The sequence below is a fragment of the Armigeres subalbatus genome, chromosome 2 (assembly GCF_024139115.2).
Source record: "Armigeres subalbatus isolate Guangzhou_Male chromosome 2, GZ_Asu_2, whole genome shotgun sequence".
NCBI lineage: Eukaryota > Metazoa > Arthropoda > Insecta > Diptera > Culicidae > Armigeres > Armigeres subalbatus.
The window spans coordinates 222715985-222776932 of NC_085140.1; the positions used below are offsets into that span (position 1 = coordinate 222715985).

At 39.0% G+C, this 60948-nt stretch overlaps 3 protein-coding genes across 3 annotated transcripts; all 3 read left to right on the forward strand.

The window, feature by feature from the left end:
• Nucleotides 1–26965: 26965 nt before the first annotated feature.
• LOC134211733 (protocadherin-like wing polarity protein stan) lies at nucleotides 26966–44872 on the forward strand. Its single transcript, XM_062688901.1, is given in 17 exon segments — nucleotides 26966–27095; nucleotides 27160–28873; nucleotides 29588–33063; nucleotides 33066–33215; nucleotides 33218–33778; nucleotides 33781–36188; nucleotides 37516–37656; nucleotides 37658–37703; nucleotides 37706–37736; nucleotides 37791–38212; nucleotides 38215–38326; nucleotides 38385–38751; nucleotides 38823–38892; nucleotides 40004–40192; nucleotides 40195–40575; nucleotides 40578–40734; nucleotides 42246–44872. Coding segments are annotated over 17 exon segments (10278 nt in total). The 5' UTR covers nucleotides 26966–27076; the 3' UTR covers nucleotides 42280–44872.
• Nucleotides 44873–50440: 5568 nt separating this feature from the next.
• On the forward strand, nucleotides 50441–51743 carry LOC134209576 (protocadherin-like wing polarity protein stan). Its single transcript, XM_062685573.1, has one exon. The coding sequence runs from the start codon at nucleotides 50460–50462 to the stop codon at nucleotides 51741–51743; it is 1284 nt and encodes a 427-aa protein (XP_062541557.1). The 5' UTR covers nucleotides 50441–50459.
• A 1058-nt stretch (nucleotides 51744–52801) lies between these two features.
• LOC134211734 (protocadherin-like wing polarity protein stan) lies at nucleotides 52802–58615 on the forward strand. The gene is given in 9 exon segments (XM_062688902.1): nucleotides 52802–53547; nucleotides 54841–55027; nucleotides 55030–55060; nucleotides 55116–55652; nucleotides 55711–55843; nucleotides 55846–56076; nucleotides 56148–56217; nucleotides 57333–58065; nucleotides 58137–58615. Coding segments are annotated over 9 exon segments (2667 nt in total). The 5' UTR covers nucleotides 52802–52836; the 3' UTR covers nucleotides 58171–58615.
• The last annotated feature ends 2333 nt before the right edge of the window (nucleotides 58616–60948 follow it).

The window sequence follows — 60948 nt, forward strand, 5'->3', positions numbered from 1 at the left end:
AGGCTCGACTGCGAAGGTAGACGTCAAGATAGCCGCCGGGTTAAAAGATACACTACTAAAAACCCACACATATTTATTGGCAAAAATCCATAGATTTAACTTATGATGTATATCAGCGCACACATAACCATTCTCCACGCGAGCTACTAATAAAATATATTTTCAAATAAACTTTATGTGTGGTCTCGAATTAGCAATTATTAAATTTATGTGTGGTTCTATATCGATTATATTAGGGTGGAGGGTATCAAATAACCCTGCTCGCAGAGCAAGATTACTTTTGACAGATATCGAATCATTTTCCATCGATGTCCTATATTGGAATTGCTGGGTAGCACCAGCCATTCTTATAACGGGGTGATTTTTTAATTCTCGAACTGTCACTTTTAAGTTTAATTCTCCAAATGAGGCAGATCCTTAGGGTCTGTCTCATTTGGAGAATTAAACTTAAAAGTGACAGTTCGAGAATTAAAAAATCACCCCGTTATAAGAATGGCTGGTGCTACCCAGCAATTCCAATATAGGACATCGATGGAAAATGATTCGATATCTGTCAAAAGTAATCTTGCTCTGCGAGCAGGGTTATTCGATAATTATTGAAATGTCACTTTTAAGTTTAATTTCAGTTTAATTATCCAAATGAGACAGAGCCTTAATATATGGGCCTGACGTTTTGGATTTGGACTGATGGTTCATTCGTTCTTGAAATGTTCACAGCCCAAACAACCCGTACTTTTTTTTTCTTGCCAATTTTCAATTCGTGTCATTCAAAATGTTTCCCAAATCCCAGTGGCACTGGGAACCCTGCATATCTCTGAAGTTCAGTTCGAGATGAGCAATGGTTGCGTTCGGAAGTTCGATTATGTCGGTTCGTTTTCTGCATTAAATCGTCAAACGGATACGAATTCTAATTTTGAAACCGTTGGATTATTGTACATTCATATCCAATTATACCGTTGAAGGTGAAATCTGGCTAGAACAGGTGGATTTCTGTTACTAAAAAAGGGGAATTTGTCCTGATTGCAGGTGTCCAAGAGAAGGTAAAGTTGTTGGTCTAATTGGAATTGTGACAGTGTGCGTGGTAATCCGAAGAATGCCAACCAGTTTGGATCCTGTAAGTCGTAATGTGTGAGTGTTGGGTTAGTTTGCTTCAGTGCTTTCGCTTCTTGGCGACCGAGCTTTAGTTGTTTACTTCTTGTATATACGCAAATGCCGACAAACCAACGGGAAAGGTGAGAAAGACGTAAAAATACAAGTTTTTCGTTTTCTGCTTTCGCACCATCGAGAAGTGAGACCAATGCACTTATGTGGGGAGAAAATGATCCGAATCAAAAGCGTTCAATAGAAGCACGAGCTCGCTGTAAAAGTTTTTTTAACGAATAAATTAATGAATGAAAACGCAAAAAAGGAAACAAAAAAGTTTAGTGCATTCTAGTGCTAGCCGTGAAGGTGCTGAAGAATGGGTGTCTGTTTAATGAATTAAGAGGTTTTTGGTGGATCTACCGGAGAATATCTACGGTAATCGAAGAAAAATCAGAAAGCTGGCGGCAAACATCTGTTGTATTGGCACGTTGTTGGAGTTGAAAAAGATACCTGTTTTCGTGGCGTTCATTGAGAAAGAGGTCACCACGAATAACCGTATCATATTCTCAGTTTAGAGTAAGTATCAAGCATAACATATCTATTCGGTAGTACATTTTCTTGTAATTGTAATTTTTATTAGGTACGACAACTTTTTAGTTTACACTGTACATTAAGCCAAGGAAGTCTATATATATGGATAATACATTGGAGCTAAACAAAAAATAACTAAATTTGTGAAGTGTTTATACTACTCTTCTCAAAGCATTTTTGAATGCGTATATTCTTTGTTAGAGAAAACTGTTTAAAGTAAACTCGTTTGAACAGCTTGTAGCTAAAATAGATTTATTTTAGTAAATAGCTTACCCGACAGATAATGTATAATGATCGAAAATGCGCGTTGTGGATTTCCCATGCGAAATTCCCACACAAATCTTTATTTTGGTTTTCATGATTCTCACAATTTTACTCGTGGTTTTCGTATGAGAAATCTTAATCTTGGTTTTCATGATTTTCACTATTCTACTCGTGATTTTCTTAATATAGTATAAACCCATTGAAGATTATAACAAACAGAACTGCTGAAAGGATGAAAAAACCCATCCTGACATTTACAATTTATGTGGATAAGTGCGGACAAGAGCTCAAACGAAATCATTTTCATTTATCGACGGTTCCATCAAATACTGAAAAGCTTATTTTTCGTTTTTTTACATTTTTATGGCAAATATTGGAAACAGCTATATAGTTTCACTTGACAAAGTTCCAAAATTGTGAATTTCAACAATACATTTTTTTACATTTAGCGTTTTGCCATCTTCAATCAAACTCCTGGAGAATTCCCGAATCAATACCTAGAGAAATCTGAAAATTATTCGAGATTCAGAGTTGAGATCCTTGGGAAGAAATGCTTATCTAATCTTCCGGTCAATGTCATCATAAAGTGCATATACTCCTGTATATACACGATTGTGATGCATTGCCAGTGCTACGATGTGCTTGTATTACCTGGCAATCTAACTGCATTGATTGTCTGCCTTTTCAGAATTCCCAATAAGATTCCGTTGAAATATCACAAATGATGGTAATTGTTTGTGGAGAGGGAAAGAAAAATGCAGTGGGTATCGGCCAAGTTCCCCCTGGCGGTGCTAAAATGATAAGCGGGAACAAAACCTAATTCCATTTCAACCTTTTAGTATCATTAGTGATTAGCACACGTTATTATTTTATGTGAGGGGCACGCATGGAATATATTTTTCAACGCGGGTGTCAGGCGGCTGACTCATGCTCGACCAAAATACTAGAATATTTTAATTTTGTTTGATTGTTTTTATTTTAATTTTTAGCCATCAAATGATTAGGAGCTTATTTTCAGCATCACATAACGCAAGAGAGGGTAAAACTCTGCGTTGCATAGAATAATTTAGATAGAAGGTCCCCGATTCGGTGCATTGTTGCATGGTTGTCCCGTGTCGTTTATGGCGATGTCGTTCCCGCATCTATGACGCCTTTGCTTGAACAAATCATTTTATATAATGGCTGGACATGGTAATACGTAGTAATTCATTCTAGTACTCAAATCTTGTGGTAGATACTTCGGGAGGCTGTCAAGTCGGTGGGAGGGACATTGCCTATGAGTGGCAGAGGCGGCTGTGCTCGGGGCGTCAGTATGGTGAAAGCAGTTTCGGGACAGTTAGGATTCAGTTTTCATACTTAAGATAATATCTAGAATAATACTATATTTTGATGAGCAATAACAATGCCAACCTCCATTGTTTAATCACGAGCTTTATTTAGTAGCATAGCTTATCAGTACTCGTAATATACTTAATTCGGTGGGCACGCTTGGAACACATTTTTAATTCAAGTTCGACCAAAAGTGTAAAATTTAATTGATTTATTTCAATTCAGTTTAGTTATTTTAATCTTTCTGTGTCAAATGGCTAGGTATTTGTTCCCCCACCCCTCGTGCTCCCTCTTTTTCTATTTTATGTTTCCAAACTTAAACCAACGTGATCATACTAACACCGACAAACCGACGTGCCTTCCCATATACAGTTCTTTAAATTTCTTGGCAATTACTCTCCTTTCATTACCTAGCTCCATCTGTGCGATGGTTTACACAACAGCTCTCACAAATGTGCGGGCAAATTTGGTCATGCACTCTTTAATTTATTTCATCAGCTTCCACGTAATAATCAATATTCGATATTATAAATATCAAGAGTTTTATGATAGGATTCGTTAGTCAAATGAAAAACATTCGATTTTCAAAAATGTGTGTAATGATCGTAAAGACTTAAATGTCGATTTAAGCATCGAAAAAAAAATTTCTATTGCTAGGTTATTTTTATCTTCATCGCTGTGTAGATTGTTTGAAACGTGCATATAATGTTTACGTTGACCAGTTGGTGGATTGCGCGCATTTTGCTTTTTCTTTTTCTTGACTTTTTCTATCCAAAGAACGTTAAAGTCAGTAATGGCAGAACGAGTTACTACACTCGGAGTAAAACGATTGTAATTTTTTTTGCCAATTTTGGAATCAGAGAGGCCCGTCGGTTTGTCGGTGATACTAATCCCAAACTGCATGTACCTCTATCATATCAATCTACATAGCTTCTTCGACAATCACCAGAAAACGGATTTCAATCATTTTCCTTCTACCATAAGTATAAATCATCTAAGCTATAACAAACTCTATCGTAGCAATCTCGAACTGTCTAAACATCTATCATGAACATAAACACAACCGTTTCTATCTCTACAAACAATAATCCAATAAATAGGTTCCATAGCAGTCGCTAGAACCGGAAGCGGTCAACAAGCCGCTTCACACTCTCCTCCTCTATCTTCTATTCTCTCACAAGCTTACTACCCTGAAACTGAACTGTTTTGGACCCCTTATGGGTCTGAAGCAGAGGAGCTCGAGCCTACCAGTCAGTGGATGGAAAGGTCCGTTGTGACAAAGGGTCTATCACAAGCCTCGGATAACCTGGAATAAGTTTTCAACGAGTCGAGTTCACATTGATTTCATGAGTTCTATATATTAATCGTCACGTTGAAAATTTAAGCCAGCAGTGTAAACGTATTGCCTAGTGTCATACAACGCAGATTGGCCACGGCCCGGGGATACGTTGAGTATAGCAAGAATAACAAGAATAACAAGAGATTCATAATTGAGATCCTTGTAAAATATTCGCTCGTAAAATTTTCAGGAATGTTTTTTTAATACAAATTTTAAAAGGATTTTTCAAATCAATTCTTGGAGGAAACTTGCCAAATAGTTTTGGGGTCAAGTTTCAAGAATTTACAAAGGATTTTCCAAAAGAATCACGAATGGAGTATGTCCTTGGAATTGTTTGCATAACTTTGTTAATTATTCCTGGTGGAATTTTAAAGGTGAGTCCCTGAAAGAACTCCTGAAGAAATTTCCGAAAGATTTTTGAAGGAATTCCGGGAGGAATTTTCAAAAGACATAAAAAGGGTTTTTTGGAAAAATTTCGAATGGATTTTTCAATGGATTTGGGAATCAAAGGAACCCTCTCACAAAGAAAAATGATAAAAACGAATTCCAGAGGTCATAATAGCCATTTAGAGGGGTAATTCGTATTCGTAATTCGTATCGATTAGCGGTAATTCAAATGCATTTCAGCAATTTCTTGAAGATTTCTGATTCTTAGGTGCCTCAAAGGTATCTACCCTCGACACTCCTGCTAGGCCTAGCGAGTCTTCACTCATTCTATCACTACCAACCATGCGTACCATACAAAGCTTACTTGTGTGCTCACCCATACATTACATCCCTCACTCGGTGGGGGTATTACGTGTAATACCCCCAAATCCCTTTCGCTTGCACCACATGTGCACCACTGCACAATGGGGAAAATTTGGCATATTTCGGACAAAATCCAATAACTCAAAGGGCCGCTTAACAAAAATTGGCATTTCAAAGTTGGCATGTTAAGTCAAGAAATGTTTCTGTTCTGTATTACTAACATTAAATACTAACTGTTTGTACTTCAGCCATCTACTTAAAGAATACAAATATGCATTCAAGTGTTCAATCACAGTCTTCAGCCGCAATGAATAACATTTAAATAAGAGCCCCCCTTCAAGATGTGGGAGCGGTCACGAACCACCACAGAAACATGTCTTGCCTTCATAAACCTTCAAATGCCAAATTCGGTTCCATTTGCTTGATTATTTTTTGAGGAAATTTCGATTTCATTTGAATGGGAGCCCTGAGGAGGAGAGGTTACGAACTACCATGAAAGCATTTCTTGCCTAATAAAACCTCCATAATCACACAAATGGTCTTGGGACTATTGGGAAAAAGATGATGGTTCTTTTACCAAGACAACTTATGAAACATTAGAAGTAATGATGCAAAAACACTTCCCGTGTTCTATCATCAATTTACATGAAGACCAGAATGTATCTGTATCGCAAACTAGTGTAAATGAAGCCAGGCGAGATATTCAGCAAACGAATAAGGTCACTGGGATGAATTGCACTAAGAGTGATGCTAGTACTCTGGCCAGTGAAATATTTACTGAACAGAAAGTAGAATGGGCGATTGATTCTTTTGCACCCTTCAAGGCGCCAGGTAGTTACGGAATTTTTCCTGTACTACTACAGAAGGGAAAAGAAATCTTAGCACCCGTTCTGACTAAGATGTTCCGATTAAGCTTAATGTTAGGCTATTTTCCGATTGCCTGGAGGGGAGTGCCTTTCACATTTATCCCAAAAGCTAATAAGGATAAATCATCCCCAAAATCCTTCAGACCAATTAGCTTATCGTCCATGATAAAAATAATGGAAAAACTAATAGATGAGCATATAAAATCATCCCATTTAACGAAAACTTCTCCAATCAGTTCGCGTATCAGGAAGGAAAATCTTCAGTAACAGCGCTTCACAAGCTAGTTACAAAGTTGGAAAGATCTTTTGAAGCAAAAGAAATCTCACTTGCAGCGTTCCTTGACATTGAACGAGTATTCGATAACACATCTCACAGTTCAATGAAAAATGCTATGTTGAAACGAGATTTCGATGTATGCATTGTTGATTGGATTGGCGAGATGTAATCAAAAAGAGAAATATCAGCCAACCTTGGAAGCTCATCAATTAGTGTAAGAGCAGCAAAAGGGTGTCCCCAAGGAGGCGTACTATCACCTCTATTGTGGTCTCTAATCGATGATGATCTTCTCAAACAACTGGAGGCTCGTGGCTTCGAAATAGTTGGCTTCGCTAAATAAAACTACAAATGCTTTATGGATAAGTAAGGCGACATTCGGTAAAAAGTGGGGACTGAAGCCAAAAATGATTCAATGGATTTATACGGCGATTGTGAAACCCAGAATTTCATATGCCGCATTAATATGGTGGCCAAAAACAAAAGAAAGGGTGGTTCAGAAAAGTTGGAAAAACTTCAAAGATTGGCTACTCTTTCAATAACTGGTGCAATGAGAAGCACGCCGAATAAAGCGCTAGACGCTTTGCTCCACTTTGGATCATTTTTTTTTCAGTTAGAAGCAGAGAAGAGTGCTTTGAAGATCAAAAGAGATTCAAACCTCTTCGAAGGTGACCTAAAAGGACATCTTAGTATTCTAAACAAAATAAATATCAACTCACTTATCACAAATAATGATGATTGGATGAGGAGAAGATACAATTTTTTATCGTTGTTTGGATGTAATTAATCTTGAGCGAAATACATGGGCAAACAGCGGACCAAATCTTCGCTCAGGATCAATTGTATTTTACACCGATGGTTCAAAGCTGAACAATCAAGTTGGAGCAGGCGTGACTGGCCCAGGGATAAATATTTCGATTCCCATGGGCAGATGGCCAACTGTTTTCCAAGCTGAAGTTCAGGCTATTCGTTAATGCTCTAAATTATGCTTACGCAGAAATTATAGGCATTCAAATATTTGCATAATGTCTGACAGTCAAGCAGCATTGAATGCTTTGTAATCAGCAATATGCAGATCTAAACTCGTTTGGGAATGTGTTCCGTCACTCCAAACCTTGGGTAGTCGCAACAAAGTGAACCTGTATTGGGTTCCTGGTCATTATGGCATTGAAGGCAATGAACAAGCTGATATGCTGGCCAAATTTGGTTCATCTCGAAAATTCATAGGTCCCGAACCATTTTGTGGTGTATCTGCGTGTTCTCTTCGAATGGAACTCAAATCTTGGGAGCGTTCTAAAATAGAGGACATCTGGAAAAACACATTGATTGTGAGGCAGTCTAAACGTTTCATCACACCAAACGTATTTCACTCGCAAAATTTTAGATCTTTCAAAAAAAGATCTTAACACATACACAGGAAGCTGTTAGGAAAACTTTAAGATGATGTATGTCGTTTCTGCGGCATACATGTAGAAGACTCGAAACATCTGTTATGCCATTGTCCGGTAATTTTTAGAAAGCGATTACAGTTCTTCAACAAGGGGCTGATAGAACCCTCAAAAGTTTGGGGAACAAGTCCCAATATAATAGTACGATTCATCAGAACCATAATACCGCATTGGGATAACGCTGGTAGTCAAGGTAATGCAATTGCTCTGAATAGTAATGATGCGTCAACTTGACAAAGCTACATCAAAGGGGGCATATATCACAATAGATCTAACAAGTGGTCGCAGTGATTAAAATACCAAACAAGGAAAAAAAATAACCTCCACATGCCACATTTGGTTTCATTTGCTTAATTAGTTTCCAAATTATGTAGAAATTTATATTTAATTTGTTTGAGAGCCCTCCCCTTCCAGAGAAGGAAGGGTTACGAACCACCAGAGAAACATTTCGTGACTTCAAAAACCTTAACATGCCAACTTTGGTTCCGTTTGCTCGATATATGTCGTAATTTGTGTTTTTCATATGGGAGCCCAGCCCCCCATTCATAAGGGGGAGGTGTCTCAAAGCATCAAAAGAACTTTCCCCGACCCCAAAAACCCCCGCATACTAATTTTCATGCCGAATTGTTCAGTAGCTGGGAGGGAGCTCTCGATACTACACATCAAATTAATTATATACTGTCGTCATGCAACAAGTAAATTTTCAACAAGAAAGAACAATCAACGTAGGCGCCACCTGAAAAGACTAAATTCATTTTTGCGTGTTATTGTTGTTATATTGCCTTCAAAAATTTGCTTGCCGAGAGTTTCGTTTTCGGCTCACACTGACAGCTAGATTTCGGCTCGGCTTGACACACACATTTTTCGTATCTGTTTCTCCCTCCCAGTTCAGTAGTTTCCAAGTCTATAATGGTCAGATAGACAGACAGAAATCCCTTTTTATGTATATAATATGTGACTGTTTTACCCCATATTCCCTTTGAATTAACATACTCTCCGGATTGAACAACACTGGGCTTACCCAAGAATATTCTAATCATTCAGGTTTAATCAGAAATATGCCGTAAAGTGCTTACGGTTGCATTCCGTTTATAATTCCAAAGTTCTGAAGGTAGTTGGGGGAAAACTGAAATTATTCCCATTCGATTCTCGAGAAAGTGAGTCGCCAAAGCCGCCAACATTTTGTGGAACCTCCACAGACCCCGTTAACTGCCTGGCCAATAGTTTCATCCAACATCGCCCCCTCCCAGACCCGTTCATTATAATATTTTTTAAACGGTTCTACTGATATTAAAATAAAAAGTGGAGCAATTTTAAACATTTTTCCAACTGCTGGTTTTGTCCAAACACAGTGATAGCCTCACGATATACATATGCAAACATGATAACTTGGCTTAGAAAGCTCTCCGTTAACTGCATCGCTAATTGTTCGGGAATCAAAATGAGAAGACCCGCCATAAGTATCCTTAAAATGTCAAGCTAAATGAATGGATCATTCTCATACACATACATTATCCAAAAAGTACTACGGATGCAAAACGTGTCTTGTGCATCGTTACTTTCACAGCAGCAGAAGCCACCCCTACGAATGCATACTAGGAATCATTTCCACACTACACTCTACAAGGGGGTGGTGACTTGAACGCCGTGAATTTGTGTATGACGTATTCATGTGTATGTATTGTCGGCCTTACTCTCTGTTCTGTTGGGAGTCAGTTTGGTTCTATCAGCATCTATCCCTGCCTTCAATTTCCTCCATGCTTTCTCAGCCGGTTAACTGTTTTAATTGAGAACACGAAGCGGTAAAAACCAACGAGATCAACGAGATTTGTACAAGCAGAAATATCACGTACACTGCTGTCGTATGATAGTTTCTGATCAATTCGTACATTTTAACAACATCGTTAAGTCCTCTTCAAATGAATATTATTTGTACCGTCCAAAAGGCACATCACGTGGCTATGATATGAGTACAAAATGTATTTGAAGTCGGTTTTGTTTAATGAAACATGAATTAGGTGTGAGACATAAGGCAACCATGCTTGGAAGGGCATTAGCAGTGAAGAAGCTTTTGATTTTATGTGGGGTGAACAAGGAAGAAAATCAATAATCCTGTTTGCACTGTTTTGAGTAAGGGTGCAGGATAGGGATGAATCATCAATGAAAATACACGCGTGTGTGGATTACTGGTATGTACACTATACTATGCTGATATTAATGTTTCTTTATACATAAGAATAACGTAAGTTTTGTTACTTATTCAGAGTGATGGTATTTTGAAACTGTTTACAAAATTATTGACGATAATATCGAAGAATAATATAGGTATAAGATTTTCCATTTAGAATTATTTATAAACCCGTTTTTTATCGCATGGGGGAACAGAGAAATTACCATATTTGTGGATTTAAATTACGCCAAATTCTGCGTGTATGCAACTTTTCTCAAATTTTAAACGTTCAAAGAAAAATTACATTGTAGTTCATATAGATCAAAGCAAACCATGGGACATGATTCCCCGTCGTACATACATACACACAGCTTCAAGAGGAGTCGATTGGTATATAACATTAGGTCTTTGTGTTCAAAAGCTATGTCCAAAACACTAATTTTAAAACATGCTTAGGAAAAATTACCTTTTGCATCTTCGAATATATTGTATTTGGTTCTACAGTTCGTGTTTGACTGATAATTGGCCTATTTTTTTACATCAAAGAAATGAGCATAATAGAACTTGAATGAGTCGTATAAAATAATATGGAAATAAGGGGCCATCCACAAAGTACGTCACGCCTTCAGGGAGAGGGAAGGTTCAGAGTAGCGTGACGATTCATACAAGAATTTAGGAGGTTTCATACAAAAAGTGTGCCGAAGGGGGGGGGGGGTTAAAAATCGCCAATTTTTGCGTGACGCACTTTATGGATCTTCCCTAATACACTCTTTCTTACATTAATTAATATGTAGGTACACCCCATAAAAACTTTTTTTGTTACATCGATCTTCACCAATTTTTTGTGCAGATTCAGGAGTTGAAATAACAATGCTTAGGCAGAATACTCCATTCATCGATTTATTTAAAAACAAATAGAGGGAGATCCCCCAGCGCCGGACACTTTCCACAACGACACTTGCTGAGGTCCCTCTACCATTTTATGTAGCACAAAAGAAAGCTATTGGAAAGTCTTTTACCTACATTGAATATGTTGTGAAATTTGAATAAAATTTTTCATGTTTCGCATTATTTTAGAAGTTTAAATATGATTGAATATTAAAATCATTCGAATGCATTATGATTATGTGTAGATGGTTACTGTTCAGAGGCGTCGCGTCCGCATATGCAACCTGTGCACTGGACATGTAGCAATTTTATCCCTAACATTTAAACTCTCAATAGATTTCTTGTCATTCTTTTACAAATACTTGGATTATGTGCATTTGTCAAATGTTTAGAACAAATTTAACGGTTGAGTATTAACAGGCGACATGTGATATGAGGCAACCGAAATGCTACGTTGGGGGCGCGTTATATTTTACTCCACGATACCGAAACGACGACGCACCGCCACATGTTGTCCAACACGTGCACTTTCAGCAGAGAACGGTTTGCCATGCATCATACACGCATTAAAGACGCTAATAAGTCCGTCCAGCTATTTGGCTTCGCCGACGACATAGATATTATGACACGTAACTTTGAGAAGATGGAGGAAGCCTACATCAGACTGAAGAGGGAAGCCAAGCGGATCGGACTAGTCATCAACACGTCGAAGACGAAGTACATGATAGGAAGAGGTTCAAGAGAAGACACTGTGAGCCACCCACCGCGAGCTGGCATCGGTGGTGACGAAATCGAGGTGGTAGAAGAATTTGTTTACTTGGGCTCACTGGTGACTGCCGAAAATGATACCAGCAGAGAAATTCGGAGACGTATAGTGGCTGGAAATCGTGCATACTTTGGACTCCGCAAGACGCTCCGATCGAATAGGGTTCGCCGCCGTACCAAACTGACAATCTACAAAACGCACCGGTAGTCCTCTACGGACACGAGACCTGGACGATGCTCGTGGAGGACCAACGCACTCGGAGTTTTCGAAAGGAAAGTGCTGCGTACCATCTATGGTGGGGTGTAGATGGCGGACGGTACGTGGAGGAGGCGAATGAACCACGAGTTGCATCAGCTGATGGGAGAACCATCCATCATTCACACCGCGAAAATCGGACGACTGCGGTGGGCCGGGCACGTAGCCAGAATGTCGGACAATAACCCGGTGAAAATGGTTCTCGACAACGATCCGACGGGTACAAGAAGGCGAGGTGCGCAGCGGGCAAGGTGGATCGATCAGGTGGAAGCTGACTTGCGGACCCTCCGTAGACTGCGTGGTTGGCGACGTGTAGCCATGGACCGAGCCGAATGGAGAAGACTCTTATATACCGCACAGGCCACTTCGGCCTTAGTCTGAATAATTGACATGAATGAGTAAAGGCGCTAAACTATTAACAAATTGAATTTCATCGGACATTGTTGAAAACTTGTTATACGCAGTTAATTGCCTACTTTTCGGCTATTAGTCATTCGGCGCGTGATTTGATAAAATGTGAAAAATAAAATTCGAAAAATGATTAAAGGCAAGAAACCTATAATTACTGTTCTGAGTCGCTGCACTCTAATACCTAATTCTACGTTGATTTTGCTGTCGTGTCTCTGATACAACCTTCAACTTTTTGCCTTTCTCGTACACTAAGTGTACGTAAAGGCTATAATACTGCTTCAAAAACAAAATTTTGATAGGAGGCCCGGAGGGCCGATTTTTATATACCGATCGACTCAGCTCGACGAATTGAGGTGATGTCTGTATGTGTGGATGTATGTGTGTGTGTGTGTGTGTATGTGTGTATGTGTGTATGTGTACAAATTTTGTAGACACACTTTTTTGAACTTCCCATTGTCCGATTTGCTCGCAACAAGTTGCAGTCGACGCGGAATTCAGTCCCATTGTTTGCTATTGAAAATTAGATCAAGAGCTCATCGCAATCTGGAGTTATGGCCAAAAAACTGTTTTTGCGTATAAAAAAACAGCAAAATGTTCTACACTGAATTCTCCTAGATTCGAACTGCTGACCTCTTGGGTGGAAGGCGCTTGCCATACCACAAAACCATCGAGACACACATGGTATGAGTAAATATAAGTTGTACAGTATTCATCAAATTGGTATACGTTCATTTCTTTTCAAAGCCACAGAGTTCACTCTGCTAGGGTAACGGTACCAATATTGGAAGTATTATTGAATCAATGAAAGAAAATATATTTGATAAAATCAATAGTGGTTCTAAATTGATAGTTTTAATGCATTAACTGATAGACAAACTTTGAATTTGCTAGAAATGAATTGGATTCATTTCGCCTTGATAATTAATCTAAATTTTCTTGGAGGTAAAATGAACTCCACTATACTGCCGTCGCAAGCATAATCGTCCAATATTGATTTTGCATGGAAGAAAATATGGAACAGTTACGCTTGCGGCGGCAGTATATAGGTAGGAAAGCCAATTTGTTGGGGAAATTATTGTTTTCAATTAGTATTTATAATGGCATAATTACAACGTGTTGCTTCAAGTAAAGCAAACGTTGAGGAATGCAATGATGAACAATATTAAGAACCCATTGTCTTCACTGAAGGCATGATCCTATAAGTGTTTATTTGGGTAACCTCTAACGAAGAAAAAACTGTTCAATAATTAATAACGTTTCTCTTTACTAAATGTAATCAGGCCCATTTTTTCTATTATTTTGCTATCATGCGCTCGCATACCCTATATACGAGTGAACTTCTCACGTGGCAGCTATTTTTGTGGCGTTCAATCAGCGTATGGTAGCGCAGCTGGTGTACGTGAGGACGCTATGCAAGCACATTTCGGCGGGAGCGAACGGCACTGCATTCGCTTCAGTCGCTTGCCGTCGGATGAATATCGCAAAAGGAAGCATCACCAACACACCGCTTTGGCCCTGACGGAAGCGAGTAAACAAAATGGGGGCCGGGTGATGCTTTTTTATTTCACCCGGTAAGGGATATAAGGCGTCAATTTCAAAATGATTGTTAAAACGTCGGGTTCGAAATTTAATTTACTTTTAGATTGGCAACATGAAAGTCTAATTATTTCGATTAAACAACATGTGTAGATATGTAGCCTAACATATAGGTGAAGATTTCGGCTATCTGCTGGTGTTGGATTGCGTGGGAGTGCTCTCGGCTCTCAGATTTGACAAATCGATGTTTTAATCTTAAACGCAGAGAAGTCGTTTTAAAAATTTAGTATTGAGTTATAGAAAAGAAAAATTGTTTATAAATATGTTTTCGAAAAAAATGAGAATCGAACGAGCGTCGAACTTAGACTCTCTGAGTGAGAGGCTAGAACGTTACCCCTTAGCTATCTTTACTCCTTAGATGAGCGGTGATCGAAGTATAACAGGTTATACGCAATTTGCACTGATCATCGGCTGCTTGTGCATTCGTGCGGCAACCCACCGGATGCTGTGTTTAGGTTCCGTGGCATATTTAAATCATCTGACATTGAAAAACATATACGATTGAGTCTACGTCATGTGCTTTTGTGTCAATTCATTCAGATATGTCACCTAATATTCATAGTGTTTTGATGTGCAGGGAAGCAACATCACTTTCAACGTTTAATTTGAATCCTCTGTAATGCATTCTTCCTGCCGTTACAGCAAATAATCTATATTGGCACAGTATATGTAGAACATGGCTTTTCTAACAATTAGTTTGTAAATAAAACAATTTATTTTAGTAAATGGTTTTGATTTTCTACAAATATTAACCTACTATATTCCTACCTTTTCGCTTGCATATCTTCTGTGAGGTTTTGATAGTTAATTAATTCATGCTATACATAAGTCCTAAATCTTGGACTTCGCTAGACCAATTAATTGGAACCCCATTCATAGTGATAACATATATGTTTGAAGTTTTCAAATATCACTCGGATTATGTGGGAGAAGCTGAGTTTTGGAAGGATTCGGAGAAAATGTTCCATTCTTGCAAGTCAACGGAAAATGTATCCAAACTTTTCTACAATCCAAGCATGTTTTTGGATCATGTAGTAAACTCAGTTCGATCATTTAGTTTGTCGATGACTCATCCCGGAGGTTAAATTTCAAAACGTGTCTTATGGTGGACTTCTGGTGCGAACATTTTTCGACAGCTCTGCCCTACAGTTTGTTGTTTTAATTTAACTAATAATCGATTTAAAGCACTAGTTTATAATAACTTATACTGAATTAGTTATTATTAGTCAGTATAAGTTACTGCAACTAGCGCTATCATTTTGTTATTAGTGCAAAAGAAACAACAATGAGGCAGAGTTGTATAAACCTTCGCACTAGAAATGGTGGACATCACGTTTGAAATTCAACCTTTGGAATGAGTTATTGACAAACTACTAAATGTATAGGTTTGATAATTATTAAATTAATTAAGTATAATATTAGGTATGCAATCAGTATGATATAAAGTATTATACATTTTTGGCCCAAGTATGCTGATTTAGGTAACACCAGCTCTGTCACGAGTAATCTATCAGATTGTGTACATGGATAGTTTACCTGTATGGAGTGAACTGGTAAATAATTTTGGATCTTTTGGATTTTGGATACAAAAGCAAATTAAAATTAATTAGTTCTAATTCAACCTTCGTACCATCACTGTGAAATGCTCTCCATATGAAAAAAAAGCAACCATAGTAGAATTATCTTCAGATTTTATAAGGTCGGATCTAATTCGTTAATTTTAGTTGAAAAATGGTTGAATGTCAATGACAAAAACGAAGCTGCTATCAGCAAAAAATAAATTCTTACCAATCATACAATTTAAAACAATAATTTTAAAAAGGCTAGCTTATTGATTGGGTGACAGCAGCCTAAGCTGGATTCTGACTTCAAACTGGGAAGTACTCGACTGTTTGCCAACTGGAAACATTTTTGTTCTATATCCCGGATTTTTTGTAATACTAAAATAAAACGTCACTGCATTCGCTTCAGTCGCTTGCCGTTGGATGAATATTGCAGAAGAAAGCATCACCAACACGCCCCATTGGCAAATCACCCCGGCAAGGGTGAAGGGCGTCAATTTTAAAATGATTGTTAAAATGTTAAAACACATTTTAGCCGAAAATAGTTAAGATTTTCGGGTTTGAAATTTAATTTTCTTTTAGATTGGCAACATGAAAGTCTAATTATTTCGATTAAAAGACATGTGTAGATATGTAGTCTAACATATATATGTTATACTTCGGCTACCTAAATACTTCGGCTACCTGTTGGTGGTGTTGGATTGCGTGGGAGTGCTCTCGCCTCTCAGATTTGACGAATCGATGTTTTAATGTTAACGATGTTAAAAATGTGGTATTGAGTTATAGAAAATAAAATTGTTTATAAATATGTTTTTGAAAAAATGAGAATCGAACGAGCGTCGAACACAGATTCTTTGAGTGAGAGGCTAGAACGTTACCCTCAGCTGTCTTTACATCTTAGATGAGTGGTGATCGAAGTATAACAGGTTATATGCAATTTGCACTTATCATCGGCTGCTTGTGCATTCGTGCGGCAACGCACCTGGTGCTATGTTTTTAGGTTCCGTGGCATATTTAAATCATCTGACGTTGAAAAACATATACGATTGAGTTTACGTCATGTGCTTTTGTGTCAATTCATTCAAATATGTCACCTAATATTCATAATGTTTTGGTGTGCAGGGAAGCAACTTCAGAATCAATTTCAACATTTATTTTGAATCCACTATAATGCATTTTTCCTGGCGTTGCAGCAAATAATTCATATTGGCACAGTATATGTAAAACATGGCTGGTCTAACAATTAGTTTGTAAATAAAACAATTTATTTTAGTAAATGGTTTTGATTTTCTATAAATACTTACTATATTCGTACTTTTTCGCTTGCATACCTTCAGTGTGGTTTTGATTGTTAATTAATTCATGCTATACTTAAGTCCCAAATCTTGGACTTCGCTAGACCAATTGGAACCCCATTCATAGTGACAACACATCTGTTTGAAGATTTCAAATAGCACTCGGATTATGTGGGAGAAGCTGAGATTCGATAGGATTTGAAGAAAAATTTCTTTTTGGCAAGTCAATGGAAAATGTATCCAAACTTTTCTACAATCCAAGCATGTTTTGGATCATGTAGTAATCTAAGTTCGATTATTTAGTTTGTCGATTACTCATACCAGAAGTTAAATTTTAAACGTGTTTTATGGTGGACTTCTGGTGCGGATATTTTTCGACATTTATCCTCTGGAATGAGTTATTGACAAACTACTAAAGTATCAAACCTATATTACTAAATGATCGAAAACATCCTTGCTATATTCCTTAACAAATTACTCAAGGCAATCAACGATTTTTGATTTCCTGATAGAATAATATCAGGTATGCAATCAGTATGATATAAAGTATTAGACATTATTGGCCCAAGTATGCTGATTTCGGTAACACCAGCTCTGTCACGAGTAATCTATCAGATTTTGTACAGTGATAGTTTACCTGTCTGATCTGATAAATAATTTTAGATCAGTTCATTATAATATATACAAAAACAAATTAATACGAATTAATTTTAATAAAACCTTCCGTTAATCACTCCGAAATGCTCTCCATATGAAGAAAAGCAACCATAGTAGAATTCCCTTCAAATTTTATTAGGTCGGATCAAATTCGTAAATCTTAGTTAAAAGTGGTTGAATGTCAATGACAAAAACGGAACTGCTATCAGCAAAAAATGAATTCTTATCTATATGAAAAATCATACTATTCAAAACAATAATTTTAAAAGGCTAACTTATTGATGGGTGCCAGAAGCCTAAGCTGGATTCTGACTTCAAAACAAGAAACACTCGAAAGTTTGTCAAATGATCAACATTATGGATCATATATCCAAAACTATGGATCATATTACCGAAGTTTTGGATCATAATCACGATAAAAATTGCGCAAAATTGTATTTTTATGGATCAAAATGTAGTTTTCTATGGATCATTTTCCAAATGGATGATGGGAAAATAGCAGGAAAGATATTGTTTTTCTTGATCATGTTTAAAGGTACATACTTATTTTCCAATTATTTGGTTTATTTTTTAGCTTAGTTATGTTTAGTTATGGATCTTAAAATTAATCTTTATGGATACGCCTGAGCTATTTTTTGGATTTAAGGTAGCGTTTTATGGAACATTCAGATGTTATTTATGGATCGTTTTCCATTTTTCTGGATCGTTTTTGTGCATTTAACGGTACAAAGTAAGGCTGCCATAAACAAATGTGAAAAATATGTTTGTCAACCCTTTTGAACGAGCGAGAAAGGCATCATCACCGCTAGGTGGTTTAATCAGGGTTTTTTAATTGTATTTTGATGCAAAACATAGTAAAAAGGCACAAAGGAAAATCTAGTCATAGAATCACGAAATTTATTGAATTTGTTTTAATATTGTTCGTTCACATACTCGTCGAAACTTCTGGCTTATTTAATGTACTTCGCCTGATCTCCACGTGTGTGATTGTATCCTTTTATGGTTGAAGCAGAAGCAGGAGGATCACAGGAGGTACATACTGCACTTTTCAGCGCATCCGTTCTCCGTTGATTTGGCATGAACAGCAAAATATCAACGTATTGCACAACATTTTAGTGGTCATTTACTTACTTACTTAACACAAACGATCTAAGCTTAATGGGAAAAGTAAAGAGTAAAGGCTATAATTTTATGGTTTTGTTGCCAGTTTTCTTTTGAAGAAACACTATTTATTTATTATCGTTAAAATTTATATCTACAAACAATGAAATTAATTCAATCAAAGTTAATTGCCTATTTCCGGGGATTAAACCACCAGAAATGGATTGCGATTGATTTGACTATGCGTCCAATTTAGGAATCTCGAGCTCGTTCAGTAGCCGCTAGGTTGCGAAGGCCGACGGAGGTCCTTCGTAGCTTAGTTGGTTAAAGCACCAGTCTAGCGTACTGTAGGGTCATGGGTTCGAGTCCCATCGAAGGGAAAGTGGTTACCTCCAATACATTTTCCAAATCAATATCTTCCACATAACGTGCATATTCACATATGATTCATAACAATGAAATTAATATTTATATAGATTAAAACTCTCAGTGGTCGTGTATTAATAACGACATATGGGCTAAATTGTTCAAAGTATCAGAGACAACATGACCAGAGAGAATATATGAGTCCTTGTTTATGCGTTTAAGAGAACTTATGTTTCGACTACAATATACATACGTGTGCCTACTGGAAACACAGATTATCCGATATGGAAATAGCAAATACACTTAATTAAATTCACTGTCATAAGACGAGTTTAGCACAATTCCATTTAATTCCAGCACCTCGTAATACATTTACATATACGTATTTTTCGACCTCAACTGTAAGGTCGTCTTCAGTGTCTCGTACTTGACTCGAGAGCTAATAAATTTTCTTTAATTAAATTGGCCTTTTATCGCCGGATTCGTAAACATCCCGTATGTCCCAGGCAGCAGAGCAGCACTCCAGCGATAACGAAAAGGCAAGGCATCTCAGTTCGAGACTCAAAGAAATGCATGTTCATACAATATCATTCAACGAAATTATATAAACGAGGTTGAGCGAATTTGTTACACCCAGTTCTTTTTTTACACTGTTTTACGCTGTTTTAGTCGATTTTGACCTTTAGCTTCAATGAAACTATGAGTTCATCCCACGAAAAAATTCACAAAATCAGAGGAAATTCAAGTGTTATTTCAAAAGCTGTAAAAGTTTAGGTTAACCGAGAAACTAATAAATACCAACCCAAAAATATTGGGTGTGAAGATATTAAATTTTTTTTTAAAAATTTAGCTGTTTTCATTTTTTTTGTGTATTTTCATTTTGATGATCATAAAAATTTAAAGAAGAAATCATTCAAAGTAAAAAATCCCTGATTAATCCACCTAGCGGCGATGGTGCCTTTCTCGTGTGAATAAAAAAATGTATTTTGGACATAACTTCCGAGCCCATAGTCCGATCTGGCCAATATTCAATAGGAAACAATGGGACCGGATTCTGCGTCGAATGCGGTTAAGGACAAGTGTCTGAAAATGAAAGATACTTTTGCTACATTTTCTTGGGTGCGTGCGCACAGACACACTGACATACACAGTACACACGGACAGGGACGGGAACGGTTGACATTTCTTTTTATCATTCAATCTGCCAAGAAGTAAAAGAAAAACAAAAACACGGCAGCCACGACCAAGCAGATGACAGTCAGCACATTATTTAATTATTTTCTCTCCTCACAATTAATGTTTCTGTACGCTCATTTCACGACGTATGACCGTTCTTGGTGGTAAATGATTATTTCTTTACTCCTTGGTCATTTTAGAGACTAGAACTAATGAATTAGTACCAACGGCTAGCATTCTTTCTAGGCTTTGCGCCACAGGCAATTAAACTCGATTCTGCTCTGTTTGCGCTGCGCACGAACCGAAACAAGAAATTTACTGCACCGACGGCTCGACTCTCACGCAGCAGCAGGCAGGAACATACAAACAGTTTGCCTCATCGGTAAAAAAATGTCACAATGAGGCGTACATTTTTCTGGAAAGCTGTTTCGGTTTGTGCGGTGCGTAAAATTTGACCGGATAAAATGTAAACATTCGCATAATCACAGTGTTTTACTGTACATTTCCCAACACTGCACACGGACATCACCTCAATTAGTCAAACTGAGTCGATCGGTATATAACACTATGGGTCTCCTGGCCTTCTATAAAAAGTTTGTTTTTGAAGGGATCATATAGCCTTTACGTTTACTTAGTATACGTTTATTAGTATATATGAAACTCAGAGCAAGTAGGTTTTAAAAGGTTGCTGTACCATCGGATATAATACTGCATTTAAGCCAGTTTATGATGCTTAAGGTTACTTGAGTTTTGACACCTTTTTACCCTTCTTACACTCTAAGTGTGTGTATCTAACAGGAAAATTTTATGGTGATTTTATTTTATATACACAATTTTATGCATCGTATCTTTACTTTGTAGACAAAGTGTGTTATCAATATCATAATAAATGTTCCATGTTGAGGAAATAATGTGATTTTTCAATACAATGAAAGATAATCAGGAAAAATGCCGAAAATGTAAATAAAATGTCCAAATACTGCTTTTTTTTTCTTGAGCAAGGGTAAACGGAAATCTGCATCCAGACACCTGAGGAGGTTAACTCAGGTAGTGTGGGGATGGGTATGTCACCCGACCAACTAAAACCAAAACCCTTTCGCCAGTCCGTACCCCCGGCCCGCAATTAAGCAATACATCAGGGGGGGGGGACTATTGAGAACGCTCACGCCTATGCTAACGCACTTGACGTTAATATACACAACATCGACTTCGAGGGTGGTAACCTCACCACCCGTCGATCGCAAGCTATGATAGTAACCTAGCGGTCCGTATCATAATCTCACGTTGGAGACGAGCATCCTCTCGACGAGGTTGTCCGGGGTTGTATCCATACCGCTAACAAGCAGCATGGCATTGCGTTCTACTTCGAATCGCGGGCATACGAACATCACATGCTCTGCCGACTCTACCTCCTACCTACACATTCTGGACACTCCGCAGAATGCAAAGCCAAACTTGTGTAGGAATTTTTTAAAACAACCATGTTCAGACAACATCTGTGTTAGGTGGAAGTTGATCTGACCATGTTATTCCATGAGTTCCTTTCGCACTCCACATCTTCCTCTAGGAGTATGTCTATCGACATTATCCCAGGTATAACGCACAACGCCTCATATGATATGGTGCGATATGCGCTCTCGCGACACGTAGGCACATCAGCCGGTGTACTCTGATCAGTTTCTTTACATTGTACTCGGCCTTTAGTGCTACGGCCCATGCCGGTACGCCATAGCGGAAGATAGACAATGCTACACCCGCTATCAACCTACGCACTTGACTATGCACCGCCGATCTGTTGAACATCATTCGTGATAAAGATTTTATCGGCAATGAAGCCCGCTGACATGCATAATGGACGTGGCTCGTGAAATCGAGCTTATCGTCGATCATCATGCCCAGATGCTTAAGAGACCTCACGGAGTTAACTGTGCAGGTCCGTACTCTTATCCTCGCTTGCTGCAACCCATGGCGGTTATGCACCACCACGACTTCCGTCTTGTGATGTGCAAGGGCAACCGCCTCGAGTTGAGCCATTCCTCCACTCTGCCAATCGCGTATGAAGCCTTCAGTTCAACTTCGTCGAGAGTGTCTCCTGTTACCTCTAGCATTACGTCATCCGCGAAGCCTTCTATTTTCACACCGGCCGGGAGACTTAAGCGTAATACTCCGTCGTACATAATATTCCACAGAACCGGTCCGAGGATCGATCTCTGTGGAACACCCGCAGTCACTTCTATCGACTTTTGATCAGCATCCGTGTCGTATATCAGCACCCTATTCTGAAAATAACTTTTCAGTATCCTGCACAGGTAATCCGGAACTTTCAATCGGTGCAGGGAGTCATCAATAGCTGCCCAACTAGCATTGTTAAACGCATTTTTTACATCAAGTGTAATCAATGCGCAGTACCTAATACATCGCCTGTTCAAACCTCTCGCTATCTTGGCCGTATCCGTTACCGATCGAATTGCTTCGATGGTAGAACGGCCCTTACGGAAACCATACTGGTTGCTGGATAGGCCACCAGCACACTCTGTATAAGCCGACAATCTATTCAGGATGACCCTCTCTAGCAGCTTTCCAGCTGTGTGGAGTAGGCAAATTGGTCTGTATGCCGAAAGGCCCCCGGCTGTTAGCCGGGCTTCGGTAATAGCACCAATTTCTGCCATCGATCTGGGAAGTTTCTTTCGTCCATGCATCTCTGGAGGCAGCTCCTGAACATATCTGGATCAGCAAGAATAGCGTGTCTAAGGACCGGGTTTGGACTATTATCCGAGCCTGGTGCCTTATTGAGCTAAAGTTTCCTTGCAGCTACGATAAGTTCTTCGTTAGTCACTAGCGGTATCACGTCGACTGACTCGTAGAGGGTAGCGGGCCAGTTCGATGATTCATGCCTCGGAAACAACCCTTCGACTATTTTGGCCAACATCTCCGGAGATTTCTCAGGTGGCGTGCTGTTAGTCCTAGCCATCACCATCCTGTATGTATCTCCCTATGGATTGTCGTTTGCCATCCTGCACACAAAATAGAAGACTTCACATTTCAAGCCTGCGCCAATTTATTGATATTTCAAGATGAATGGAAGTCCACCTCAATGGCGACGATTACGGTATACACGATTTATCAGGATCACATTTTCAAGAACTAATCAAACTGGTTAGTGCTGGCATAACTGGGTGTTTCCAAATTCAACATTTTATCTTTATTGATGGCATCCTCTTTGAACGGATGTTCATCGCCAAAACATGAATTTAAATCGTCCATAGGGCATACTGTTTTTGTTCTTAATTTGTTATGTTTTGAAAAAATGTCTCTCCAAATCGATATCTTCTCTATCGATTTTAGTTGTCTCTTCTTTAACTCGTCTGATTAGTTAATTTTTATTGAATGAATTATAAAAGTTTGAGTTTTATTAATCAAATGGAAATTATCAACGAAGGGAGGCCTCGATGGCGGTCAGCATGATAGAAATATTTTGATGACATTGAGTGACTTGATTTGCTGAAACACGAAATTCGACAAAAAAATTATAAAACAAAATGCGAGAAAGTTTAGTCCATGGTGTGCAGGAATGCATAGAAGATATCTAAAACGTGCCAAAACGACTGCAAAAAATTGCAGTTTAATACAAACCTACTCAATGTTAGTTAATTGGAGCGACGAACGTACGAATAGCATACTCAACGCTTGTTCACTCTTTGTCTTTACGTAGGCTGGTCATTTTTGCAACGCATGAAGATGATACAGAGCTCAGCAAGGACAGGAAGATGATTAAATTATCTTATAAAATTGCTCGTTTCCGAATGAAGGGAGAATCGCCAATCACTGCCCTAATTACCAACATTGTCTGGAATGCAATTAATCATTTGTGTTCTGCTCTGCTCAAGACATCTAGTAACTAGCTTGGATTTACTGAAATTTATTCATGCAATGTTTTTTATTCTGTTTGTATACATTAAAATAGGTATGAGGTAAACTTACTGATTTCAGAAACTACATATAGTGGAAAGTGTACTAGAAAATTAGACTGCGACAGATTATCAGATTTATTACATTTTTGTATCCATTCGTTTTGGGATTCGCCATTTTAATATATAATATACGATAGAGTTGATAATGAAGTCATTCGGAATGTAACATTTGGGTTTTGCAGGGGCACACCCGACCAGAAAAAAAAACATTTGGGTTTTTGACGTAGGAGTACGTCTGTGTTTGCTATATTGGGTTACACTTTGCGATTGTGAAAATCGGAGATCCACTTCGACCACACGTTCGTCGACGCCCACACATTCGAAATGGTACCATTCACGACACTTATCGCACGGGTATTTGTATGTCGTCTTACTACGGCAGGTAGATTTTGAGCGAACGGGAAAAATCAAGAACAGCGGGAGAAATCAAGAACAAAGGCTTTCGTAAACCCCACGAACGCAAAAATCCGTCAACTCGTCGAGAAATATGAACTGCTGCGTTTGTCAGAAACCAGGGCATTTCGGAAGAAATTGCAAGGAGCTGCTGAGACAGACTGTTGGGGAACGGTGGTAGACAGTGGAAAGGCTGAACCTATGTCCGCTCTCCCTGTACGACCACGGAGATCGCTCATGTCGAATAAGGATGCAGTGCAAGGTAGATGGATGCCAAGAAAAGCATAACGCTCTTCTCCATGGACGTTCTGGAGGATTATCGCGAGTACAAGCGCAGTGCAACAGTCATCTCCGGTCTGAGCGAGCAGTGTTGTTCAGAATTATTCCAGTAACGTTGTATAACGGCAAGAGAAGGGTCAATGCGATTGCATTCATTGACGAAGGGTCGTCAATTACCATGGTGGACATCGAGCTAGCGGAAACGCTGGGCGCAGATGGTCCAGTAGAACCGTTACAGATGAGCTGGACGAACGGTGTACAACGTACGGAGCATCAGTCAAAGAAGGTGTTATTGGAAATATCCGCTCGAAACTCGTTGAATCGGTACGAGTTGTTGGAGTGACTCCGATACGGTGGTTTCCTGGATAAAGCCCGACCAACGAAGGTACAAACCCTTTGTCGCCCACCGGATAGGAGAGATAGTCAGCATCACAAATCCAGAAGAGTGGCATTGGGTGGGAACGAAGTGTAATTCTGCCGACGACCTGACGAAGTGGGGCAAGGGAACGGAGATCAAATCGGAGAGCCGATGGTACCGGGGACCTGATTTCCTATATCGAGGAGCAGAAGAGTGGCCGAAGCAGGATCGTCTACGAGTTGAAGTAGTCGAAGAGCTCCGAGCGAGTGTGCTACTACACCATATTGTGTTGCCCGATAGTCTGATCGAGAGGATGTGCCATATCTCGCGTTGGCCAGTGATAGTACGAACGGTTGCTACGGTATTCCGTTTCATTTCGAATTACCGTCGCCGTGTACAGAAGAAGCCGATTGCAGCTTTATGGCAGGGACTCCAGTGACTCGTCTTTGTCGCGTTTGCATCCTTCGGGTGATAGATAGGCACCTTGACTTACAGTGCGTTATCATTCATTTCATGATTACTCAACCCATGCTATCCGCCACGATTCGCCTTCGCCATCATTCCAAGCTGAAGCCGGCAATTGATATAGATTGAACGTACAAGTTTCGCGACGATAGATGCAGATGTTGTATGCCTTCCTTTCGGCAGCTGGCAAAACTAGACGGTATGCCAAAGACGCGCTTGTGAACAAGCGTGAATTCGCGAAATTCTGATGTATAGAGTGGGGAAACGACTGATATTTTCATTTCCCGGGTTTCGGCACTAATTTGTTTGTCCGTAGTAAGCGTGGTTCTGATACAGGCCCGAGATCTTCAACCGATAAAACTGTTTCGGATGTGTCGCGAAATGAAAAAACGAACCGGCACTTCTGATGTAGTTCAATCAACTGGCGTTTGTATTTCAATCTCTCTTGAGGCTCTTGCGCCTCACGGTATGGGTATCACGTTATCAAAAGGGTATTTAAAAGTATGTGTAATAGTAACAAAGTGGAATGTGTTTTACAGCATGGTTTAGATTTAATGTAAAATGTGTTTGTTGTATATAAATTCAAGTTAGGTATAATGCATTTCATTATTTGTGTTAAACCTAATTCTATTTTTACGATAGTGATTTTTAGTACGCAACAGTTGGTGAAAACTGGGACTCTTATTTTGAAACAATCAAATAATACACAAAATTTTAAAACTCTTTTGCACAATAATTTATTATTTATTACCAGACTAAGGCCGGAGTGGCCTGTGCAATACATAAAGGTCTTTTGCACAAAAAAAACCTTATCATTTACTATGCGCTGAATCTGTTGAGGAACGTACCTACATTATAAAATTTACTGAATTTTAAACTGATTTCTGCTATTAAATGTGATATTCTTGGTATCATTGAAAAACCTTAACTTATCCATCCCAAAAACAGTTTTATTGTTCTAATATAACTAATTCGCATGAAAGACTATTATTTGTTTTTTTTTGTTTAAGCTCTACTTTCGTAATTTTCAGTTGAAAAAAAAAGATGTTTAGATGGATCCCCTTCTTGCCCCGTGTTGCTCATCTTACCCCATAGTATATTTGATCGAGTAAAAAACAGAGTTTTAGTTAAGTCACATTTATCGGGATTACTGTTATTTTTGAAACTCGTGTTGCTTAGTGTAATCCCTAGGATTCTCATCTTGCCCCGTCTTACCAAACAGCCACAGAGAAATTTATTTACCTATTAAAAAAAAAACAAAAAAATACTTTGTTTCTATTTACTATAATTCGTTTATCCTTGTCATTCCCAGGATCTCATCATGACATAAATCCTCGATCATATATGAAAGCAAAATGAAGCTTCCAGAAACACGAATAGCATCGTTGGCATTATTGATCGTTCAAGTGACGTTTCTTTGGAGATGTGTCAGCGGCTATATGGTGATTGTCAGCGAAAGTGATGAGCCCAACAGAATAGTATTTAATGCTTCCGTTTACAAATTAGGATCTGAAAGGCACTATAAGATCAACACCCATAAATCGGCACATTTTGTTCATCATTTGCTTAAAGTAGATTCAAGCAACGGGCAAATTCGGCTTAAAAAGAGATTAACATGCGATGGAATTTATTACCCTAGTTTATTCACATTTTACGTGGACTCAACCTCTAATCGTCTTCGAAGCATAGACTATTACAGTTTGCCGCTAAGGATATTTGTAACTGGGCCGAACTGCACGGATGACTCAGTAGCCGAAAGCTTCAGGCGTTTTTTCGAAGAAGATGACACTGGGTATAATAGGCGACGCCGACGAGCAAACGATGAACTTGACGAACGATTATACGGACAATATATTGGAAGCAGTCTGCACAATTATTACCGTGAATTCCCGTGGCTTATGCCGATTACGAATTACACTGCCTTTCAAGCTGGAGACATCTTATTTGATAGCTTGGAGAAAAATGCATACCGCCACAACATGATTACACGCAAAAGACGTGGGTTAATCGAGTCTCCAGATTTGCGAATACATCGAAAAATAAATGATGCCCGGCAGTGGATTTCCGAAACATATGCGTCTTATGCTATTCATACAACCGATAAATGGAATCAAATTTGTTTAAGAAAATCACAATTTATCAACTCGATTAATTCGTTTTTACCAAAGACTATTCAACAATATTGCTCAGTGAAATATTTAGATGTTAATGATGGTCGCTTTAAAATTGAACTGCAATCAGGAGATCTGGTGGCTAGTGATAATCTATGCATACTAGAGTCCTTATGGAAGGTGGCAATTACATTTCATGTGAAATGCAATCGCAAAGAATTAGTAGATGCTGATCATCGACTGAAAGTTGTCTACCACCATCATGAATTGAATGATACGGACATCGCTAAACGTGTTAAACGCGAATTACGCAACCAGAGCCCTTACTTTGAACAAGCTTTATATGTGGCTTCAGTACAAGAAGAACAACCACCAGGAGTACCTGTAACAACCGTCCGAGCTCGCGATCCTGAAGATTCACCGGTTGTTTATTCCATGGTCTCATTGTTAGATTCGCGTTCCCAATCCATGTTCAAAGTAGACTCTCGAACAGGAGTTGTAACAACGGCTTCAAGTCTGGATCGAGAATTGATGGATGTTCATTATTTTCGAGTTATTGCAACGGATGATAGTTTTCCTCCTCGATCGGGAACTACGACGTTGCAAGTGAACGTTTTGGACTGCAATGATCACACGCCTTCGTTCGAGTCCGAGGAATTCCTAGCGAGTATTCGAGAAGGTGCGAGTGTTGGCTCAACTGTTATAACCATCAGAGCTACCGACCAGGATATCGGTAAGAACGCAGATATCGAATATGCAATAGTAAGTGCCAATGGTGATGGCTCCACGTCAGCTGAAACCGATGGACAAACTTTCCGAATTGATGCTCGAAGTGGAACTATATCAACACGTAGTGCGTTAGATCGCGAAACAACAGAATTGTACAAACTCATCGTATCAGCTTCAGACATGGCTACACTGCAAACTGAACGACGATCGGCGACAGCAACGGTTATAGTGAAAATTCTCGATGACAATGATAACTATCCACAGTTCAGTGAAAGGACATATACAGTGCAAGTTAGTGAAGATCAATGGACTAATGAAAACAATGTTATCACACATATTCAAGCCACTGATGCCGATCAAGGAAACAACGCTGCTATAAGGTAAACAAAACCGAAGGCTTGAATCAACACTTTTATAACAGTCGTTTATTAAGTTATTAAGACCTAATAATGTACAGGGTGTTCAATAAGTTCGAATACACTTTCAAAAAATGTTTAAAAATTGAGATTAAATTATTTCTTTTCCCGGTTCCATTTCATTGAAAGTATTGTTTATAAGGAACGTTTGTAACATTTCTTTTGGAAAGACTTCTATTTTGTACTTCTTCACGAGCTTCAAATGTTTCTAAAACCCATCGCAAGCGGCACGCACGGTCTGCATGGGCATTTCGTTCCAGATTTTGAGAATTACGTCTTGAACTGGTCCAACAACAAGAGACAGAATGTCAACAAAACACACATCCGTTAGCGTATATACCGCTAACGCTGACACCAATATTAATACAGAATATGTACATTGGGCTTATAAACACAATGATCAAACATTTGTATTCGAACTTATTGAACACCCTGTACATAACTACATAGTACAGTACAGACCTATTATAATAGTGAGGAATGCAGAGCTATAAAAGAAATGAATGAATAAAAACGTAAGACTTAGCAACTCCCTTATACATGAAGAAAACAGTAAATTATTATGAACGAACATTACTGACAATAGTATACATAAACGCTGCTGATACTGTGTAGTCTGGATATTCCCTACGGATACCAGTAACATTGTTATGTACTATATCTTTTTTTTATTTTCAGATATGCAATTATCGGTGGAAATACACAATCACAATTTTCAATTGACTCAATGAGTGGTGACGTGTCGCTTGTGAAACCCCTTGACTATGAAAGTGTTAGAAGTTACCGATTGGTCATTCGCGCACAGGATGGAGGTAGCCCATCGCGTAGCAATACAACTCAACTTCTGGTCAACGTGTTGGACGCCAATGACAATGCCCCTCGTTTCTACACATCTCAATTTCAAGAAGCAGTATTGGAGAGTGTCCCCGTTGGGTATAACATAGTTCGAGTACAGGCGTATGATTCTGACGAAGGAGCCAATTCCGAGATTTCTTATAGCATACAAGACAGAGATGATAATCTACCACTCACTGTAGACAGTCGCACCGGCTGGATTCATACTACAAAACCTTTGGATCGCGAAGAAAGAAGTAGATATAGTTTCCAAGTAATCGCTATGGACGGTGGTATACCACCAAAATCAGCTAGCACTTCGGTCGTCGTTACTATACAAGACGTAAACGATAATGACCCCACATTCAGTCCAAAGTACTACGAAGCAACAATTGCTGAAGATCAACCTCCTGGAACACCGGTGACAACAGTCACTGCTACAGATCCCGACGAAGATTCTCGACTTCACTATGAAATTACTGCCGGTAATACTAGGGGGCGTTTTTCAATAACATCTCAGAATGGACGTGGGCTGATAACTGTTGCTCAGCCGTTGGATTACAAGCAAGAGAGAAGATTTGCGCTAACGATCACTGCCACCGATAGCGGTCAAAGAACGGATACAGCAATTGTCAACATTAATATCACCGATGCTAACAATTTTGCACCGGTTTTTGAGAATGCACCATATACGGCTTCCGTTTTTGAAGATGCACCAATTGGCACTACCGTACTGGTGGTTTTCGCAACAGATAGTGATGTAGGCGTAAACGCACAAATAACATATTTTTTGAATGAAGAATCCATTAACGGATTAGTATCAAATGAACCATTCAGTATCAATCCGCAGACCGGTGCAATTGTTACAAATGCTCCTTTGGATCGTGAAACAATGAGCGGATATTTGTTAACAGTCACAGCAAAAGACGGTGGAAATCCTTCGTTAAGTGATACAACTGATGTAGAAATAAGCATAACCGATGTGAACGACAATTTACCGCAGTTCAAAGTGCCATTATACCAAGCGACAATACCAGAAGATGCTCTTATTGGTACATCAGTAGTACAAATTTCTGCAACTGATGTTGACATGGGACTGAATGGTAGAATAAAATATACGCTTAGTTTGAAGGACATCGAAGATGGATCTTTTGTGGTGGACCCTACGTCAGGAGTTATCCGCACTAATAAAGGATTAGATAGAGAAAGTATTGCGGTTTACCACCTTGTGGCAGTTGCATCGGATAAAGGAACGCCTACGCTTAGCAGTACAGTTGAAGTTCAGATTCGATTGGACGACGTTAATGATTCACCGCCAACATTCCCTTCAGATAAAATTGTTTTGTATGTTCCCGAAAACAGTCCTGTAGGATCAGTTGTTGGAGAAATTCACGCGCATGATCCGGACGAAGGGGTAAATGCTATAGTGCACTATTCGATCATCGGTGGGGATGACTCCAATTCGTTTTCCTTAGTCACGAGACCAGGATCTGAACGTGCTCAACTTCTGACTATGACGGAATTGGATTATGAATCCAGTAAGAAACGCTTCGAGCTTGTTATTCGAGCAGCAAGCCCACCATTGAGAAACGATGTTCATGTGGAGATTCTGGTGACGGATGTAAACGACAATGCTCCGATACTACGTGATTTTCAAGTTATATTCAACAACTTCAAAGACTGTTTCCCGAGCGGTGTTTTCGGAAGGATACCGGCATTTGATGCAGATGTGACAGATAGGTTGACATACCGTATTTTATCCGGAAACAATGCAAACTTGGTAAAATTGAACAGCTCTTCCGGAGGGTTGACATTAAGTCCACAACTAAACACAAATGTACCTAAATTTGCGACTATGGAGGTTTCAGTAACAGATGGTATAAATGAAGCCAAAGCAATCATGCAATTAATTGTTCGTCTAGTAACAGAGGATATGTTGTTCAATTCTGTAACCATCCGATTAGACGAGATGACTGAAGAGGCATTCCTATCACCTTTGTTAAACTTTTTCCTGGATGGACTAGCAGCAATTATTCCGTGCCCCAAAGAAAATATTTACCTATTTTCCGTTCAGGATGATACCGATGTCAACTCGAGAATTTTGAATGTTAGCTTTTCTGCCCGCCGTCCAGATGTTGCCTTCGAAGAATACTATAGTCCACAATACCTCCAGGAACGAGTATATCTTAATCGCGCTATATTGGCAAGATTGGCGACAGTACAAGTATTACCATTCGATGATAATCTTTGTGTAAGGGAACCATGCTTGAATTACGAACAATGCCTATCGGTACTCAAATTTGGAAATGCTTCAGGATTTATTCATAGCGACACTGTATTGTTCCGTCCCATCTACCCAGTCAATACGTTTGCCTGCAAGTGCCCAGAGGGTTTTACCGGTAGCAAGGAGCACTACCTTTGTGATACCGAAGTAGATCTATGTTATTCGGAACCCTGTCAAAATGGAGGAAGCTGTGTCCGGAGAGAAGGTGGCTACACTTGCATTTGTACGGAATCATTTACAGGAGTAAACTGCGAGACGGAGATCAGAAGTCTAAAATCATGTGCAGCAGATCAATGTGGGGAAGGATTCAGCTGCCTTTCTCATACGCTTAATACCCCTCATAGTCCGTCGTATACTAAAACATGCGAACTAATATCGCGATCGTTCTCTAGGAGTTCGTTCCTTACATTCACAAGTCTGAAACAACGGCACAGATTCAACATTAAGATAAGCTTCGCTACAGTACGTGAAAACGGACTTCTTCTATATAACGGAAGATATAACGAGCAACACGATTTCATTGCGTTAGAGATAATTAACGGAAAAGTAACATTTTCTTTCTCACTTGGGGACAAAATTGAATCGGTTGTTGTCGATCAAGATAAACGAGTGTCTGATGGAAATTGGCATATGGTGGAAGTGAATTATTTCAACCGTTCCGTCACCTTATCTATAGATAACTGTGACATTGCATTGGCGCTAGCAAGTCTAGGACAGCGTTGGAATTGTGCTAATCAGACTACAATGATGTTGGATCGACGATGTGCATCACTAACTGAATCATGTCACCGATTTTTGGATCTTACTGGACCTCTACAGGTCGGTGGACTACCGAGAATTCCAGCACATTTTCAAATACAATCTCATGATTTTATCGGATGCATTGCGGATCTTTACATCGACCATCGGTATGTAGATTTGAATTCATTTATCGCCGACAATGGAACAATCGCAGGGTGTCCACAAAAATCATCTTCATGCGCATCTGAGCCATGTTTCAATGGTGGAACTTGCCGCGAAGGATGGGGCGAAGGATGGAATGTGATTGTCCGGATGGATATACGGGAAACGCATGTCAAGAATCGGTTACATTACCTTGGCGTTTCAACGGAGATGGAATTCTAAGCTTCAATCCATTACTTCGCCCGATACAATTACCGTGGCTTACTGCCCTTTCAATCAGAACTCGCCAAAAGATGCTTTCCTGATGCAAACACAAGTAGGTCAAAATAGTTCGGTGATTGTTTCTTTGCGGAATGGTGTGCTGTATTACACGTATAATTCTGAACCAATGTTTCTTGCCGGAACTAATCTAGCAGACGGAAAATGGCATAGGATAGAAATCAAGTGGTTGGGAACAGAAGTATCGCTGTCTGTGGACTATGGCCAACGAGCCGGTTTGCTGCCAATGACTCAAAAAATACAAGGCATGTACGTCGGCAGAATAGTGATCGGAGGTTCAGAGAGCAGCATTTCTGGATATGGTGACTACGGTTTCTACGAAGGTTGCATACAAGATGTTCGTGTAGGAGGAACTCAGTCGGTTCTTAATCGTCCAACCATCCGAGAAAATGTGATTGATGGATGTACGTCAAATGCCAAATGTCCAGATAGCTGCCCGGAACATTCAAACTGTGTCATTAGTTGGGACGAGGCACATTGTGAGTGCATCCACGGCTATGTTGGAGAAAACTGTTTACCTATATGTACGGCCAAACCCTGCTCCGACAATGGGCAGTGCCGTGCTGATATGACAACTAAAAGGGTTATCGTTGTCAATGCAATAGCACTGCTAATTCTGGTGACTATTGTGAAATCACAACTCAACAACCATGCCCTGCCGGATGGTGGGGAGAACGAGGATGTGGACCTTGCAAGTGTAATTTGAAGCAAGGTTATCATCCCGATTGTAACAAATTAACTGGCCAATGCTACTGTCGTGAGAACCATTATCAAATGGAAAACGACACATCTTGTCTTCCTTGCGAATGTTATGCCGTAGGGTCATATGGAAAATCTTGTACAAACTCTGGTCAATGTGAGTGCCGAGAAGGAGTGATAGGAAGGCGTTGTGATTCGTGCTCTAATCCATATGCAGAAGTAACTCTGAACGGATGTGAGGTAGTGTATGATGCTTGTCCCAAATCATTTTCCGCTGGAGTATGGTGGCCAAGAACAACTTTTGGTGAAATGGCTGTGGAAAATTGTCCGTTACCCGCTAGAGGTAAAGGAGTTAGAAAATGCGATATAGAGCAGGGAGGATGGGGCCAACCAGACATGTTTAATTGCACATCCGAAAAATTCTTGGATCTTCGAAAGCAGCTATCTCAGATTGAAACTGAAGGACTTGAATTAAATACATTTATATCAGTTAAAATTGCTGCTAGTTTACAGAGTGCTACTACTAGTTTCAGACATGTAAAAGAAGATAGCCAAAATTCATTCCGGACATTTGCATTCGAATCATCATTTTCGTCGAAAAACTCTCTGTGGCAGCAGAATGATTTCGAATTCGATTATTTGTATGATATGCAGAATACGATGCAGACGAAATTGTATGGTGCTGACATTCTGATAACTGAAAGGCTGTTGCAAGAATTGATCAATTACGAATCCAGACAAAACGGTTTGAATCTGTCCCACAGTCAAGATAAACATTATATTAAGAATCTTGTAGAAAGTGCCGGAGTCATTTTGGACGCTCAATACATGAATGAATGGAAAAGAGTGATTGATTTTACCCAAAGAGGCCCCAATGATTTGGTTGAAGCGTTGAACAAATATATGCTCATACTGGGTCGCTCACAGCATGATACTTACACGAATCCGTTTGAAATAGTGCACGACAATATGGCTTATGGGCTAGATATTGTTACTGCGGAATCATTATTCGGATTTGAGCCACAATTGCTGACTGGATACCATAGGAATAGTAAATCCAATATGTATACTACCGAAAGTGTTATATTGCCAGATACCAGTTTGTTTCTGCAACACACATCTAAGCAGAAATATCCTCTGATATCGTTCCCAAAATACAACAATTACATCCAAGATAAGACAAAATTCGATCGATATAGCAAAATACTGATTCCGCTGGATATGTTAGGAATTACACAGCCCGACAAAAATGAAGTCATCAATTCAATAAGTGATTATAGAGCAATCGTTGGATATGCACAGTACAAGGATGCAGGAGCACTTTTCCCATTAAATTTCGATGAAACTATCACCCGCAGATGGGGTGTGGATGTACAAATAGCAAGCCCTGTCCTAACGCTCAACATACTGGTACCTAATATAGATAGAAAAGGTTTCGAGAATCCTACAAACGAGCTTCCAGGTTCTTCGGACAAATCGTCCACGAAAGATTCCGAAGTGTTTGCAACCCCCATCCATGAACATTCCAATGAAAAGTTATCTAATGAAATAAAAATTTCGATTCATGATATGAGTGATCATGATAATTTGGAAACCTTGGACGAGCACCCAGAAATTATAATGAGCATTGATGAAAATCCATTCGAAACCTCTAATCCTCCGGATACAGTAGTTTTATCTTCCGGTACCGCTAATAACGAAGCAACATACGGAATTGACGAAACGGTATACACTAAAATAAGGAAGCGTAGTGTTTCCAAATTACAGTCCGATACTTCGATTCTTGATAAACCGATTGAATACAGACCATTGGGCAGTCCTCATCTACCTCAACCGATAAAATTACAAATGTGGTTGCATATACCAAGAAATTGGTTTGGGCCTCGATCGAATCCTCAGTGTGTGCGCTGGAACGCTCACGTAAACCTATGGACCCGGCTAGGCTGTCAAACCGACATCCCCGATTATGAATCATTAGCTACAAATGAAAGCGTCTTCATCAATTGCACCTGCAGTCAAATATCCAGCTATGCCGTATTAGTGGACGTAATTGATCCAGAAATCATTCCTGAACCATCACTGTTGGTACAAATTACATCGTTTTCGGCGTTCCTGATCTCACTACCGGTGCTGTTCTCCGTCATTATTTCCCTAGCGCTTTTGCGTGGCCTGCAAACAAACTCGAATACCATCCATCAGAATTTGCTGTTTTGTATTTTTATCGCCGAGATGCTATTTTTCGTCGGAATCCAAGCACGGAAAGAATTGGTCGACAACGAGGTAAATATATGTTGAATTAATTTTAGTACCCATTTAATGCTCAAATCGTACTGCGGGAAAATATTTAACATAAGACTGCTTTTCAGGGTGGCATATTTGAAAGAATCATCCAATGTAATTCCATATCAATTTTTCACTTTTGCATATCGTGTTTTTCCCAAACGGTCCTCTACAGAATGACCTATTTTCCAGTATATAAAGTATAATATGGCAAGTGGTATTTTGGGTATTTTTTTCTGTGCTCATCCAACATCAAAGGCTTATACAGCAACCGTTCGCTAACTGGGCTAAAACACCAGTCCAGTTAACGAACGCCGCTTTTAACTGGGCTGACGAGGAATTCGCGATGCATTGTTGTGATCGTGTTTTACATTGCTTAAAGAATATTCCATTCAGAATCCCCTCGTCACCGAGTCTTGTTGTTGTTTTTGACGGATAACTGCTTTTTAACTGGGCTTTGGCCCAGTTAGCGAACGCCCAGTTAAAAACAGTCCAGTTAAAAGGCGCCCAGTTAGCGAACTGTTGCAATACTGTGTTTATGTATTTCTAAAATTCCGACCCCTAGCTTAGGCTAGTTCGCCGACTGGCTGGCTTGCAATATCTCGATCACTCGGCGTCTGTGAAGGAAACTTCGACAGTTCCGGTGGTGGATAACGTCCGCACTGGCGGTGCCCTACATACCCGAAGCGCTTTCTTCTTCTTCGAGTGCCGAGGTCAGTCCGACGATTCCGGTAGGCCCCGACGACCCGAGGCCAAACCCTGCTTACTGCGCTAGATACTCCCCCGAATCGACGCTTATTCGCTGATCCCTTCTCCATCTACGCTACAGCTCCGACAGTATTTGCGTCTCTACTCTGCTTGTCGTATTGCATATGCCTTCTTCGTGATACATTCGCTCTGCGATGTTGACCGAGAATACCACGTGATCTGGAGTCTCATCTACGTTGATAAACGCCGGGAAAAATGGCGATGACGCATGGTCACACCGGTGCAGATATTGGCGGAAACAGGACATGAACACTGTGTAACGTAAAATTTCACCTGTCCATGCTCTCTGCTCACCCACATTAACATATTGGGGATAACCCGGTGGGTCCACCTTCCACTATCCGCATTGTATCCTCCGATGGCAATCTACATCCACAGAATCACTTTTAGTTGCTGGGTAGGAGGAGAATCGTGGAAGAAGTTGGGAATCGATATCAATAGACGGTCAAGAAACAGCTGCTCCAATACTGTGTGTGATCCCATGAAATTGCAGTCGAGTGATATATTTTACCGTGGTACGTCATGGAACTCTTTTTAAATATTGTCATGTCTTTCCCAGTTCTCATGCAAGTTGGTTGCGATAGTGCTACATTACGCTTGGCTAGCGTCATTCGCGTGGACTACAGTAGACTGTGTGCATTTGTATCGTATGTTGACAGAAATGCGCGATATTAACCATGGTCCCATGGGTTTCTATTACATCGCTTGGATATGGCGCACCGGCACTTCTGGTAGGACTTTCTGTAGGGTGCGCGTCCATGAATATGGAAATAATATGTTGTATGTATATATTATGTTTTGAGTAGCTTTCTATTCTCATTCTGCTCTTTTCAGTTGCTGGTTATCGGTATACGAGTCTGTAATATGGTGGTTAGTAGGACCAATCGTTATTATGTCGGTTTTGAATCTTCTGATACTGTTCCTGTCAGTGAAGGCTGCTTTCACGATAAAGGACCATGTTCTAGGATTTGGAAATCTTCGAACGCTGCTGTGGCTTTCTGTAGTGTCATTACCTTTAATGGGTATTATGTGGGTTCTTGCAGTGTTAGCTGCATCCGAAAGTTCGCAAACGTTAAAAGTTTTGCTTTCAGTAGTTGTAATCATACATGCGTTTTTTTCCATAATTGGGTACTGCATAATAAATAAGCGTGTGCGAGAAAATCTCCACAGAACATTGTTGAGATGCCTAGGAAGAAAAGTTCCTCTGCTTGATTCATCTTTAGCAGTCAGCAGTAGCTCTCAAAACATTGGACAAACTCCAAAACTCCTGGATTTGCAAGCCAATACGAGACTGCACGAAGGAATATAGGAATTAGCACTTCCAGCACGACATCCAGAAGTACAGCCAAAACTAGTTCCAGCCCATATAGGTTTGCTATACTTAAGTTTATTGAAAAGATAAGTTTGAATATTAATTTATTTTCACAGGAGTGATGGACAATTTCAACACACATCGACGTCCACATCGAATTATAATTCTAACAGCGACGGGGTGCCTTCTTACATGCGTGGTTACGATGGAAAGGGAATGCGAAAAATCAAAGAATCCAACGACGGTTCCCCGCACGCCAGGAAAGGACGACGTCATAGACGAGATTCAGATTCTGGAAGCGAAACAGATGGCAGAAGTTTGGAACTAGCATCCAGTCATTCGAGTGATGATGAAGAATCCCGTGTAGGTCGTAATAGTAGCACACATCGCAGTTCTGGTGTCTGCTCCACTGGATATCTCCCAAATATTACCGAACATGTAGTCACTACGCCACCAGAACTGCATGTTGTGCAGAGCCCTCAGGTATGTATCAAATCATTATTAAAGAATTATAAAATATGAATTAAAAAAAATAAATCGTTTTCCTGTTTTAGCTTTTTCCTAATGTCAATGCAACACGATGGTCGAGTCAAGTTCCAGAATCGTACTTGATTGCAACTAACGGTAATTATCATTCTCATCTTATCACTTTTGGACACGCATAGCAATATAGTATTATCAGGAATTTCAACTGAAGAAATCTCCAAAAATGTTATATTTTTCGGTATACAACTGTCCCGATAAGCAATATTTACCGGAATTTCCATAAAGCCACGAAAGGCTGGAAAAGTAGAAATCTTGCATAAGGCTAACATAACAACAATTTTGATATGGAATTTTCATTGTTTTTGTCTGTACAGCACAAGAAATTTGGTGGCAGCATAGTCCTTTTCATAAGTACAATCAAAGGAAATTAATTACTATGTCTGAAACTCGATTTGTGCAATTGCACAATATGTGCAAGATTTAGTTCGAAAAATGTACTGCATGGTAACCACTTCCTTCGGTGGAGTTGCTTTCCCTACCAAGCTACGAATGATCTCCGTCGTTCTCCGCAGCTTAGGAGGCTACTGATGAGATCGAATCTCCAACACCAGGCACATAGTCGAACTCTGGCAATCTATTTTAGAAACCAACACACGTATTGTTTTGTGCAATGCCAACCGAGTAGGATGAGTAGGATCTCAATAATTATCAAATAACCCTGCTCGCAGAGCAAGATTACTTTGACATAATTTTGCTCGTTTTTTGTCAACAAATGGGCAAGAGAGGGATGGGAAGAACTTCGAGCTACTTCGAGCTGCTCATTGGACAGCACTAATATCGAATCATTTTGCTTCGTTGTCTTACTGGAATTGCTGGGTAGCACCAGCCAATCTTATTACCGGGTGATTTTTTAATTTTTGAACTGTCACTTTTAAGTTTAATTCTCCAAATGAGACAGACCCTAAGTATACGTAAAGGCTATATGATCACTACAAAACCAAACTTTTAATAAAAGGCTCGGAGACCCATAATATTATATGCCAATCGACTCATCTCGATGAATTGAGGTGATGTCTGTTATGTGTGTATGTACGTATGGGTGTATGTGTACTATATTTTTGGTGGTTAATGAAAATTGGCCAAATTGGACCATCACCGCTAGGTGGATTGATCAGGGTTTTGCCTTATTAAACAGAAATTAGTTCAGTTCTATTATTGAAATGACTTAGACATACATTCTTCTCTTCAGCTGGTCGTTGGTCGCAAGATACTGGATCCGATAATGAGGCACATCCTCATAACTCTGGAATACAAAACATTCTACCGAATCCTGATTTAACGGATACATCATATTTACATCAAACTCGAATGAACATGCCACCTTCAATACTAGAAAATATCCAAGAAGGTTATAATTTCTCTAACCAAGATTTAAGACATAAAAGTACAATGATCAAGAAAACGACACGTATGCAGATAGTTACAGAGATTACGAAGGAAATCATCAGCATGACACAATGCCTTATGTTACCGGTGGGGACTTAAATCACTTATCCGGTTCAACACAAGTTATCAACCATATGCGTTCGTACAACCATGAAAGCCCTTATGCTCTCAAAGAATCTCTATACGATAGATCTAGAACTCTTGGTTACAAGGCTGAATCTCAGTATATGTCGAAAGAGCGAATATCTTCAGATTTGTACAGTCCTAGATCAGATGCACATGGGTCCTTCAAATCCAGTGTTCAATCTTTATTGAAGAACGACTATCAACGTCACAAACAAGGTGCTGATTCGGACCGTATGTCGGAAGGTTCCGACAAAACCCATACAACTTTCCTTACACCGCAGAAGAAGATCATTCAAGCCACACAACTACGAGATCGAACGATGGAACCAATCATGCAATGCACCGGTTCAACAACTCTTCTACAATTCAACCAATGGCGCCTTTGACTAATATAAACGATAATAACGAGTAAGTATCAATCTTCAATGTCCTCTCGTCTACTTTCTATGAACAACTTTATATAATTTCCTACTAAACAGATGGTGTTGGGAACGGCTAAAAAGCCTGGAATAAACTATACGTTGAAATATCATCGAAAACAAAGTAAGGTTTGAATTTGCATGGAATTGTAACATGATTTTACATTATACTTTTTTTTTTTAATTGTATGCCTTATTTATTTCATTGTAACATTCACCTCATCTTACCTATTTTGAAACATTGACACAGATATTATAATAGTTTTTTTTTCCTGGTCGGGTATGCCACTGCCACTGCTGTGCCACGTAGATCTATTGTAGTATTCCCCGTATCCTTAGTGTATAAGTGCTGTTTGAATTACTCCATTATTATTGATAAGCAATGCAGTATCGGTTTCGATACAGTTCTTGTTCTCAAGAGCATCATGACAAGGTCCCGCTATTTAAATCCTTCACAGAGAGCTCATGTTTAAAGTGTATTAGATGGTGTTGTGTAATGAAATACAATATTTAAATTGGCAAAATCTATTGTAAGACCAGTTATTAGTACTATATCATTTAATTCCACCAAGTTGTAATCTTTACAGATATGGTTTTCGACTTCGACCTCAACTGTAAGGCCGTCTTTGGTGTCTCGTTCTTGAAAAGTCGAGTTAAGCACGAGACACTGAAGACGATCTTACAGTTGAAGTCGAAAAACGTACCTGTAAAGTTTACAACGTGGTGGAATTAAATAAAGCTTGTACGGATCAGGCAATTGTTGAAAAGGTTAATGTAATAATTATTAGTATAAGATGAAATACGACTCTGTACAGCTGGATGCGGCGAGTGAGCCTTAAATAAACGAAATAATTAAAAAAGAAGTAGTTGCTTTAATGCTTTCGTGTAGGAATAACACAATACAAAATCAAACAGCATGCACTAACTTCTATCCTACTCGAGTAGATATATAGGCTAGATGTACCAGTTAAGGCTATAGCATCAGTTGTCGCACTAGTGCTTTATATGTCAAATGGCCAATCAAATCACCGCAAACCAAGTTCATATCGATAAAGCATATTCATATAATACGATAACACCTTTGATCTCCTCCAAAACAAGCAAAGCATAATTGAAAAAAAATATTTTGCTTAATTTTTGACGTCCATGCACCAGTTGTTGCACTAGTGGTCCCAATTTGGCCAATCCCATAAAACAATGGGATTTGCCAAATAAGGAACCAAAATTAAGAATAGTGCCACAACTGGTGCATGCGTTCCTTCCTATTATGGATTAATCAATTTTGAGGATAATAACGAATTTCATTGTGGTTTTCACAGCTGTTCTAAGGAGCAGGAAGTAAAACTTTTCGCTTCATATATAAAGTCCACCCACATTTCTTTTTCTTATTGTTTTTTAAATAGTTGTTCTTATGTATGGCGACAATTGGTACACCCACCCTATATATCATATATCCATACAGTATTACAGTGTTTTCCTTTTTCTTTTTGTTTTTCTTAGCGGACCGAACGATGATGACGAAACAACTGTGTAAGAGTTCAATTAATCTTATCAGTTTTTCTCAAATGAACCGTCACTTAATACATAAAATTTCTCAGGATGGTCAAGGTGGCGTGCTAGTAAAAAATGAAACGAATTCTGAATATTGTAATGAGCGTATGACTCAATGTATGTGTTTTTACATATATTAATTGAATAAATTGTAATCGCGGCTCGATGTAGAAGGAATTAACTACAAAGGAGTACCTACTTCGTTTAGACAAAAGAGTGAATAACATACTATTACAATTCCCCGCAGCAAGAGATGTGTCGTCAAATTATCCAAATAACATGTTACAGGCCCTAGGTGTGAACATAGTGTAGTACATTATCGTTCTACACATCTATCGAAACAAGATTTCGCTAATTTTATCTTTCCGTCCATTTTTATTAGTGCTGCTGCCCACGTAGCGTTTTTTTTCAAGCTACGTGCACGCCGCGACCACGCAAGGTACTCAACATGCGATGTTTGTTCCTAAATTATTCGAAATACATGCGAAAGTGCAATGGTTGTTACGTCAAACAAACATGGGACAAATATGCGTATGACGGCAGTATACGTGTGCATTACTCCATTTGATACTGGGTACCTTGCGTAGAAGCGGCGTGCACGGAGCCTAAAAAACCGCTACGTGGACATCGGCCCTTAATGAGATGAGTGCGTTACTTCTGCGTGAAAGTTAAACGCGTTTTACAATGATATGGAAATGCTAATATCATCTACCAAACTTAGACGTACATCATTTGTGACGATATACTCGCTCGAACTTCCTTCTACCAAGCTTCCTTATAAAGCTTCCTCTTCATTGGGAAGCTTGACGGAAAAAAGGTGTGCGATTTATATCAAAGTCATTAAAAACGAAACTATCAAATCTTTATTTCGCCTCTAATTTTTTTTCTACCGTTTCGCCACTATTTCTATTATGAAATTTTTTGTCTAAGTTTGGAAGATGGAGCATTTCCAGGCCATTCTTGCAAGCAAAATATGTTTCGATAGTGCAACAGGGATTTTTCATCTATAATTCATTACTTCTATTAAAGGGTTAACCCAGACCAAAGCTTCTTTATGAGAAGTAGAATATCGAGGGTCGAGTGCACGAAAATGAAATATTTCATAACTTAACTAAATAGATATTATTTAAGCTACGTCATGAGACCATATTCTCAGTACATAAATACTGATCGAAGCATTTCCTCGTTTAGTAAGATGAACGGTACAAATAACTGTAGGTATGCACTAAAAGATTCTTTGCATCGATCTTGACTTATTTGAAAGAAAAATGTTGGATGCAATTTATAGTGTTGCTCCATGAATATATGATGCCACGATGTTTTAAGTTTTAAATGTATTTTCATTTTCTATATATACGCAACTTTGGTCCACGCTCTATTTATCTAATATTGACCAAGCTAGCTTTTAAAAAGATGATATTGAAACTAATGCTTTTTTGCCTTTTGTTTAAATATTAAACATGTACATCTCACAGTATTTATCTGGAGTGCTGCCGTTTAAAACGTTTAAAACAGATCGAGTAGAGAATAAAATGTATCAATTGATACCATCGAGCTTTTGGTCATATTTTATATTGATGGTGTATTTTTCATTCATGTACTACGCATTACATATTAGCGAAATTATATTAATGTCCCGTCAAACAAAAGTCTGATGTAAATAGGTAAATTATGTTGTGGTATGCTTTAATCTAACAATCTTATTTCTAAATGCACTACCTTCGTGTCGATAAATTATTTTCAATTTCAATAGAAAACTTAATCCTTAGTACAATGAATCTTTCTTTCTTGGCATCTGGAAATGGTAAGCATTGTGCGTTATTAAAGCAAATCACAATATTAACAATCAATTCTAAACACAAAACATTCTTCAACTTTTGTTTATTATTTTAACAAATCTCACTTCATTGCAACATTATATGATTGAGTGCATCTCATGATGTTATACATGTGCATCTAGGAATTAATATTCAAGTTAACAGAGCATCTGAATACGATATGCCTTAAATATATTAAAGAAAATGTCTGTGCTTGGTCCTGCGTTCTAAGTTTAGATCTATTTTCGCTATTATCTACGCCTGAATAAAAAATCAAAGTCAGCAAGCATATATATATATATATATATATATATATATATATATATATATATATATATATATATATATATATATATATATATATATATATATATATAGTGATCACTTGCTAATTGAGTTGAGGCATGACCGCACCCCAATTAACGAATGCCGTTCGCTATTTGAGGCGTTCTGACAAACGTCATTGCTGCCCAACACAACGTCGAAGTTTGTTGACATTGAATCTTGAGGTTTGGCAATCTTTTAATTGTGTTTAATTAGCGAACCCTCACTAAAAAGCGCCTCAAATAAAGAAAACCCAATTAGCAAACATCCATGCGAAACCTATATATGATCTATCATCTATCCGATTTTCGGAGAATTGTTCTCTTCTGAAAATAATAAGATCCGTATTTTTTTTAGTTCCCCCATTAGAAGGGTAACCAGTTACAAGATGGTTAGGATGGCCGACATTTCGACATTTTCGAAAAAAAAACTATTTCCAAACAACGTAAATATAACCTAGGTCTTAGGTTGATTTTCAATCTTCGAGAAATAAATGCTAAAGAGCGCTGTTCTGCTGGAATGAATCCAAAAGAGAATAAAAAAGTCTCTCACTTATCATCTCTGTATACATATACGATATGTAGCATACCGTGAGAGATTTTTTTCGCAATCTGTCATAATAAAGAACTGATTCGGGAGGCTACACCTCATGATATTTTTTTAAAGCTCCAAACGCGGGGAGCACTGGTTCTGATGATGAATTTCAACTTGTTCTACACAGCTGTGCGGTTCCCAATACAAAATAAACAGAATAAAGCGAGAATTATCACTTGTCTGTGGGGTATTTTAGGTATTTATAAGTTCATTACGTATTTCAGTTTTGTATTTTTACACGCTTTAGAGTTTATTTCGTTGGAAGGATCGTAGCGCAGTAGTTAAAAGTTATTATTCTTTTGATTTTATATGGATTCGATTTATTCGATTTTTTATGGATAAATCACAATACAATTTGTTGTCTTTCCTTGCAAAATCATCCTAGTTTTCATATTTTAGGTCGAAAGAAGTTTTCAATTTTATGTTTAAAAAATTAGATATGTTGGGTAAGTTGTTCCGAAACCGATTACAATGTAGGTCAGCAACCATGCGTCTCCATGCACATTGAGATTGGAGAAACTTAAAAAAAGCATCCAGTTCGAGATGATAGATTGAAAATTGATCCAGTAGTAAACAAATCTTTTTAAAAAACGAAGTTTTGAAAACGTAGATTTTTCAGACGGTCTAATTATTTTCGGAAAGACCGGTCGTATTATGGTTTCACATCAAATTGCTGTAAATAATTATATCCATGTCATTGAATCGAAGGAAGACTGAATAAACCGAATGCAACTTAAACTGCTTTTGTGGTTTTCTGAGAAAGCGTTGTATAAGAAATACTTACAATTATAAGTCTATGAGAAACAAATGTATTGTATATTAGAATATATTCTCATTACTGTCACTTGTTATCGAATAAGTATTGAGTACAGGTGCTTGTATAAAGAACATAATTTTGATTAAAATTAACCTAAATATGTTTTATTAGCTGGGTAAATTGTGCCATAATTCCCCAGCATGCCAAGTTTGACAACTCTGATCAGTAGAATAGCCTCTTAACAAACCATCCCTTTTATTTAAGTTTAATCAAATTTGGCACGTTTTTAAAATAATTTTATGTTTTTTTTTTATCCGAATAAGATGCTTAAAATAGGCACATATTGGGCAAAAACATGAAGTGCATTTGAACCGTAAAACAAAAGTGAGATTATAAAACTAATTGTATAGGTTTAATTTATTTTATTGTATTGTGATATACTTCGCAGAATACTCCGTAATGAACTGAGCAAACCCAGTGACAGAAATTTGTGTATATGTACCAAGGTATCATAAATGGCAAAAGAGATGAGTAAGGTGACTTAAATGTTTCCAAATTAAAGCGTGTAATTCATATACTTTCATACACTAGTGATTAATTGAAAGAAATCCATAAAAGTCTGTTGAAATATTAAGTATTACTAAAAACATTATTTTTAAGAAGCACTTGTCACCCTCACCCTTCATTACATGTTTTAGCAGTTATTATACTACCTCAATCTTAACCCTTCCCTTTCGTTTTCAAAAATGCCAAAATAAATGTTATTTGGCGTAGCTTAAGTTAGAGGAAAATGAAAACAAGTTCTTAATTTTAAATCAATAGTTGATTGGTTGATTTAATTAGTTTCACCATTTCTACGCTAAATTGAAAATGAATGTAATGAAACTAATAAAGATGTGCTATAAATTGCTTTTTGTTGTGTAACGATTGATTTACAACCTTATTAAAGAATATGAGATTCGGCGCCTTTGGTTCCACTATTCATTTTGCAAGGGACTTTAGAGCCACTTGAACCCAATACCAATACATCCCATCCAGTGGCGTAGTCACGGGGGTGGTTTTGGACATACCCCCCCAGTGACAAAATTTTTTAGAACAATTTTTTTTCATGAAACACCAACCGCCACCCAACCCCACACCAATTTTCTGGCTACGCCACTGATCCCATCCTAAACTGCTCGAATTAAACAAAAAATGTGTAGACGAGAAAATCTAAAATATTCAAATTTTTCCTATCTAGAAAACCAATGCTATTAACTCGCTCAAGGTTGCATATAACAATTGCTCTAGGTAGTTTCGCAATTATATTCGATGAGCTTATTAGGTATATAAGGTATTAAGACCTGGCCGAATAAAAACCTAGCAAAATCGAATCACTTTTATTGGAGTGCTCCATTGTGTCGGATCGTTTTGGTTTTGGATATTAAAAGTTTTAAGTTGTCGGTAAGCTCTAGTTAGTGGATTTTATTTAAAACTAGAGCTAGTAAGTAGCTATGGAGCTAATACGAACAAAAACAAAATTATTATAAATAGTTTTACTCCTCTAATAGTTATATAAAGCTAGTTAAGTTATTAGAAGCTTTTTCATTATTTGAGACCCGTTATAAAGTTGACCCAGGTAAGAAACGTTATCAGATTATTATATAGAACGGTTAAGTGAGACCCATATTCCCTTTAATAGATAACCCATTAGCATGGGTTATCATTGCATTCTGAACCACCTTTGAGTTCGGACGCGCTTTTTTAGCGCTCGTGTATATAATTTTATTATTTTGACTTTTTTTATAAATATTATTAACTGACCGCGCGCGACCTCCGCGTTCGTTTTTTTTTCTCTCGTAAGTAAGTACCCGCGTGTGACAATGAAGTGTGGAATGGTGAACTGTGCACAAAACGATAATCGTTTTCTTTGGCGATGTCACGGCAGTTGCAGACGTACATTTCACGCAGCATGCGTAGGAGTACAGCGCAATCACGAGGAAGTATTGCGGACTTTCATGCTCCCACTATGTCAAGACTGTCAGGAAAAGTTCACCTTTGAACAAAACCTGCAACATTTAGCAGAATCCTTCTTTAATATCAAAGCAGACATTGAGCGCACTTTGTCTGCAAACCATAAACTGCTTTCTAACTACGAAAGCTTAGCTGCTACTCATGACGAAACGCTTGAACGCGTAGAAAAAATGTTTGGTACTATTAAGCAAAACATTTCTAACGTCGCCAACAGCAGCAAAAATTGTGCTACGAAAATAAAAAATAAATTATCAGCCCTACTTGACACACCTTCAGCATTCACCTGTACGACTGTGGAAAAGACCGCCAATTCGGCAGCAGCTGCAACAACAACAGCAACAACAACAACAACGGAAGCAGAACACTCAACAGACTTGCTGCCGGACCTCATGAATGCAGTCAAGAGCGACTTGGTAACTTTAACCAAGTCAGCTGTGACTGCGGCAATAACTGAAATTACATCAGCAGTAGCAAAACGAAGCACAACTGGAGACTTCCCTCACTTAATTTCTTTGAGTGAGCAACTCTTAGAGGAGGTCAGGTCAGTTTCTGCTGCTATTTCCAATATTGACTGCAGTACTGACAAAATCTCAACGCTCGCAGACAAGACTTTGGCGGATGAACTAGCAGAGGAATCCCAAGACAAAAACTCCACTGAAAATAATTTAGTTGCTGGGGCTCACAATCCACAATCTCCACTCAACATCAAAGTAAAACAGCACCAACCAAACCCATCTCCTGCCCGGCAGAAAATTTCGCGTGATGCCATTGCAGAGCTTTTCGCTGAGCGACGCGCAAAACTGGCGCAAGTAAAGGGAAGTTGTGTTAGACACCTTAATAAAGCTGGTTGGAAATGCTTTCTGCCAGGAAAAAAATGCAGCTGGAGCCCAGACTGGAAAAAACTGGAAGAATACCGGCAGCATGAAATCTCCAGAAACACCCTCACCAATAATCCGTTGTCTGAAAAGGCAACTAACAGTAAAATACATCATAATCAAAAAGGTCCACCAATAATCTCCATCAAAAGCAACAACAACGTCACAACTTCCTACAACAGCAAAAAACACAACAATAACAACAAATCTACAGACAAACCGCTGCTCGTAATGGCAAAGCATCAATTTTCCGGACCCCAGCATCTACAGACCACCCAATTGCAGCTCTCTCTGCTCCTGCTGCAAAATCGTTCATCAATTTCAAAAGGTGAAACGATAAACCCGGCCAAAAAACAAAACCCACACCTCCACCAATCCTCAACCAACAGAGTGAACCAAATATCGGAAATCTGCAAAGCCTTCAGCAACAGCACCAGCAACAACAACAACAGCATCTACGACAACAACAAGAACAAAATCATCAACAACACCAAATATACCAGCAACAACAACAACAACAGGAAACACAACTACCGAATCCTGACAGCCAATTTGAGTTAGATCCGATGAGACCACCCATCGTCCGTCTGACTCAGCAATCCACCGAAGGAGACGGCCGTTTCCTTAAAGCCAGACTACGTGACCCGAGGATTATGAAGGTTGTCCGGTTGTTTTTGGCATACATGAAGGACCAGTCTGCTAATGTATGCGTCGAGGGAATGACTCCAACGAGCATCAGGATGCTCCTTGCATCTGAAGGACTGCCGACTTTACCAGAACATCTACATCAAATATTCATCCAAGTACATCAGTAATACGGAATTGGGCCAGCAGAAGCTGCAGCTGATCTACAGTCATACCGACAATACCTGTCCAGCGAGCGGACACATCGCCTGCAGCAACTACGGGAGAGCACAACGAGGTACCACTCTCCTTCCCCCGGAAATTTTCGCAAGTAAGGACGCCTTCTTCGGCTGAAGAAAATAGCACTATCTTATCGACCAACGGGGTAAATATTTTAACAACTTTCTCATACGCTTAATGCCCCTCATAGTCCGTCGTATACTAAAACATGCGAACTAATATCGCGATCGTTCTCTAGGAGTTCGTTCCTTACATTCACAAGTCTGAAACAACGGCACAGATTCAACATTAAGATAAGCTTCGCTACAGTACGTGAAAACGGACTTCTTCTATATAACGGAAGATATAACGAGCAACACGATTTCATTGCGTTAGAGATAATTAACGGAAAAGTAACATTTTCTTTCTCACTTGGGGACAAAATTGAATCGGTTGTTGTCGATCAAGATAAACGAGTGTCTGATGGAAATTGGCATATGGTGGAAGTGAATTATTTCAACCGTTCCGTCACCTTATCTATAGATAACTGTGACATTGCATTGGCGCTAGCAAGTCTAGGACAGCGTTGGAATTGTGCTAATCAGACTACAATGATGTTGGATCGACGATGTGCATCACTAACTGAATCATGTCACCGATTTTTGGATCTTACTGGACCTCTACAGGTCGGTGGACTACCGAGAATTCCAGCACATTTTCAAATACAATCTCATGATTTTATCGGATGCATTGCGGATCTTTACATCGACCATCGGTATGTAGATTTGAATTCATTTATCGCCGACAATGGAACAATCGCAGGGTGTCCACAAAAATCATCTTCATGCGCATCTGAGCCATGTTTCAATGGTGGAACTTGCCGCGAAGGATGGGGCGAAGGATGGGAATGTGATTGTCCGGATGGATATACGGGAAACGCATGTCAAGAATCGGTTACATTACCTTGGCGTTTCAACGGAGATGGAATTCTAAGCTTCAATCCATTACTTCGCCCGATACAATTACCGTGGCTTACTGCCCTTTCAATCAGAACTCGCCAAAAGATGCTTTCCTGATGCAAACACAAGTAGGTCAAAATAGTTCGGTGATTGTTTCTTTGCGGAATGGTGTGCTGTATTACACGTATAATTCTGAACCAATGTTTCTTGCCGGAACTAATCTAGCAGACGGAAAATGGCATAGGATAGAAATCAAGTGGTTGGGAACAGAAGTATCGCTGTCTGTGGACTATGGCCAACGAGCCGGTTTGCTGCCAATGACTCAAAAAATACAAGGCATGTACGTCGGCAGAATAGTGATCGGAGGTTCAGAGAGCAGCATTTCTGGATATGGTGACTACGGTTTCTACGAAGGTTGCATACAAGATGTTCGTGTAGGAGGAACTCAGTCGGTTCTTAATCGTCCAACCATCCGAGAAAATGTGATTGATGGATGTACGTCAAATGCCAAATGTCCAGATAGCTGCCCGGAACATTCAAACTGTGTCATTAGTTGGGACGAGGCACATTGTGAGTGCATCCACGGCTATGTTGGAGAAAACTGTTTACCTATATGTACGGCCAAACCCTGCTCCGACAATGGGCAGTGCCGTGCTGATATGACAACTAAAAAGGGTTATCGTTGTCAATGCAATAGCACTGCTAATTCTGGTGACTATTGTGAAATCACAACTCAACAACCATGCCCTGCCGGATGGTGGGGAGAACGAGGATGTGGACCTTGCAAGTGTAATTTGAAGCAAGGTTATCATCCCGATTGTAACAAATTAACTGGCCAATGCTACTGTCGTGAGAACCATTATCAAATGGAAAACGACACATCTTGTCTTCCTTGCGAATGTTATGCCGTAGGGTCATATGGAAAATCTTGTACAAACTCTGGTCAATGTGAGTGCCGAGAAGGAGTGATAGGAAGGCGTTGTGATTCGTGCTCTAATCCATATGCAGAAGTAACTCTGAACGGATGTGAGGTAGTGTATGATGCTTGTCCCAAATCATTTTCCGCTGGAGTATGGTGGCCAAGAACAACTTTTGGTGAAATGGCTGTGGAAAATTGTCCGTTACCCGCTAGAGGTAAAGGAGTTAGAAAATGCGATATAGAGCAGGAGGATGGGGCCAACCAGACATGTTTAATTGCACATCCGAAAAATTCTTGGATCTTCGAAAGCAGCTATCTCAGATTGAAACTGAAGGACTTGAATTAAATACATTTATATCAGTTAAAATTGCTGCTAGTTTACAGAGTGCTACTACTAGTTTCAGACATGTAAAAGAAGATAGCCAAAATTCATTCCGGACATTTGCATTCGAATCATCATTTTCGTCGAAAAACTCTCTGTGGCAGCAGAATGATTTCGAATTCGATTATTTGTATGATATGCAGAATACGATGCAGACGAAATTGTATGGTGCTGACATTCTGATAACTGAAAGGCTGTTGCAAGAATTGATCAATTACGAATCCAGACAAAACGGTTTGAATCTGTCCCACAGTCAAGATAAACATTATATTAAGAATCTTGTAGAAAGTGCCGGAGTCATTTTGGACGCTCAATACATGAATGAATGGAAAAGAGTGATTGATTTTACCCAAAGAGGCCCCAATGATTTGGTTGAAGCGTTCAACAAATATATGCTCATACTGGGTCGCTCACAGCATGATACTTACACGAATCCGTTTGAAATAGTGCACGACAATATGGCTTATGGGCTAGATATTGTTACTGCGGAGTCATTATTCGGATTTGAGCCACAATTGCTGACTGGATACCATAGGAATAGTAAATCCAATATGTATACTACCGAAAGTGTTATATTGCCAGATACCAGTTTGTTTCTGCAACACACATCTAAGCAGAAATATCCTCTGATATCGTTCCCAAAATACAACAATTACATCCAAGATAAGACAAAATTCGATCGATATAGCAAAATACTGATTCCGCTGGATATGTTAGGAATTACACAGCCCGACAAAAATGAAGTCATCAATTCAATAAGTGATTATAGAGCAATCGTTGGATATGCACAGTACAAGGATGCAGGAGCACTTTTCCCATTAAATTTCGATGAAACTATCACCCGCAGATGGGGTGTGGATGTACAAATAGCAAGCCCTGTCCTAACGCTCAACATACTTGTACCTAATATAGATAGAAAAGGTTTCGAGAATCCTACAAACGAGCTTCCAGGTTCTTCGGACAAATCGTCCACGAAAGATTCCGAAGTGTTTGCAACCCCCATCCATGAACATTCCAATGAAAAGTTATCTAATGAAATAAAATTTCGATTCATGATATGAGTGATCATGATAATTTGGAAACCTTGGACGAGCACCCAGAAATTATAATGAGCATTGATGAAAATCCATTCGAAACCTCTAATCCTCCGGATACAGTAGTTTTATCTTCCGGTACCGCTAATAACGAAGCAACATACGGAATTGACGAAACGGTATACACTAAAATAAGGAAGCGTAGTGTTTCCAAATTACAGTCCGATACTTCGATTCTTGATAAACCGATTGAATACAGACCATTGGGCAGTCCTCATCTACCTCAACCGATAAAATTACAAATGTGGTTGCATATACCAAGAAATTGGTTTGGGCCTCGATCGAATCCTCAGTGTGTGCGCTGGAACGCTCACGTAAACCTATGGACCCGGCTAGGCTGTCAAACCGACATTCCCGATTATGAATCATTAGCTACAAATGAAAGCGTCTTCATCAATTGCACCTGCAGTCAAATATCCAGCTATGCCGTATTAGTGGACGTAATTGATCCAGAAATCATTCCTGAACCATCACTGTTGGTACAAATTACATCGTTTTCGGCGTTCCTGATCTCACTACCGGTGCTGTTCTCCGTCATTATTTCCCTAGCGCTTTTGCGTGGCCTGCAAACAAACTCGAATACCATCCATCAGAATTTGCTGTTTTGTATTTTTTATCGCCGAGATGCTATTTTCGTCGGAATCCAAGCACGGAAAGAATTGGTCGACAACGAGGTAAATATATGTTGAACTAATTTTAGTACCCATTTAATGCTCAAATCGTACTGCGGGAAAATATTTAACATAAGACTGCTTTTCAGGGTGGCATATTTGAAAGAATCACCCAATGTAATTCCATACCGTTTTTCCCAAACGGTACTCTACAGAATGACCTATTTTCCAGTATATAAAGTATAATATGGCAAGTGGTATTTTGGGTATTTTTTTCTGTGCTCATCCAACATCAAAGGCTTATACAGCAACCGTTCGCTAACTGGGCTAAAACACCAGTCCAGTTAACGAACGCCGCTTTTTAACTGGGCTGACGAGGGAATTCGCGATGCATTGTTGTGATCGTGTTTTACATTAAGCTTAAAGAATATTCCATTCAGAATCCCCTCGTCACCGAGTCTTGTTGTTGTTTTTGACGGATAACTGCTTTTTAACTGGGCTTTGGCCCAGTTAGCGAACGCCCAGTTAAAAAACAGTCCAGTTAAAAGGCGCCGAGTTAGCGAACTGTTGCTGTACTGTGTTTATGTATTTCTTAAATTCCGACCCCTAGCTTAGGCTAGTTCGCCGACTGGCTGGCTTGCAATATCTCGATCACTCGGCGTATGTGAAGGAAACTTCGACAGTTCCGGTGGTGAATAACGTCCGCACTGGCGGTGCCCTACATACCCAAAGCGCTTTCTTCTTCTTCGAGTGCCGAGGTCAGTCCGACGATCCCGGTAGGCCCCGACGACCTGAGGCCAAACCCTGCTCACTGCGCTGGATATCGACGCTTAATCGCTGATCTATCTACGCTTCAGCTCCGACAGTATTTGCGTAATTACTCTACTTATCGCATTCCATGTGTCTTCTTCGTGACACATTCGCTCTGCGATGTTGACCGAGAATACCACGTGATCTGGAGTCTCATCTACGTTGATAAACGCCGGGAAAAATGGCGATGACGCATGGTTACACCGGTGCAGATATTGGCGGAAACAGGACAGGAACACTGTGTAACGTAAAATTTCACCTGTCCATGCTCTCTGCTCACCCACATTAACATATTGGGGATAACCCGGTGGGTCCACCTTCCACTATCCGCATTGTATCCTCCGATGGCAATCTACATCCGCGGAATCACTTTTAGTTGCTGGGTAGGGAGGAGAATCGTGGAAGAAGTTGGGAATCGATATCAATAGACGGTCAAGAAACAGCTGCTCCAATACTGTGTGTGATCCCATGAAATTGCAGTCGAGTGATATATTTTACCGTGGTACGTCATGGAACTCTTTTTAAATATTGTCATGTCTTTCCCAGTTCTCATGCAAGTTGGTTGCGATAGTGCTACATTACGCTTGGCTAGCGTCATTCGCGTGGACTACAGTAGACTGTGTGCATTTGTATCGTATGTTGACAGAAATGCGCGATATTAACCATGGTCCCATGGGTTTCTATTACACGCTTGGATATGGCGCACCGGCACTTCTGGTAGGACTTTCTGTAGGGTGCGCGTCCATGAATATGGAAATAATATGTTGTATGTATATATTATGTTTTGAGTAGCTTTCTATTCTCATTCTGCTCTTTTTCAGTTGCTGGTTATCGGTATACGAGTCTGTAATATGGTGGTTAGTAGGACCAATCGTTATTATGTCGGTTTTGAATCTTCTGATACTGTTCCTGTCAGTGAAGGCTGCTTTCACGATAAAGGACCATGTTCTAGGATTTGGAAATCTTCGAACGCTGCTGTGGCTTTCTGTAGTGTCATTACCTTTAATGGGTATTATGTGGGTTCTTGCAGTGTTAGCCGCATCCGAAAGTTCGCAAACGTTAAAAGTTTTGCTTTCAGTAGTTGTAATCATACATGCGTTTTTTTCCATAATTGGGTACTGCATAATAAATAAGCGTGTGCGAGAAAATCTCCACAGAACATTGTTGAGATGCCTAGGAAGAAAAGTTCCTCTGCTTGATTCATCTTTAGCAGTCAGCAGTAGCTCTCAAAACATTGGACAAACTCCAAAAACTCCTGGATTTGCAAGCCAATACGAGACTGCACGAAGGAATATAGGAATTAGCACTTCCAGCACGACATCCAGAAGTACAGCCAAAACTAGTTCCAGCCCATATAGGTTTGCTATACTTAAGTTTATTGAAAAGATAAGTTTGAATATTAATTTATTTTCACAGGAGTGATGGACAATTTCAACACACATCGACGTCCACATCGAATTATAATTCTAACAGCGACGGGGTGCCTTCTTACATGCGTGGTTACGATGGAAAGGGAATGCGAAAATCAAAGAATCCAACGACGGTTCCCCGCACGCCAGGAAAGGACGACGTCATAGACGAGATTCAGATTCTGGAAGCGAAACAGATGGCAGAAGTTTGGAACTAGCATCCAGTCATTCGAGTGATGATGAAGAATCCCGTGTAGGTCGTAATAGTAGCACACATCGCAGTTCTGGTGTCTGCTCCACTGGATATCTCCCAAATATTACCGAACATGTAGTCACTACGCCACCAGAACTGCATGTTGTGCAGAGCCCTCAGGTATGTATCAAATCATTATTAAAGAATTATAAAATATGAATTAAAAAAAATAAATCGTTTTCCTGTTTTAGCTTTTTCCTAATGTCAATGCAACACGATGGTCGAGTCAAGTTCCAGAATCGTACTTGATTGCAACTAACGGTAATTATCATTCTCATCTTATCACTTTTGGACACGCATAGCAATATAGTATTATCAGGAATTTCAACTGAAGAAATCTCCAAAAATGTTATATTTTTCGGTATACAACTGTCCCGATAAGCAATATTTACCGGAATTTCCATAAAGCCACGAAAGGCTGGAAAAGTAGAAATCTTGCATAAGGCTAACATAACAACAATTTTGATATGGAATTTTCATTGTTTTTGTCTGTACAGCACAAGAAATTTGGTGGCAGCATAGTCCTTTTCATAAGTACAATCAAAGGAAATTAATTACTATGTCTGAAACTCGATTTGTGCAATTGCACAATATGTGCAAGATTTAGTTCGAAAATGTACTGCATGGTAACCACTTCCTTCGGTGGAGTTGCTTTCCCTACCAAGCTACGAATGATCTCCGTCGTTCTCCGCAGCTTAGGAGGCTACTGATGAGATCGAATCTCCAACACCAGGCACATAGTCGAACTCTCGAATTATATTTTTAAAACCATCTCTTTTTCACGCATTGTTTTGTACAATGCCAACCGAGTAGGATGAGTAGGATCTCAATAATTATCAAATAACCCTGCTCGCAGAGCAAGATTACTTTTGACATAATTTTGCTCGTTTTTTTGTCAACAAATGGGCAAGAGAGGGATGGGAAGAACTTCGAGCTACTTCGAGCTGCTCATTGGACAGCACTAATATCGAATCATTTTGCTTCGTTGTCTTACTGGAATTGCTGGGTAGCACCAGCCAATCTTATTACCGGGTGATTTTTTAATTTTTGAACTGTCACTTTTAAGTTTAATTCTCCAAATGAGACAGACCCTAAGTATACGTAAAGGCTATATGATCACTACAAAACCAAACTTTTAATAAAAGGCTCGGAGACCCATAATATTATATGCCAATCGACTCATCTCGATGAATTGAGGTGATGTCTGTTATGTGTATGTACGTATGGGTGTATGTGTACTATATTTTGGTGGTTAATGAAAATTGGCCAAATTGGACCATCACCGCTAGGTGGATTGATCAGGGTTTTGCCTTATTAAACAGAAATTAGTTCAGTTCTATTATTGAAATGACTTAGACATACATTCTTCTCTTCAGCTGGTCGTTGGTCGCAAGATACTGGATCCGATAATGAGGCACATCCTCATAACTCTGGAATACAAAACATTCTACCGAATCCCGATTTAACGGATACATCATATTTACATCAAACTCGAATGAACATGCCACCTTCAATACTAGAAAATATCCAAGAAGGTTATAATTTCTCTAACCAAGATTTAAGACATAAAAAGTACAATGATCAAGGAAACGACACGTATGCAGATAGTTACAGAGATTACGAAGGAAATCATCAGCATGACACAATGCCTTATGTTACCGGTGGGGACTTAAATCACTTATCCGGTTCAACACAAGTTATCAACCATATGCGTTCGTACAACCATGAAAGCCCTTATGCTCTCAAAGAATCTCTATACGATAGATCTAGAACTCTTGGTTACAAGGCTGAATCTCAGTATATGTCGAAAGAGCGAATATCTTCAGATTTGTACAGTCCTAGATCAGATGCACATGGGTCCTTCAAATCCAGTGTTCAATCTTTATTGAAGAACGACTATCAACGTCACAAACAAGGTGCTGATTCGGACCGTATGTCGGAAGGTTCCGACAAAAACCCATACAACTTTCCTTACACCGCAGAAGAAGATCATTCAAGCCACACAACTACGAGATCGAACGATGGAACCAATCATGCAATGCACCGGTTCAACAACTCTTCTACAATTCAACCAATGGCGCCTTTGACTAATATAAACGATAATAACGAGTAAGTATCAATCTTCAATGTCCTCTCGTCTACTTTCTATGAACAACTTTATATAATTTCCTACTAAACAGATGGTGTTGGGAACGGCTAAAAAGCCTGGAATAAACTATACGTTGAAATATCATCGAAAACAAAGTAAGGTTTGAATTTGCATGGAATTGTAACATGATTTTACATTATACTTTTTTTTTTAATTGTATGCCTTATTTATTTCATTGTAACATTCACCTCATCTTACCTATTTTGAAACATTGACACAGATATTATAATAGTTTTTTTTTTCCTGGTCGGGTATGCCACTGCCACTGCTGTGCCACGTAGATCTATTGTAGTATTCCCCGTATCCTTAGTGTATAAGCGCTGTTTGAATTACTCCATTATTATTGATAAGCAATGCAGTATCGGTTTCGATACAGTTCTTGTTCTCAAGAGCATCATGACAAGGTCCCGCTATTTAAATCCTTCACAGAGAGCTCATGTTTAAAGTGTATTAGATGGTGTTGTGTAATGAAATACAATATTTAAATTGGCAAAATCTATTGTAAGACCAGTTATTAGTACTATATCATTTAATTCCACCAAGTTGTAATCTTTACAGATATGAGTTTTCGACTTCGACCTCAACTGTAAGGCCGTCTTTGGTGTCTCGTTCTTGAAAAGTCGAGTGAAGTACGAGACCCTGAAGACGATCTTACAGTTGATGTCGAACGTATCTGTAAAGATTACAACGTGGTAGAATTAAATAAAGCTTGTACGGATCAGGCAATTGTTGAAAAGGTTAATGTAATAATTATTAGTATAAGATGAAATACGACTCTGTACAGCTGGATGCGGCGAGTGAGCCTTAAATAAACGAAATAATTAAAAAAGAAGTAGTTGCTTTAATGCTTTCGTGTAGGAATAACACAATACAAAATCAAACAGCATGCACTAACTTCTATCCTACTCGAGTAGATATATAGGCTAGATGTACCAGTTAAGGCTATAGCATCAGTTGTCGCACTAGTGCTTTATATGTCAAATGGCCAATCAAATCACCGCAAACCAAGTTCATATCGATAAAGCATATTCATATGATACGATAACACCTTTGATTTCCACCAAAACAAGCAAAGCATAATTTAAAAAAATGATTTTGTTTAATTTTTGACGTCCTTTGCACCAGTTGTCGCACTAGTGGTCCCAATTTGGCCATTCCCATAAGAAAACAATGGGATTTGCCAAGTAAGGAACCAAAACTAAGAATAGTGCCATGACTGGTGCATGCGTTCCTATTATGGATTAATCAATTTTGAGGATAATAACGAATTTCATTGTGGTTTTCACAGCTGTTCTAAGGAGCAGGAAGTAAAACTTTTCGCTTCATATATAAAGTCCACCCACATTTCTTTTTCTTATTGTTTTTTAAATAGTTGTTCTTATGTATGGCGACAATTGGTACACCCACCCTATATATCATATATCCATACAGTATTACAGTGTTTTCCTTTTTCTTTTTGTTTTTCTTAGCGGACCGAACGATGATGACGAAACAACTGTGTAAGAGTTCAATTAATCTTATCAGTTTTCTCAAATGAACCGTCACTTAATACATAAAATTTCTCAGGATGGTCAAGGTGGCGTGCTAGTAAAAATGAAACGAATTCTGAATATTGTAATGAGCGTATGACTCAATGTATGTGTTTTTACATATATTAATTGAATAAATTGTAATCGCGGCTCGATGTAGAAGGAATTAACTACAAAGGAGTACCTACTTCGTTTAGACAAAAGAGTGAATAACATACTATTACAATTCCCCGCAGCAAGAGATGTGTCGTCAAATTATCCAAATAACATGTTACAGGCCCTAGGTGTGAACATAGTGTAGTACATTATCGTTCTACACATCTATCGAAACAAGATTTCGCTAATTTTATCTTTCCGTCCATTTTTATTAGTGCTGCTGCCCACGTAGCGTTTTTTCAAGCTACGTGCACGCCGCGACCACGCAAGGTACTCAACATGCGATGTTTGTTCCTAAATTATTCGAAATACATGCGAAAGTGCAATGGTTGTTACGTCAAACAAACATGGGACAAATATGCGTATGACGGCAGTATACGTGTGCATTACTCCATTTGATACTGGGTACCTTGCGTAGAAGCGGCGTGCACGGAGCCTAAAAAACCGCTACGTGGACATCGGCCCTTAATGAGATGAGTGCGTTACTTCTGCGTGAAAGTTAAACGCGTTTTACAATGATATGGAAATGCTAATATCATCTACCAAACTTAGACGTACATCATTTGTGACGATATACTCGCTCGAACTTCCTTCTACCAAGCTTCCTTATAAAGCTTCCTCTTCATTGGGAAGCTTGACGGAAAAAAGGTGTGCGATTTATATCAAAGTCATTAAAAACGAAACTATCAAATCTGTACTTTCGCCTCTAATTTTTTTTTTCTACCGTTTCGCCACTATTTCTATTATGAAATTTTTTGTCTAAGTTTGGAAGATGGAGCATTTCCAGGCCATTCTTGCAAGCAAAATATGTTTCGATAGTGCAACAGGGATTTTTCATCTATAATTCATTACTTCTATTAAAGGGTTAACCCAGACCAAAGCTTCTTTATGAGAAGTAGAATATCGAGGGTCGAGTGCACGAAAATGAAATATTTCATAACTTAACTAAATAGATATTATTTAAGCTACGTCATGAGACCATATTCTCAGTACATAAATACTGATCGAAGCATTTCCTCGTTTAGTAAGATGAACGGTACAAATAACTGTAGGTATGCACTAAAAGATTCTTTGCATCGATCTTGACTTATTTGAAAGAAAATGTTGGATGCAATTTATAGTGTTGCTCCATGAATATATGATGCCACGATGTTTTAA

Bases quoted from the DNA above. Each gene is read 5' to 3' on its own strand.
- LOC134209576 (XM_062685573.1), top strand. From the start codon at position 50,460: ATGTCAAGAATCGGTTACATTACCTTGGCGTTTCAACGGAGATGGAAT.